The 72,089-nt window shown below is 40.4% G+C and overlaps 1 protein-coding gene across 1 annotated transcript; it reads left to right on the top strand.

Annotated features, from left to right (window-relative positions):
* The first annotated feature begins 25,754 nt into the window (after positions 1-25,754).
* ERCC4 (ERCC excision repair 4, endonuclease catalytic subunit) lies at positions 25,755-56,972 on the top strand. Its single transcript, XM_065892896.1, has 11 exons — positions 25,755-25,961; positions 27,249-27,429; positions 36,019-36,214; positions 37,099-37,306; positions 39,278-39,458; positions 40,448-40,576; positions 41,842-41,952; positions 44,517-45,114; positions 46,879-46,971; positions 53,784-53,896; positions 56,239-56,972. The coding sequence occupies exons 1-11, from the start codon at positions 25,755-25,757 to the stop codon at positions 56,970-56,972; spliced, it is 2,751 nt and encodes a 916-aa protein (XP_065748968.1).
* Positions 56,973-72,089: the final 15,117 nt, after the last annotated feature.

The raw sequence follows: 72,089 nt of genomic DNA, 5'->3' as shown, positions 1-72,089 counted from the left end.
CACTACAGTCACGACATCAACAGATGCAGAGTTGGGAAAAGGCAAATACATTGGTTCTCGCAAGCTGGCACCAGCAGGTTGCAGCACCCCATGGCCTGCTTTCCACCTGGAACCAACATTTCTCAGGGTAGAGCATATGTCTTCAGCATCTTTGTCATTGCCCCCAAGGGCCCTGTTTGGGGAGGAGGGAATGTTTATGCCTCAAGCCTTAAGAGAGTAGGACACTTGACTCTCTCCGCAACAATTCTGTCCCTTCTGTTCATGCCAACCCTATGGGAGGAGGACTTGCTGATTGAATGGTGACAGCTTGAGACAGTCTGCAGGCACATTTTACAAGTCAGCAAGATCCTGTGATAAAGGTAGGAACCAGCCAGACCCCTCCTCTTTCTCCTCTGTGCCCATGCACGATGGGCCCCTTCCCACTTCCTACATCTCTTTCCATGTTGTGAGACAAGAAGTCAAAACAGCACCTGGCTCCTTCTCCAGTGGCTGTTGGGGTCTGTGGACCCAGAGTGGCTCACACAGCAGACACTATGAATTCTAGAGATGGTCCAGGAAGCTTTCTCACCCAGAAAGAACTTTCTCACCCAGACACACATACAAGGGAAGTCCAGTCCTGGGGACAGAGGAAAGAAGGCATCGGGCACAGTATTTACCATTGATGCAACCTGCATTTCACATGTCTCTGGACTATCATCCTTGTATGGCGGGACAACCGTATCCACAAACCCTGAAGCCCTAACCCCTAGTTCATTGCTCCGAAAACAGCAGGTACTTAGTTCTTTATGATACAAGAAGAGCCTGGGTTTGGTGTCAGGCAATCCTGAATTCAAATCCCGCTCTTCCATTTATGGGCCAATGGCTCATGAACAACCACTCAAGCTCTCTGAGCCTCAGTTTCCTTGTCTATAAAATGGTAATAGTAAGAGCTACCTCTCAGAAGGATTCAAACCAAAGGGGAAGATGTACATAGGCAGCTTGATTGGTGCCTGGTACATAGTAGGTGCTCAATAAATGAGACATGAGTCCTGTTTCATGGTGACTTGAGCCAAAAGGTTCAAGTTCAGCCTGTGTCTTAAGTTCAGCCCTTTAAGAGCTCTTCAGCCCCTAGAGACCCTGGATGTCTCCCCTGCCAACTCCTCCTCAGGACAGCCAACCCTGCAGAGGAAGCTGGGCCCCAAGATGATCAGGACAGTACCATGTGGTAGCTGCCATACAGATCTCTGCACCCCAAGCTAGGCCCACTCAGGCCAAGTTTTCCTCTACACAAAGTAATTTGTAGTCAGGGGGCCATTCTCTCTCTCACCTAGCAGACCTCCTTCAGGGAATTGGAGCCAAGTCCAAGTTCTCTTCCTCTCTGTTTAAGGGCCATGCAAATCAAACGATGTGGCTGAGCTTTTGTTTCAGTGCACTTGACATTTAAAGGTATCCTTATGTAAGGATGGGTGGGCCCAGGAGCATAGAAGGAACCAAATGGGTGATGTGGTTGATGCCCCAGCCTTAGTTCTGGCAACCCAGCTAAAGATAGATTCTGGTCCTTCTCACTTAATCTGCATACAAATCCCCTGGGGACTGTGTTAAAATGCAAATTCTGATACAGTATGTCAAGGGCAGGGCCTGAGATTCTGCATTTCTATCAACCTTCCAAGTGAATCCAGTGCTGCAGGTCTGTGGGCCACACTTTTAATAGTAAAATATTGGACAGTAGTGAGACTGCAGGCTGGGAGGCTGAGGAAATACTGGCCTGCAGGGTAGAAAGTTCCAATCTAACAACTTTAAAAACAAACGAGGTTTTCTAACATCTCATTGCAAGAGCAGCATTTAGGAAATGAGAAAAGTTTGGCTTCTCAATATAAAAACTGCAAGAAGATAAAGCAAAGCTTATCTGTGCTCTTATACTTCTATCTTTAAAAATTGTTGGTAGTATACAAATACCATCCCTTCCTTCTATGACTCCACGCTTTCATTTCCATGACAGGAATCCAGTCATAAATTATAGTTATTGTGATTTGGAATTTAATTGAGAATTTTCTTTTATGTTATAATCGTGCTTAGAAGGAAATGCTAAATCAATATATCATGCTCTTGTGTTTTATTGGCTAGGGTTTAAATACATTTGTTCATTTGACTACTCACTGATTGCATTTTTAAATATAATCTATCTCAGTGATATTTTTCTCTATTGTACACAAAATATTTTAAGGCCATAAAATTTTGTGATACATAGTAACTCCTCTTAGAAGCCAACGCATCAGCAATTTCTTTGAAAATTTTCTTGAAATTGACTCTTCAAAGATGCTATAATGGGGTTGTGTCTATGTGACATCCACAAACATCTAAAGCAAAACTGTTTTGTCTATACTGAGCCAAGTCTTGGGATATTTGCATACATTTGAAGACATAGAGGAAAAAGAATCCTGGCAAGTAATTGACTTTCACCTCACGTCCTGCTCACAGCAAGGAAAAAAGGAGCTCAGACCAAATAATGCTTAATCAATTAAAGTAAAAGCTCGTATCTGACTTACAAGCATTACTGGACAGTCCTGTTAACCCATAGCCCACAGTTTCCCACACCAGCCAGAAAACCTTCCAATTTCAGAGAGAATGGAATGAAAACATAACTAAATCATGTCTTTAAAGGAATGCTAGGATGAAGCAGGAATTAAAACATCCAAAGATAAATAGGAAGCCAGCAAAAGCCACAAAGCATCCAAACATCCTGATGAAATTATAGTTCACTTCAATCTAATTAGCGGCAGCCACCAATGGAATCCAGACCAGAGCTAGAAAGGGAGGCAAAACTACTGCAAGGCAGATTTTACATCAGAGGTGGTGATTCTGTCGAGTTTAAAGTAGCGCTTGGTAAATTCTGTTGTGATGAGTCCCAAATTTTAAAAGTGGAACTGATTATTTCAAGGATCAGGACTCCACTGGAGGAGCCCCCATATGTATTTGGTAATTATTACCATAATAATGCTGCAGAACAGATCCCACCCCAAAAAATATTTCAGTGGCTTACAAAAATAAGCATTTATTTTCATGTTCATGGGTCTTCAGATTGGGTGTGGTTTGGCTGATCTAGGCTGCAACTGGCTGGATGCCTCCAGGTTATAGGTTCCATTCAGGTTTGTTACAGGGGTCCAAACTAGAGACAGTGGTTTCATGGTCACCAGGACGCAAGAGAACAAGTCTAATTTTGCAAGTACACTGCAAGTCTCTGCTCACTTCCCAAACTCTGAAATCCCATTGGTCAAAGCAAATGACACTGCTGAACCCAAAGTCAAGAAATGGGATCATGGAGTGAAGAACTGGGACCAATGATGTAACCTAGCACACTAGATACACCAGTGCTTTTCAATCTTGTATTCATTGTCACCTCCAGGCAGCCATTTAGAATTTCTTTTTCTGATCTGCCCCCCTGCCATGAAATGTTATGAGCACATAACATATATATATATATATATATATATATATATATATATATAGGTGTTATGAGCACCCATATAACATATCAGTTTGTGTACTATATCTGTGCCTCACATGTGGAAAGTAAGATTTGTTTACACACCCCACTCAAGAACCAGGTTTTGCCCCCCTGTAGGCAAGAGCAGCCATGAGATGCACTTTATGAGAAGTAGAAGCAAGGTCCACTCATCCCTCTCCACCTGCTGTTGCAGTTTGAGTACATCTCCTCTGCTTTATGAGAAGAAACCTGGCCACAGGTTGGATGCATACAACGATTTCTCCCATTACATTTTTACTCCCAGTCAGCTGGCTGTATATCAAAGTGCCCCCGTGGCCTGCTTCTCACTTTGGCATGCACCATTTTTATTTAAACGAATCACCTTACTTTATGCACGAAAACCTCTCAAATGCAGTGTGAGTGTTATTACCAATTCATCCAAGTTCATATGGCCTCTCTAACAACACACAGATCCTACAGCTGCCACCAAGATCCTGGCTGCAACTGGAAATGTCATCTCCTATTAGGGTAATGACAGATTGCAGCTATCTTCAGAGCATACTACAAATGCCTATTATTGATATTACCAGCTTAATGTTAGAGTCTAATTCCCCTTAATAAATGCACTGCAGTTTTTCACATTAATTACAACAATGATTAATGTGCCTACAAGCATATAACACTCCTAAAGAGCAAAAGATCGTTCTGCATCAGTTAGGAATTGCATTCAGCAGCTAGCGACAAATCCCTAAAAGATAACAGTGGCTTAAACAAAATTGAGGTTTATTTTTCTCACACATAGAAGAAATTCAGAGGTAGACAGACTAAGGCTAGAAGTAGATGTACATTATGAAAGTAAGCTCCTGCTTTCTTTTTACACTGTTGTCCTTAGCATATGGCTTCCGTCCTCAGTGTTGTGGAAAAATGGTCAAAAAATGGCTGCTAGAGCTCCAGATATCACATCCATGTACCAGGCAGAAAAAAAAGGAGGAAAGGTGGAAGGGCAATGGGTGTGCTTTTCAATTCATTCAACTGAGTTAAATATTTTTAGGTGCTATTGATGTTATTTTTGTGTACTATCTAAAATCATCTCATGTACCTTGGGAGGAATGTGTTGCATACTTTGCCCACAAGTAGTTGGGTGCATAATGGTCACTCTCAAGTCTGTTTGCTTTGAAATACTTCTCTTTCCGTATTGCAGTGTCCTTCATTCTCCCCAAGGCCACCAACACAAAGTGTGCAGATACAGTATTGTCGTCATTCTTTATTGAAGACCTGGGTCAGTTGCAGAAGGAAACTTTAATATAGGAAGGAAATGTTTAAAGTTCTCACTGCTAGAGCTTTCCTTTGAGTTGCAAAAGGAAGCCATCTAAAGACATGAACCCTTCACAAGTAGCAAAATCCTTCGGGTGTTATACTCCCTGCTTCTGATCTGGCTTGCCCAAACTCAGGTCTGCAATTCTCCCCCAAAACTTCTCCAAATCTCTGTTCAAATCTTTATCACCTTTCTAGAAAAGGAAGGAGAAGGACAGCCACTATCTTCTTCCAATTTTTGCTTCCTCTCTTCTCTATGGAAAGAACCTCAATTTTATTTCAGGGGCCAATGCAACCAGCAGGAGGAAGATTTCCAGTCCTCTCTTACCACCAGAGTTAGTGAAAATTATACAAGAATAACTTGCTGGGTGGAGTTTCCAGGAAGGCTTCTTAAAGAAGGCTGATTCATCTAGGAGTTGTACCTTTTTCTCTCCTCCCTTGTTTCCTACCTCCTGCCTGGAAAAGCTGATGTAATTGCAGGAGTTCCAGCAGCTATTTTGAACCATGAGTCACTTTGACTATGAAAGCTGACATTTTAGTAGAGAAAAAAAAAGTAAGGACTATAGGTCCTTGATGACCATGAAGCCACACGACCAGTTCTAAACTCCTACCTCTGCACTTCTTCTATATACAAGAAAAATAAACACCTACCTTATTTAAGCCACTGTTATTTTGGTTTTCTTTTACATGCAGTTTCTGAACCTTATCCTAACTGATAAAGCAATCTTTAGTGTAAAGATTTTATTATGAATATAAATGAATTCACTATCTCAGTGGTTCTCAAACTTTGGCATGCATCAGAATCACCAGGGGATTTGTTAAAACACAGAGTGCTGGGGCCCTTCCCCACAGCTCCTGATTTGGTTATTCTGGGGTAAAGCCTGAGGATCTGCATTCCTAACAAGTCCCAGGTAGAGCTGATGCTGATGCTTTGGCTACCAGACTTTGAGAACCGCTACAATGGTTCATTCCTAATTTATGTGGACAATTTTCTTCTTCGAGACTGTGAAGAAAACAAGCCACTGGGGACTGAGTCATACTTGTTTTTCCCTTTCTGGCTTTTTGGGCCAAGAATTCTTTCCTCAGACATAGCAAACTGTACCTTTTGCCTGAATTTTTTTCTTTTTTGTCAGCCTGCCCCTCCATGTCTACCATTATCAGAATCCTTGCCAACTTGCTAACATGGACTTTGGGTGCTGGCAGAGATCCATGTAATTAATGTAAATCCACCATTTGTGAGCACTTTATCTTGTGCATTTTCTATTTTCCCTTGATCTTTAATGCCAGAGGTTTCACAGACAATAGCTCAAAATCGTGTTGCAAAAAAAAGGGGGGGTGGGGGGTTGTGTTTACAGCTTTTGGTTTTGCTGTTTTATTTTGCACTTGAAGAGAGACACATTTTTTACTCTAACATATTGTTTTGATTCATTATCTCTACAGCAGGTCAGGTCACCCCATCGCCCAACATGAATTTTTTCTTCAGGGTTCTTTCCAATCGACCCATACATTTTCCTCTTCTAGAGGATTCAAAGCAATGATAATATATCACTGAACAATTTGTTTACCACCCAGCACCCATTCTCCTGTATTTTGGTGATAACATACCGGTTTCCACTTAAAAACTACCTCCCCTCACTCTTAGCCTTCCCCTCACTGTAGAACATGTGACCCAAGTCATGACCTATCAGAGCCCATATTTTTCTTGTCATGGACTGAATTGTGTTCCCTGCCCCGCCCCTGCAAAAAAAATTCATATGTTGGAGTCCTAATCCCTAGGACCTCAGAATGTGACTAGATTTGGAGATGGGGGTCTTTAAAGAGACAATTAGTTTAAAATGAGTTCATAAGTGTTGGCCCTAATCCAATGTGACTGGTATCCTTATAAGAAGAAGAAAGTTGGGGGCTTCCCTGGTGGCGCAGTGGTTGAGAGTCTGCCTGCCGATGCACGGGACCGGTCCAGGAAGATCCCACATGCCGCAGAGCGGCTGGGCCCGTGAGCCATGGCCGCTGAGCCTGCGCGTCCGGAGCCTGTGCTCCGCGGCGGGAGAGGCCACAACAGTGAGAGGCCCGCATACCGCAAAACAAACAAACAAACAAACAAAAACATGTGGGCCTGATTTGGCCTATGGACTACAGTTTGCCAACCATTACTCTGGAGCAATGACAAAAAATGACACAAAAATGTATAAGCAAAAAGTTGACAGGGAAGCTTTCCAGGGAAGCCACCCTCCATGGGGTAGCTGCTTCCATCTGTGGCACTTCCACTTCAACAGACATTTCACTACAGCGGGAGAAAGAAGATGGAGAATCACACAGTGGCTCTTAAATGCTTTCACCTAGGAGTGACAGATGATATTTATGCTTCCAGCCCCTTGGTCAGAATTAGTCACATGTTTATAAACCAGAGGAGGCTGGGAAATGTAGTCTTTTAGTTGCCCAGGAAGAGAAGGAGGATGGGAAATAGTGACTACCACAGTGGAATACTTTTGGTGCGTGGAGGGAAGGCAATAGATTTCTTGAAAACCAATGAGGAGGAAGCAGAGAGGAATAAAGGATGCAGGCAAGTGGAGAGGAGACTATATGCGGTTGCTACTCAGTTCAGTTGTTCCTCAAAATGCACCTGTGCACCAGCCTGTCCATGACACTGACATAAGGAACATGTCACAGTAAAGCTAAATTGACAGTATGGTCTGTCATTATTGCTAGGTTGACAATAATGAATGGCTTTACATTTTTTGGTTTTAAAATGTCTTTCCTTTTATGAAATGATGGTGATCATAGCTAGTAAGTGCTTATTTAATGTCGTAAGCTGGCAAAATTAAAAATTGGCACCTGCCCATAACTTTCCCCATTTTTTTAAAGTTACTGTGTCAGTCTGTAAAATGAGATTCTGGGAGCCACTGATCTAGTTAATGGTTTTGCCTAGAACTTGCTTTAGCTGTTTTTGAGCACCCACTCAGCACTGTTTAGCATGTTTCCTCATTCATCCCCCACAACAACAAAGAGGAAGGTTTTATTATCCCAAATTTACAGATAAGGCCACAGCGAATGAGAAGAAACTGCTGCTGGTTATAATTTCTCAGTTGTCCCACTTTTCAACCCTATAATAAATTCTTTTTCCCATACTACTCTTTGTAGTTCTGCCTTTCTGATTGAGTCCTTGCTGATGCACACGGCGATCTTCATCCCAGGGTCTGCTTCTGGGGAATCTGACTGAAGGCAAAATGCTTAATAAATGATGGCTACATGACCTTCCAAGGTCACGTGGTTAATTAAGGCAATGCTGGACCTCAGTCCAGATCTACATGACTGAAGTCCATGTCCTGTCCCCAGAGCACACTGCCACTTTAGACACTGAGCTACCCCAAAGCAGCAAATTAAGAGGAACTTCTAGGTCACATTCACCTAGATCATATTGGCAGAAATTCCTCCAGATATATAAGAATGATATTTAACATTTAAGCCCATTAATCAAGCACGCCCTGCCTGCACACTCTCACCAGAAGGAGTTACCATCGCAGACTCATGCACCACAGTGCCTGAGAGCAGCATCTGACTAATTCTCAGCACAGGTGCTCTTGTCAAATATTGATAGCTGGTCTGAAGTCAAAATAAAGTATCTCTGGCTCTTCCTACACCAGCAGGTGTTTCTCACTCCTGGTGCCTGAAATGTTTGTGACTTCTAAGACTGTTTCTAAGTGTTAGAAACAAACAGCATTTGGAAAGCTGCATACATCATATGAAGTCGTTCCGCTTTTACAAGGGATTTGCTAAGTCTGATGTGTGAGCATAAATATTTGTATATTCATAAATTTTTGGTACTGATGCACTTAAAATTCACTGTTCCCGAGAAAGGCAGGAAGAGGCCGGACAACTATGAAAAAGCATGGCTTTTTTGAGAGTTCTCCACGAAACAAATTTGTAAATATCCAAATTTCTTTATGTCATTAAAACCCAAAGTGTTATGAATTAAGATTAAAATATCAAACTTTCAGTAGGGTATGGGGAAGCCTCAAATAAAACTTTATTTTTCTAACTTAATAAAACATTACTACCAAAATGAGGTAATTTTTATACCAAATATTTTCCATCTATATAAATTTCTAATAATCCCTCTTATGTCTATACTTTCTTCTCAGTAGATGAGAATAAGTTCTAGAGATCATAAGTTATTTTAAAACTACTTTTATTCTGGGACTTCAAAAAACACACGGAATATACTTTCTTTTGAGTTCTCTGTAACTTGGGACCCATAATCCATTGCCATAAAATATCACAGATCTTATTATTCATAAGCAATATTTTGGTGGAATAGTTAAATGATGCAAAGATTTGTTTCTTTAAAATTATGATTCACATTTGAGGCCTATAAAAAAGCACTGAAATGTAAGGAAAGATAATATTACCCTAAAGGCTCAGAGATAAAGCATAACTTAAAAGTGATTTTCTAAAAGAAACGGAAAGAATTTTTTTAAATACTTGTTGGTAAATAGCAAGTAAGTTTACATTTATCCTTAGCTGATAGGTAGATAGATAGATAGATAGATAGATAAGGAATCAACAATCCTCTATAAAACAAAAGTAGAGAGCCTCAAAAGAAAAAAAGCCATATGAAATTTAAAAAAAAGAACTCAAGGAAATCTAAACTCTAGTAGAAGAATTAAAATTCACACTGAAGATAACTTAAAGCATAAGGGACACTAGAAAACTGTGCTATAGAGAACAAATTTGGAAAATGCTAAAGAGTATAGAAAAAGAAAAAAAAGCAATGAAAATCCATATTTTTGAAAGATAGAAATACAAAAGCAATAACCATAAAACAAAATATCAGATATAAGACCAAACATGTTTATTGTAACAGTAAGTGGGTTAAATTTCTCTGTCAAATGGTTAGGAATTTCAAATAAGGTTTTAAAAACTAAAATTCTATTTTGCTTAAAAAAAAAACCTCTATTTTGCTTTAAAAAAAAATATATATATATATATGTCTTGGAAAGGAAGAGTGAAGTAACTGAAGAAGACCTATCAGGAAAATGCAAACAAAAATGAAGCATGGATGATAGAGTAGGTGAGAATTCAGCACGTAAGCACACGTGCTGAATGGACAGGTTGCATGGACAGGTTGTGCTAGAGGCATCCTGTACCGGCTCACAGAGCTGAGTGGACACACCTCTTCCTACCTCTACCTTTGGAGATCTGGTTTGCCGGCATACCACTGTATACACTTCTTTTCTTCAGTCTACTCCTTAACATTTCCCAGTTTTAAGGATACAACTTCTCCTTTTAGATCTTGGTTATCATCATTAAAGAACTTTCATTTATTGTGATGGTTAATATTTATGTGTCAACTTCACTAACCATGGGTACCCAGACATTTGGACAAACATTATTCTGGGTGTTTCTGTGAGGTTGTTTTTGGACAACATTAACATTTTAATCAATAGAGTAAAAAGATTGCCCTCCATAATGTAGGTGAGCCCTATCCAATCCACTGAAGGCTTGACTAGAAAACAAAGAACAACCTTCCCCCTAGTAAGAGGGAATTCTCCAGTAGACTGCCTCTGGACTTCATTTGGACCATCGATTCTTCCAGATCTCCAGATCGCTTGCTTTCAAACTGGAACTGCACCATTCATTTTCCTGGATCTTCAGTCTGCTGGCCCACACTGCAGATTTGAACCTGGCCAGACTCCATAATCAGGTGAGCCAATTCATTATAATAAATAAATATATATATACACACCCGTACACACACACATCCTATTGGTCCTGTTTCTCTGAAGAGCTCTGATTAATACACTTATACATTACATGCTTCACTTTAAAGATTTTAAAAAAATATTTGTGTTGTAATATGGGCAATAATTATTTAGATTTAATGTAAGCATTAGTAATTTAATTATTTGCCACCAATTGTTTTATACCATGAATTCCACATATTTGGTTTCTTTAATTTGCTTCATTTTTTGGTTGTCTGAAATATGATGGCAGGTAATTATTTTCAGGAAGTGTATGTTAAGGGTATACATCTTGAGCGTGTCTGAGAATGTCTTTCTGTTGCATTCTCATATGAACAGCAGAGGAGGCAGGTATCAAGATCTTAACGCAATATCTCATCCTCTCCAAGTTCTGTGCAAGTTGCTCCATTGTCTTTGATCATTGGTTTGCAGATAAGAAAAATCTTAACCTTATCTTTTTTCCGCAATAAGTAGTGCTCTTCATATTCTTTTTCTTCTCCTTAAAATGCAAACATTTCACTAGATTAGCCTATTTCATTGATTAAAGATGAAATTTTTTGCATTTTTATACCCTCTGGAATCAAGATACACCTTACAGTTTCTGTCTACCATATGGCAGTAGTGTCATCATTCTGCAAACCCTTCTATCGACACCTCTGAAAAATATCAAGCATGAAACCCTCTTAAACTCAATACTGTATGGGTTATACTCTTCGTTAGTCTATTTTCATTAGTCTATTTTTGCCCATGCTTAGTAAACCCTAAATTTAATACCTAAATCTTTATTCAGCTAAAAATCAAAGTATCTTCTATTATTTATTTAAAATATTCCTTCTCTATTTACTGTTTGTTCCTTCTGAAATTCTTCTCATTCTTCTCCCTCTGTCCTACATTTCCTTTATCTTTTCTTAAGTCAATGTCCACATCTTTATCTTCTTCTTCTGAGTTTTGGGAGAAATTTTAGAGCATGTCTCCCCCTTCACTGATTCCACTTTCTGCAATAGACAACCTATATATATATGATTGTATCATCACAGATTTTAATTTATCCATTGTGTATGTTTTCTCCATACAATCCTTCCCAATCTCCACCTCTTTCCTCTTTAAGATCACCCGCAAATATAATGTTTACAATGCAATGCTCCAAAGAATTGTGTTAAAACATAATTTAGAAAACTTCTAAACATTGATTTTTCTCCCATTTCTTGCAGCACCTCTAGCTCACCAGGCAATTTTTGTTCTGATTGTTAAGTTTGATCCCCCTCTTTTGAAATCTGATATTCTTTCATATACCAGTTGGGTTTTTCTTATGTGCTTGCACATCTGTGGTGATGAGCAGCGATGTCAAAGCCATTGTGTCCGGTGTCAGTGGTGTGTCTGTCCGGCTCAGAGTTTGAGTAAAACATGGTTCACCTCCTCCACATTCAACTTTAGGCAGCCTTTCCCCCACTCTTTCCTTCTCCTCATCCTGTAAGCGAAATTCCTCCCAGAGAATGGAACTGGCCAATGTGGCTTTATTAAAGAGAAAGCCAGTTCATCTGGCCCTCTCCACCCTGTCCCTAACATCTATCCCTCTTCCTCCTGGTAACCAGGATTTTCCCCTCTCGCCTCCAACAAGCCACCTCTCCAGGGTCCAGTCAACAGATCTGACTTGAGTGCTACATAACTGCACAGCCATTCTCTAAACCCTCATCAGTCATTATTCCTACCAAGGCAAAGTACACCCCAGAGGGACATTTTATATTTCCTAAAATGATGTGAGATAATTAAGATGCTATTAACTAGTCTTGAATCATTTTGGAGTCTTAAATTCTTTACCTAATGAGATTAGGGACTCACACTAATATTATGGGAAGGTAATTTATTTCCTTCATCAAAATAAACAAGCAATTGCTCACATCCCAAAAGATGGTAAACACTATCTATATTTGTGGAGTTATATTTGGGAATAGGATATGAAAAGATGAGAAAGCCTGCATAACTTATTGTTGATTTCATCAAGGTGGAAATCTGTATTTACACAAATCAATTAGAACAAAAATAATAAAGCATACTAATCATTATATGCACACAGATCAAGAATAAGTTTTTGGGGGCTTCCCTGGTGGCGCAGTGGTTGGGAGTCCGCCTGCCGATGCAGGAGATGCGGGTTCGTGCCCGGGTGCGGGAAGATCCCACATGCCGCGGAGTGGCTGGGCCCATGAGCCATGGCCGCTGAGCCTGCGCGTCCGGAACCTGTGCTCCGCAACGGGAGAGGCCACAGCAGTGAGAGGCCCGCGTACCGCAAAAAAAAAAAAATAAAATAAAAAAATAAGTTTTTGCAGCTATATTCACACATGCTGTATGTGCTACATATTGACAAAGCTCAAACTCATTGATCTACAGTATATATTATATAGATATTATATATTGATCTATATAGATCTGTAATATATATTATACACAATCTATATTCCATATAGATCAATATAATATATATACCTACATACACATATAATCTAAAATGCATCTATATTTAAACTGAATTGAATCCATAAGTCTATTTTTCAGTTCCTTCCCTTGGATTTAATGCTTACTCAAAATAAATTCACCCAAAAAGTTAATATTCAATTTCCATTTATTTGCAATCTTCTTTCTTGGAACCATAGTAATTTTTCTGGAGGAAGAAACAAGGAAAATTTCATCTAAATATAATTTCTTTATTTAATTTTAATAATATATTTTAATATACAACTGGTGTTAGGAATAAAATGTGTGGTGAATAAAATGATTGGGGGAGAAATGTGTATTTTCTCAGAGTGCTAACAATTTGATATGAAATATAGCTCTTTGAAGCTTCAGCTCACACTAACAAAACTACCTCCATACTGTCTTTTGACATCTATGGTTACCAAGTTGCTCTGTTCTTGCAGGTATACACTTCATTCAAAAATATCTTTTCCCTAATATTTACTGAGCTCTGTCTATGCAGCAGATTAACTCAGTTAATCCTCAAAACATTTCCATGAGTTAACTTTCATTTCTGTATACCCATTTCACAGGTGAAAAGTCTGAGGATCAAGAAATTTGCCACAGCCATATAATTTGTAAGATGCAGAAGCAGGACTCAAAGATACAACTCTCTGGTTCCAGGGCCTGTGCTTTTGTGAGTACATTGGGCTGAACCTCCTGGAATGAGGCTTCTTTTTGGCTACTTTGGTTACACAGATACACTGTTATAGACTTTCCAAAAGTGCTGTTATCCAATTAGCTAAAATGCCTATGGAAATCAAGAACGGATTGTTACTAGGAAATCTAAATTTCAATGTTTTTCAATAAATCAAGGAAAAAAATTATATGATCATATCCATAGACGCTTAAGAATATTTGATAAAATCCAACGTCCATTCCAGAATTTAAATAAACTACTAAAAAGGAGAAATAACATATACGAAAATTACCCCAGACCAGAAGAAACACCTTAAAATGGAAACAAACAGTTCCACTAAAGCCAAAGGCAAGGCATGACCATTATTAAACTTTGTTCTGCAGAAACCTCCCAGCCAAGTCCCAGACCTCTGGAAACCAGACTCATGTGTCCCCAGGTAGAAACCTGGTGGATTCTTCTCCCAAAAAAACAACACTTCCCAAGAGGAAAGACCTAGAGAAGGTGAAGTACGGAGATTCCTCAATGAAACCAATTAGTCCACCAGCCCCACTCACACACACAGAGCTTCCAGTCATCCCTTTGGTGCCCCACTCTTTAATATTAACAGAGAGCCAGTGATCACCAAGCATGTGATGACAGCCTCTAACAGACAGGATGGAAGCAGGAAAAGGAACTTCTAGGAGACAGAGACTGGCTTTCACATCTCTTTACAGATCATGAAAAGGCCATTTACACACTTTTGCCACATCCTAGCAGCTGGGGATATGGACAGACATCTCCATTTTGGGCTTTGGATGTGAAACAAGTGATACAAAGAAACAGAGACAGAGGAGAATGTGTCCACCATCCAGTGGTGGCCACAGTGGCTCATACTCCTCCTGGGGAGTAGCTCTACCTATGGTCTTGGTCCCTAATTTCCCTGGTTTCTGTTCTTAGTAACCTGATTCTCTAGCCTTCCTGGCAATTCTGTGAACCACAGAATAGCTTTCAACAAAAAGCTTTCTGCTTTTTAATAAACCAGAATCAATTTCAATTGCTCACCCTCAAGCACCTATCTTACACTGATCTCCAAATTATATTGTTAGGTGAAAAGCAATATGATAAGTATAATATCATTCAAATAAAAGCAAAAGCTATCTACAAAAAATAGTTATGGTTACTTTTTCTCTTCTTCCTTTTACTGTTCTGTATTTTCCCATTTTTGTGCACTAAACATACGTATAATAATGTTAAAATGTGCTTAATAATTGGTAAATGCATTTCCTGTCTGTCACAAGTCAGATTCTCCAGGGAGTAGACTTTGAGAAAAAGATTTCCATAAAGGAAATTCATTGGGGTGTTCTCAACACCTATAAGGAAGTAAAGAAAGCAAGACTGATCAAAAGGAGAGGTTGAATTGTGATGCAGTCACAACAAAGGCCTCAGCTGATCCTATAAGGTGTTCTGGAGCTGGGTTGGCCTGAATTGGGGAAAGAGAACTTCCGACCCCTGCATCAACCAGTCCTTAGTTGTGGCCACCCCTGTAAAGAGCCAGGGAGTAATCTTGAGCAAAGCACCTCTTTTTAGCTGAAGGCAATTCTTAGAAAGGAACTCAGCCAAGAACTTACAACTGCCAATATTCCCAGCAGCTGAGAAAATGAATGTTTCAGTACTGGAAGGGAGTGATCTTGTCAGCACATTAAAGTATCCACTACAGTCTACCTCTTGTCAGATCCATGTGTTTCACATAATTAAGTCTGTGAGCAGCTTCTCCAGGATTCTGTTGGGTCTTTTTTCCTGGGGCAAATTTCCACAGGATAATTAATGTGATGAACTATGGCCCCCATCACTAAAGCAGGTCCTAGTGCCAAAACTGCTTCTTTTTATGCCCCCTCCTCCAACCAGCCATTCTAGATTCCCCTCACCCATGGCTAGCACTTCTGCAGGTCAAGGTGGCTTGTCTGGTGGAGCAATCTAGACCCTCTTTTTTTTTTTTTTACATCTTTATTGGAGTATAATTGCTTTACAATGGTGTGTTAATTTCTGCTTTACAACAAAGTGAATCAGTCATACATATACATATGTTCCCATATCTCCTCCCTCTTGCATCTCCCTCCCTCCCACCCTCCCTATCCCACCCCTCCAGGCGGTCACAAAGCACGGAGCTGATCTCCCTGTGCTATGCAGCTGCTTTAGACCCTCTTATCTGAGGAGTCTGAGCACCTGGTCACATGTGTTTCTCAGGCCAACCAAAATTGCCATCACAATTGGGCCAATGAGTATCAAAAGACACCCAAGGATTTCTTCAGTGAGAAATACATTTCTGTTGTTTATAAGCTACCCAATCTGTGGTATCTTGTTATAGCAGCCCAAACAGGCTACAACACATAGATATCATACCACCGCCTCCAAAGTACTTGCCACTTCTTGCCCATTTGGTATGTCAATGATGTCATCAGTAGAGTGAGCCAATAGGATGTTCTATGGGATGTCCAGATGACCAAGGACCTTTGGGACTATATTTTGACAAAGGGAAGGAAAGTTAATAAGACTGACTGGGGCAAGAAAATAAATGTATACTGTTGTCCATCCTAAGTAAATGCAAACTGTTTCTGGTCCTCCTTTCTGATAGGGGTGAAAATCAGCACATTTCTTCCATCAGCAGTCACATGCCATGTACCTGAGGACATATTGATCTCCTCCAGCAAAAGATACCATATCTGGCACAGCAGCTATGTTCCAGTTACCTACTTGTAACAAACCATTCAATGCCTTAAAACAATAACAAGCATTTATTTTGCTCTAATTCTGGAGATCAACTCAGCTCAGGTGGGCAGTTCTCAATCAGGGTCTCTCATGTGGTTACAGTTAGTCAGTGCCTGGGGTCAGGGTCATCACAAAGCCTTTTTCACTCATATGTCTGGTCCCTGGGCTGGGATGACTCAAATAGCTACAGGTTGAAACATCCAAGGTTGCTCAAGCAAGTCTCACCACTCTCTCTCTCTCTCTCTCTCTCTCTCTCTCTCTCTCTCCCTCTCTCTCTCCCCCCCCTCTCTCTCTCTCTCTTCTCTCTTCTCTCTTCTCTCTTCTCTCTCTCTCTCTTCCCCTCTCCTCCCTCTCTCTCACCCATATCTCAAAGTAGTGTTTTGACACGGTGGACTCAGGGTAGCCAGACTGGTTACATGGCAACTGAAGGCTCCCAGAGTGAGTGTCCCAAAAGAAACCAACATGGCCTTTACTAAACTAACCTTGGAAGTCATGCAGCAGAATCACTTCTGCCACATTTTAATCATCAAGATAGTCTCAAAGCCCCCTCTAGATTCAAGGACAGGGGATCTGAACAGCACCTCTTGAGGGAAGAGTGTCAAAGAATTTGCAGGTAGGTTTCAAAAGCATCCCATGCTGCAACTGGGGCCACTACTTTGTTGAGTTTGCAGTATCCACTCTCGCCTACGAGGATTCATCTGACTTTTGTAGGGGACAGACCAGTGAATTAAATGAAGGTATGATGGGGATTGCTACCCCCTGCAATATTGTTTTTTATATACTATTCTGGCTGAAGTGAGAGAGAAGGGTCATTTTAGACACTTGCAGTTGGCCTGCTCCCACTATGGTAGTTTTTACTCCACTGGCCAGAGAAGCAATGCGGGGCTCTCACAAACACCTAATATATCCATTCCAATCATACCTGGCTAGCCCCAGGAAGGAGAAGGGATGAGGCAGCTCTCTTCAGCTGAGAGCAAGACTTAGAGACTCAGATGAGAACTGTTGGCCTCCAACATTTCCAGCAGATGAGGAAATAAATATTTCTGCTTTGAATGGAGTATGAGGAAGCACACCACAGCATCCACTGCACTGACTATAGTGTATGATAAAATTTGATATGGTTAAAAAATTCAAGGATTTATCTGGAAGTGACATAGGAGAGAAAAGAGAAGGAATGCCATTTATTCTTTTTTCGAGATTGGGTAAAGAATCAACCTTTTGATTTATTAGTCCTAAAGAATAATCTCCATGAATAAGCTATTCACAATCTCATTTCTCCCACCAAAATGATACACAAACTATCATACTATTTCTTCCTTTCTGTTATTCCAAGCACTTGTCTTGACTTCTAAACATCATTCTCACTCCAAATGTCAATGCTGTATATCATATCTCCCTGTGGAGGCAAAACTAGGCCTGATTAGATTTATGTTAAATAACAATCAATTCTACTTTTGAAATGAGCCAGCTTTGAATTCCCTAAACCTATTTTTTTATTGGGAAAGTACCTTCACCCGATGGCATTTCTTAGAAAAATATAAGAAGCAAACTCCAAATCAAGCATCTCAGAGGTCAAGAAAGGACCAGGCCATGAAGAAATGACAAAATGGGATTTTTTTTCAAATGGCTATAATTTAGATTCATTTATTTACTAAATTAATGCTTTTAACCCCAAAATTTAGTTCAATGTATAATAACTGATTTAGCTTTTATTGAATTACATTTTTATTTGTTAATTTTATTTATTTTTTAATACTTTTTTAAACTATATGATTCAAAATAGCAAAAAGAATTAAAAGATAAACAATGAAAAACAAAAATCTCCCTCTCATCCTGAATCTAATCTGTCCAATTTCCTTCAACAGAAAACCAACTATCTTAGTTTCTTATATCCTGCCAGATTTTTTAATGTATATTCAAGCATAAATCTATATTCACAAAAATTATCTTACACAAAAGGTAGCATATTTTATACATTGTTCTGCACCTTGCTTTTTTCACTCAACAAAATCAATTGTTTTTGATTAATAAAAAACCATAGTGTTTGGGGGGGATTTTTTACAGTAAAATATTATTATTTGGGATTTTTGGATAATCATAGTATTATTGCAAGTATGCTTAAAATGATAGCTATGTATTACTTATAAATTACAAAATTAAGTCTGTATACAGGCCCCACCCCAAGGACAAGGTCCTACAATAAAATTACATGATTTATTTCTTTTTAATATTAAGTCAAAAGTCGCTACAGGCAATGTGGTCCAATAATCAGACCCAAATTTAATGTCTTCTTCTATCATCCCTGCCCTCTTCTACAAGACGGCAGAACCACATTTGGAGAAAACATCAGAAGTCTACATTTAAGACCCTTGTGAATAGGTCCCCAGGGAAATGGCCCCTCCCATCACTAGCCCAACTTTCCCCCACAAGACTAACTCCAAATCAGGCAAATGGATTACAACAGCAGAGTCATCAGTGCCTACTAACAAAGCCAGATAACTCTTAGAACATTGTCATTTGCAAGGTCAAACCTCTTTGCCAGAGCCATTTCCAAGGCATGTACAGTCACACAGGCTCAGGAAGGCCCCATGCTTGGTAGAATGCTCTGTGGTCACCACCTTGAAATTCTCAATTTTTTAACAAGATGCCCTGAATTTTTATTTTGCACTGCCCTCTGCCTCTTCTCAGAATGCATTCTAAGACAGAGGGTGCAGTAAGGGAAAAAGAATGTCTCCAAAAATAAGGAAAAACACACTCCACAAAACTTGCGGGATTTAAGTATTATTTTCCCTGTGGGAAAGCCTCCATGGGGTTCCTCCTAAATCCCTACAAAAGGTTAACTGCTAACCCATAGGAACCACTATCATTTTCACAAAAGACTACTTTTTGCACAGAGGGGCAGGTAATTGCTTTTTGTGTTCCACATCATTCTTACTTTTTTTTTTCCTTTTCTGTTAATGATGAATGGCTTGTCAAAGCAGCAATAATATTTTTATTTTAATTACCATCCATCTAAAGTCCTTATTTCCAAGAGAAAAGATTAGTTTAATGATTAAACTCCCTCTGCTTCTATGAGTAAAAATTAGTCAACCAAATACGGTCTTCTTTTAGTGGACTTAACAATACAGCATTAGTACACAGGTGATTTCATTTTCAGACAATTGATATGTGTGATACACACCAATGGATCTCCCACGGACCTTAGATCGTGAGCAGAACTCTACAGGTATTGCAACTGCTTCCCCAGCCCTGTGTGTACCAACTATTGCCCACAGACAGAATCAGTAATAGAGGTCCTATACTAAAGTTTCTCAAATGTTTATAGATGCTGTTGGAAGTAATGTCAAAAATCTATATGAAATAATGTCATATGAAAGCATTGCTGAATTCATAGTAACTTTTTAAATGCATTGTCCCAACCAACAGACATAAAAAATCCGACTGCCTTCCTGAAGGATCCATCCAAGAGTATTCTGAGTTTATGTTAAAGGGATGCTTAAGTGTGGAAAGGATGGGGACCATCTGAGCCACGTGTTCAAATCTAAACAACTCAGGATGGCATTCAAGGCCTTCCAGTGTCAAGCATCTAAGGAGGCAGTAGGTGTGAAGAACACAGGTTTAGAAGTTAGGTGGACTGTGTTCCATGCTCCACGATTAGCTGGGTAGCCTTGGACAAGCTAGTTAACTTCTATGTCTTCTTCTCCTCACCTGTAAAATAAGGTGAACATAGCAGTACCTACCTTGTTATCTCAGTGGACACCACCCCAGGACACCTTGATCTCAAAGGAGGGGGATCGTGGTGGTGGAGGGAGCCCCCACTCCCATCTAAGGGGAGGAAGGAGCAGAACAGAGTGAGTTGGGGCTGGGACGGTGCTTAGTGATATGCCCTGCACAGGCATGTAATAGTCTGACCATAGTGTCTGCACGTAGCAAGCCTACAATAAGTATCACTTAGTTATTTTTACAATGGTTAAGTCACTTGCCTGCCTTCTCTAGCTGACTGGCCAGCCTAACCTGTGTGATGATTAAAAGCACCTTCTAGAGCAGTGCCTCTCAATCTTTTTGTTCATTACCTTTTAAGACATTACTTTTCCTAATGGACTTCTCCATGATATTTTAACACCACAGATATATTGTAATTCTATTTAAGAGGATTCATTTCATGAGCCAGCTTGGCTGAGCCATGGACAGGATGCTGGGATTGCAAACCCCACCCTTGTCATATAGACTGAGTGGTGAGGGGAAGGCTGTAGGCTCTGGGTGGGAGGTTCCTGTGACTCATGGCCTCGTGGGCCTTTTCCTTTAGTCCTGTCCTTCCAGGCAGTGGGCTGGACATCTTTTCTGAGAGCCAGTCCCAGGATTTCCCTAGAAACCTCCTTGATTGCCCCTCATTCCCTACACCCCCAGTCAGTCTTCCCTCAAGTTCTGAGCCAACACCCTCATCATTCCTCCATGTAAATATCTTCTTTTCCTCTCACAATCATCCTTAAGGTGTTTTAAAGCCAGAACCCGAAAGATTAGCAACCACAAGCTACTTTCCCCTTATTGAAAGGCAGGGAGGAGCCTCAGAATGTTTGGTTTCCATCCTTAGAGTACGTGTGCCTCAGGTCCTAGAATGGGTTGGATCACTTAAAGCAGCTGTCATTAAGTTTCTGATTTTAAATTGGTTGAATATTCATATCCTGTTATATTCTTTGGCTCACTTAATCTCTACAACAACACCATGAGGTAGGTTGTATTATCAGCCCCATTTTACTTTATTTATTTATTTTTTGTATAGTTGATTTACAATGATTACAATGTTATGTTAGTTGCTGGTATACAGCGAAGTGATTCAGATATAGATATAGATATTCTTTTTCAGATTATTTTCCATTATGGTTTATTACAGGATATTGAATATATTGGGTTGACCAAAAAGTTCATTTTCGTAAAATCTTACGGAAAATCCCAAATGAACTTTTTGGCCAACCCAATAGTTCCCCATGCTATACAGTAGGGCCTTGTTGCTTATCTATTTTATATATAGTGGTTTGTATCTGCTAATCCCAAACTCCTAATTTATCCCTTACCCCCTTTCCCCTTTGGTAACCATGTTTATTTTCTATGTCTGTGAGTCTGTTTCTGTCTTGTAAATAAGTTCATTTGTGTCATATTTTAGATTCCACATATAAGTAATATCATATGGTATTTATCTTTCTCTGTCTGAGTTACTTCACTTAGTGTAATAATCTCTAGGTCCATCGTGTTGCTGCAAATAGCATTATTTCATTCTTTTTTACATCAGCCCCATTTTAAAGATGAGGCAACTCAGGCACAGAGAGGTTAAATAACTTACATAGTTCACACAGCTGGTAGGTAGCTGTGCTGGTTTTCGAGCCCAGGTCTTTCTGATACAGACCAGGGTTCTTGGCCTTCCCCAATCAATAGAAATTGACCAGAGACCCGACAAAAAATTCAGTCAAGGCTTTACTGGGGCCCCTGCTGCAGCAGGGGGCAGTGAGAACAAGCAACGGGTTCCCTTGTTTGCTGCTCCCCAAGGGGGTGGGAGGGAGCTGGATCCTTACATGGGGTGAGGGTGAGGGTGTGTCCAGGGACTGGGCAGGAGGGCTGGCTTAGGTGTTTTGCCCACCCCTCTGGTGATGATGAGTGCAGGGGGCATGCTTAGTACCCTACTTTTGCTCCCAACACCCTGTTTTTGCTCCAGGCTCTTCAGAAGTGGCAGTTGGGTTTTTTGGTCTCTTTGTATCATTTGTTCAGAATTTGCCCTAACTGTGCATACATGCAGTTATATTTAGTCCCATATAGTTTCTTTGTATTTTGTTGCTGGAGGAGAGGTATGTCCAGGTGCAAGCATTGCAACACTGCAGCAAAGGGACCTGGGACCAGGTCCCAGGCCTGTCTCATTTCTGACTTACAGCCTGAATGCTTAGACCACACAAGTAAGCTCTAAGAGGCCCAGTGGTGATCTTGCCCTAGCAGAGGAGCTAAATCTAGGAAAAGTTCCCTTTATCTTTTCCCCAGCTTCTAGATTTAGTAGGCATTCCCCATATGTATGTGAAAGACTGAGGTTGCTAAGAGAAATTACAGTGGCCTACCTACAGCAGTCAAGCTAGGGTTAACTGAGGTGTGTTAGTTTCTACCTCTGGTCAGGAGGAAAATAATGCTTAATCTCACTCCCAGCCCAATGCCAAAGACCAATGGACCGCTGCCTGAGCTGTGTCCTTGTGGGCAAAACTGAAACTTGCGAAGTGATCTGGAGGGGAGATGGCTCTGATCATCAGAACAATCTAAAAAGAAGGAAATGTTTGAAGAAATGTTGTGACAGTGACATAGGGGAAAAAAAGAATCCTTTACCTTAAGTGGAAAACTTTTGCCCACGGACAAAACTACAATGTCTAGATACCTGTTAGAATTTACAAAAGTCTGTTTCCCCAGATACCAACTTTTGACGTTGTGGGCCAGCACACACATATTAAATCTAGAATTCACGAGGTAATACTATGCAGTGCTGATGACGTATTTATTTAGTACCTGGGAAGTTTTTTCTTTTGTTTTCATTATAAAAGCAATATAAGTTCATGGTAAGAAAGTCAAACAGAACAGAAGGGAGTAAACTGAAATGTAAAGGTCTCACCCTACACAAACCACCCATTTCAACTCCCCAGAAGTAATTCCTTTTGTTAAGAGCTTTTCTATGCAGTCATAAGGAAATAATATCTGTTGGCTGTTTTTTAAACAAATGGGACCATCCTATACATCATTGTTTTGAAATTACTTTTTTAGTATGTAATAGCATGGATTGGGTATCTTGTCACCTACAGCTTATAATTGTTGTATGATATCCCACTTATGGGATGCAGGAAGAAGTTTTGACTAGTCTCCTAGTATTGGAAATTCAGGAGAAATGCCTGAGAAATAATGATAGTTCACAAAATTATATGATGAATAAACACCTTCATACACAAGTTCCCCATTAGAATATAAGTTCTATGGTGGCACAGATTTTACCTGTTTTGTTTACTGACACATAGTGGGTGCCAAATAAACATTTGTGGGGTAAATATCATGTGTATATGGATCTATACAGATATTTTTAAAATTTCTATATATATTGACCAAGCACCCTCCAATATTATTGTTTCATTATATACTCCCATGTGCTTTGTTTTATTTTGCTTTGTTTTGTTTTGTTTTCACCAGCTGGGGACTTCATCTTTAGAGCTCAGTGTAGTAGTAATAGTGAATGTTTGTGTATTAGTTTCCTGTTGCTGCCATAACAAATTACCACAAATGTCGTGGCTTAAAACAGTTCACTATCTTCCAGTTCTGGGGGTCAGAAGTCCAAAATGGGTTGGCAGGGATGTGTTCCTTCTGGAGGCTTTACAGGAGACTTCATTTCCTTGCCTTTTTCAGCTACTAAAGGCTGCATTCTTTGGCTTGTGGCCTCTTCCACACCATTCCAACCTCTGCTTCTTGTCACATCTCCTTCTCTGACTCTGACCCTCTTGTCTCTCTTCTTCCCTTATATGGACTGTTGTAATTACATTGGGCCCACCTTGATAATCCAAGATAATCTCCCCATCTTGAAATCTCTAACTTAATCACATCTGCAAAGTCCCATTTGCCACATAAGGTAATATATTCACAGGTTCCAGGGATTAGGACATGGACATCGTTGGAGAGCCATTACTTTGCATATCACAGCTGCGGAATCATGTTTGAATTTCAGTGTTGTCACTTCAACATGCATACCCTACATATGTTGAGTCCCTACTTATCATGTCCTGAACTAAATCTAAGAAATACACTAACTAGCTCAGTGGTCTTGCCCAAGTCACATAACCTCCCTGAGCCTCCAATTCTCAGTTGCAAAAGTGGAGGGATTCATATCTGTCTCATAGGAACTGCTGTATGGAGAATGTCTCCAGACAGTCTTTTCCATTTGACCAGCATTTAGGAACTACTATATACTGTTTTAATCTTGAAAAAATGTAAATGTAAAACACTGGATTAAGCAGTAAGAGGCAGAGAAGCAGATCTTCTTGTAAACTTCTGATGTGAATGTAAATTGGTACAGGCTTTCTAGAGGGCAATGTGGCACTATGAATATAATGAAAAGGCTTATATATGTTTGTTCTCTTTATCCTAGTAAGTATCCACTTCTAAAGTGCATCTTAGGGGCATGGTTGAATTTATGTCCAAAGATACTCAGTGAAATATTACTTACAATATGACAGGGGGAACGGAAACAGACTAAATGTCCGCTAATAAGGAGCTGGGTAAGTAAGTATGGTACATCCTCATTGCAGAAATCTCATCAGCCATATAAAAGGATTTTGTAAAAGAATATTAAATACCATGTTCAGAGGCTTGTCAAATGATAGTGACAAACCCGGGATTTAAGTCAGGGTTACTTATTACATCAGCAAAAGAATTCTGTGTGGTGAGAGAGCTTTTATATACCAAAAAAAAAAAAAAAAAAGACTAAAAGTGTAGATATCATGATGTTACAGTGGTTATTTCTGGGTAATGGAATAAGAAGTAGTTTTTATTTTTGCTTACTTATAAAGTATTTTTAATTTTCTAACAATGAAGATTGGGGAAAAGGGACGTCGACACAGAACATTTCCTCTAGTGAAATTAACAGGCGTTTCTAGGTATAGAACCAATACCACCGAAGGTGTCCCCCTAGTGGAAGACGGGACGCGGCGGCCGCTGGAACACCTGATTGCGACTTTTCACATAGCTAATTGTATTCAAGACTTTCCGAGAGAAACAAGAGCCTAAAGTTAGTAAGCTATGTTGCTTATTCAAATTTTTTTTAAAAAGAGGGGCCCATTGCAAAAGAAAGGAGCAAACCTCACCCTGGGAAGCAGGTGCTACCAATTCTAGGCGCAATCCTTAGACTGACAATTAACTTTTTCAATTGTCAAGGTCGGGGAACTAAGCTCCTTGGGTTTAATTCTCCTCTTTCGCTTGGTGGTAGCTTATGTTCTAGGTCCAGGTCTAGGTCTAGGTCTAGGCCGCCTGACTCTCAAATCAAAGGTACAGACAAGGTGAAATAACTGAAGACTGGGGCGCAGCCTGAAGCCTGAAAACAGACACCTGTTGGGAGCGCTAGCACCTCCCCGCGACTCAACGAATCTTCGGTTCCTCTCGGCTCCTCTCGGCTCCTCTTCGGCTGAGTTCGGCCTCGCTCGTCTTCTAGGGCTCGGCTCTCTTCGGCTGCGTTCGGCCGGCTCGCGTCCTCTCGGGCTCGGCTCTCTTCGGCCGCGCTCTGCTCGCTCTCGTCTCGGACTCGGCTCTCTTCGGCTACGTTCGGCCGCGGCGCCGAAGGGCGCCCATGGAACCGGGCTTGCCGGCTCGAGAGACAGTTATGGCGCCGCTGCTGGAGTATGAACGGCAGCTGGTGCTGGAACTACTGGACGCGGACGGGCTGGTGGTGTGCGCCCGTGGACTCGGCGCGGACCGGCTCCTCTACCACTTCCTCCGACTGCACTGCCACCCGGCGTGCCTGGTGCTGGTGCTCAACACGCAGCCAGCCGAGGAGGTGCGGCCGCCCGCGCTGGGGGAGGGGACCCCGGGAACGCTGGGGGCCTTCGGAGCAGACGCAGGCCTCGGCGCGGAGGCCAGCCTTCTGAGGGCGATGCGGGTCCCTGACGCGGGAGGGAAGGCGTTGAATAGGGGTCCCTGAGACAGATGCAGGCCCCTGACGCGGGTGCGGGGACGCTGAGACGGTGGGCGGGGTCGCAGGACCCTGACATGGGTTCGAGGACCTGAAAGGGTTGGAGGGTCTCTGAGAGGAGTAGGGGAGTCATTTGAGAAGCGTGGAGGTGGGAAGGATTGGAGGTCTCTGAAGAGGGTGGGGAGTTGTCTGGTGGAGGATGTGGAAGGGAATAACGAGGCAGTCCTGAAGTTGGGTATTAAGGGACTGGCTGGAGGTAGAGCGAGGTCTCTAAAAGGGAACAGTGATGGGGATGGAGGAATCTCTGAAGGGAATGGGGAGACGTGAAAGGAGACGCTGAGGTTGGGGAGAACCCTGTAGGGAAGAGGAGGGACTGGGGGTTCACCCAGGCTGTGGGAAGAGGGGCATAGGGTCAGAAGGGAAGGGAGCTGGAAGCTGAGGGTATTGGGGAAGGGTACCTGGGTTAGGGAGAGTGGAGAACACTGAGGAAGACAGAAGGGGTATACACCTTTGCTGAGGGGCGACACAGCTTGATCTGACAACTCTGATGAGCCCTTAGATATCTAGAGCAGATGGCCAGAAGGAAAATGCCAGCTGAGAAGGGTGACCACACACTCCCTGACTGATCCATCTAGGTATCCCTAGTGCTTGACTAGCGCTTAGCACAACACGGGGCCCCCCCAGGAAAGGTGGTATCAAACTTAAAGGACCAAGGGTCCCATTGACATGATGAAATCCCCTCTAGGGTGGACCAGGACAGAACTAATAATCTAAAACACCACCTGGGGAAAGGATTCCCTTGTTATCTTCTCACATGGTATTTACACTTGCGTGCAGAGTTGCCTCTGGTGGGCAGTATTTTCTAGGTAGCAGAAGTCTCTTAACTCAGGATTTTAAAAGTCTTTTGTTGTCGTTAAACTGCTAATAACATCTCAAGTGCAGTGAGTCCTTAGTGCAAACCCCAAAACAAAAACAAAACCCTAGATAAATGTCGATTGTTTGGTTGATCAGTGTAAAGTAATTTAGTTGGTATGTTCATTAAGTTCATGATCTCTGAAAAAGGCAGCATATCATTTTAAATACAAATACTGGTAACCTAATAAAAACTGCCCTCTATTAAACGGTCTACTAATCAAGTCTGATTTAATTTAGGAATATTTTATCAATCAGCTGAAGTTAGAAGGAGTTGAACATCTCCCTCGCCGAGTAACAAATGAAATCACAAGTAGCAATCGCTATGAGGTGTACACACAAGGTGGTGTGATATTTGCAACAAGTCGAATACTTGTGGTTGATTTCTTGACTGATAGAATACCTTCAGATTTAATTACCGGTAAGAATTTGAAGCCTTATTGTTACTTGTATATACGTTTGCACTTTCTTTTTTTTCTGTATGTATTTGTTCCCTCTGCTAAACTCTAAACTAGAACCTTCTTGTGAACAGCATTGGATGTTTTTATTCAACATTGTGCTTCCAGGTGTTAACACAATACCTGACACATTTTGGATGCTCAGTAAATATTTATGGCCTGAATAAGAAACTAAATGTAAGATTGACGTTTCCTTGTTTTCTAAGCTCATATTCAGTCAATACTTAGTAATTGACAGGCATTTGCTTTTAGAAACTACTCAGATTTGAAGTGTTTATAAATATTCTTTATATATTTCCTAAAAGAGTTTGGTTTTCCTCTTTAAAGAATATTTTTTCCCATGATTTGAAATTTTCAAAACAATTTTTTTCAGTATAGTTAGCATACAATATTATATTGGTTTCAGGTGTATAGTAATTCAGTATTTTTATAGATTATGCTCCATACAAATTTATTATAAATATTGACTATATTCCCTGTGCTGTACATTACATCCTTAACTTGTTTATTTTATACCTAATAGTTTGTACCTCTTACTCCCCTTCACCTTTTTTGCCTCTCGCCCCATCCCTCTCCTCACTGGTAACCGCTAGTTTGTTGTCTGTTTCTGTTTTGTTGTATTTCTTCCATTGTTTTATTTTTTAGATTCCACATAAAAGTGAAAACACAGTATTTGTCTTTCTCTGTCTGACTACTTCATTTAGCAAAATACCCTCCAGGTCCATCCATGTTGTGGCACATGGCAAAATTTCATTCTTTTTTTATGGCTGAGTGATGTTCCATTGTATATATATTCCACATCTTCTTTATCCATTCATCTATCCATGGACACTTTAGTTGCTTCCATATCTTGGCTGTTGTAAATAATGCTTCTGTGAACATTGGGGTGCATATATCTTTTTAAGTTAATGTTTTTGTTTTCTTCAAATAAATACCCAGGAGTGGAATGGCTGAATCATATGGTACTTCTCCTTTTAGTTTTCTGAGGAACCTCCATACTGTTTTCCATAGTGGCTGCACCAATTTACATTCCCACCAAGAGTACACGAGGGTTCCTTTTTCTCCACACTCTCAAAAAACACTTGTTATCTCTTGTCTTTTTCACGATAGACATTCTGAGAGGTGCGAGGTGATATCTCATTGTCCGTGTCTGTTGGCCATCTGTGTGTATTCTTTGGGAAAATGCCTATTCAGATCCTCTGCCCATGTTTTAATCAGGTTCTTTGGTTTTTTGATGTTGAGTTGTATGAGTTTTTGGTATATTTTAGATATTAATCTCTTATTGAACATATTGTTTGCAAATATCTTCTCCCATTCAGTAGGTTCCTATTTCGTTTTGTTGGTTGGTTTCCTTTGCTGTGCAAAAGCTTTTTAGTTTGATTATTTTTGTTTTTGTTTCCCTTGCCTAAGGAGACAGATCCAAAAATTATTGCTAAGACAGATGTCAGAGAGCATACTGCCTATGTTTTCTCCTGGGAGTTTTATGGTTTCAGGTCTTACAGTTAGGTCTCTAATCCATTTTGACTTTATTTTTGTATATGGTGTGACAAAAATGTTTTGATTTCTTTCTTTTACATGTAGTTGTCCAGATTTCCCAACACCAGTTATTGAAGAGACTGTCTTTTCCCCATTGTATATTCTTGACTACTCTGTCGTAGATTAATTGATCATGTGCATGAGTTTATTTGGGAGCTTTCTATTCTGTTCCATTGACCTCTGTGTCTGGTTTGGGGGCAGTACATGCTGTTTTGATTACTGTAACTTTGTAGTATAGTCTCAAGTCAGGGAACATGATACCTTCAGTGTTGTTCTTTTTTCTCAAGATTGCTTTGACTATTTAGAGTCTTTTGTGATTCCAATCAAAATTTAGGATTATTTGTTCTAGTTCTAGGAAAAATGTCATAGGTATTTTGATGAGGATTGCATTAAATCTGTAGATTGCTTTGGGTAATATGGACATTTTTAACAATATTCTTCCAATTGATGAACAAAGGATATATTTCCATTTATTTGTATTGTCTTCAATTTCTTTGATCAGTGTCTTATAGTTTTCAGAGTACAGATCTTTCACCTCCTTATTAAATTTATAAATAGTTTAATTAATTTAATTTAATACCTAAATTTATTCTTAGGTATTTTATTCTTTTTCATTCAGTTGTAAATGGGATTATTTCATGATTTCTGTTTCTGATACCTCATTCTTAGTGTATAGAAATACAACAGATTTCTATATTAATCTTATATTCTACAACTTTACTAAATTTACTGAATTTATATATTCTAATCATTTTTTGGCAGAGTCTTAAGGGTTTTCTATATATAGTATGTCATCTGCAAATAGTGAGTTTTACTTCTTCACTTCCAATTTGGATGCCTTTTATTTCTTTTTCTTGTCTGATTACTGAGGCTAGGCCTTTCAATATTATGTTAAATAGTAGTGGTGGGAGTGGACATCCTTGTCGTGTCCCTGATCTTAGAGGAAAAGATTTTAGCTTTCACCATTGAGTATAACATTAGCTGTGGGTTTGTCATAAATGGCTTTTATTATGTTGAGATATGCTCCCTCTATACCAACTTTGTTGAGAGTTTTTATCATGAATGGATGTTGAATTTTGTGAAATGCTTTTTCTGTATCTGTTGAAATGATTATGTGATTTATATCCTTCATTTTGTTAACGGTTCAATATCCACAAATCAAGGTTCAGTATTGAACTATCCTTGCATCCCTGGAATAAATCCCACTTGGTCATGATGTATGATCCTTTTATATATTGTTGAATTCAGTTTGCTAATATTTTGTTGAGGATTTTACATCTATGCTCATCAGGGATATTGGCCCTTAATTTTCTTTTTTTTGTAGTATCTTTGTCTGGTTTTGGTGTCAGGATAATGCTGGGCTCATAGAATGAATTGGGAAGTGTTCTATCCTCTTCAATTTTTTGGATAGTTTGAGAAGGATAGGTATTAACTCTCCTAAAGTGTTTGGTGGAATTCTCCTGTGAAGTCATCTGGTCCTAGACTTTTCTTGTTGGGATTTTTTGTTAGTGATTCAATTTATTACTAGTAATTGGTCTCTTTAGATATTTTATTTCTTCCTGATTCAGTATTAGAAGATTGTGTGTTTATAGGGGTTTATCCATTTCTTATAAGTTGTCCAATTTGTTGGCATATAACTCTTAATATATTCTCTTATGATTATTTGTATTTCTGTGATATCAGTTGTAAGTTTGTCTCTTTCAATTCTGATTTATTTATTTGGGCCCTTCCTCTTTTTTTCTTGATGAGTCTGGCTAAAGGATCAATTCCTTTAAATAGAAAATTAGGTTGTTTATTTGAGTGTTTTCTTGTTTCTTGAGGTAGGCCTGTATCACTATATACTTCCCTCTCAGAACTGCTTTTACTGCATCAGATAGATTCTGGAAAGTTGTTTCTGTTTTCATTCCTCTCAATGTATTTTTTAATTTCCTATTTGATTTATTTGTTGACCCATTGGCTTTTTAGTAGCATCTTATTTAGTCTTCATGTGTTTGTATTTTTCTTCCCAAAATTGATTTGTAATTTCATACTGTTGTGATTGGAAAATATCCTTGATATAATTGCAGTCTTCTTAAATTTACTTAAGGACTTAAGTCTTTCTAGTGTATTTTTCATTTTAGTTATTGTATTCTTCAGTTCTGATTGGTTTTTTTTTAGATTTTTCTAGTTCTTTGTTGAAGCTCTCACTATATTCCTTTATTTTCCCAAGTTCAGTGAGCATTTTTATGACTCTTGCTTTAAACTCTTTATCATGTAAATTACTTATGTCTGTTCATTAGGGTTTTTTCTCAGGATTTTATTTTGTTCTTTTGTTTGGAACATATTCTTCTGTCTTCTCATTTTATTTAACTTTCTCTGTTTGTCCTTATGAAGTTAGGCAAAACAGTTACCTATCCCAGTCTTGAATCCATGTCCCTGTGTGGGAGTGTCCCTGTGCAGTCTGTGTGTGCCCAGTGGTTTTGGTGGGAGAGCTGAATCTGAAGAGGGCACAGGCCGCGTCTTCTCCCAGGGTCCACTGGCAGAGCTTCCTTGGTGGGGGATAGGGCTGGAGCAAGAGCTCAGTACAGGCTGGGGCGGTCAGGCAGGGCCGCCAGAGCACCAGGCAGTTTTCAGTCTGCTGCCTCTGCTGAGACTGGGGGCAAACAAGTCTGTGCTTACTCACTCTCTTCAAGAGTGGAGTCTCGGTTTCCTACAGCCCACTGGTTAGCCTCACTGGTTTCCAAACCAGCCAAGGGAGCCTGTCTTCCCAGTGCTGGACCCCAGGCTGGAGTATCGATGTGGGGCTCAAACCCCTCACTCTTTAGGGAGGATCCCTGAGCTTCTGACATCTCCCTCCTTTGCTGGGTCACCCACCAGGGGCGTGGGTCCCAACTAGATCTTTTTTCCTCCCCTCATGGGGTTCTTTCTTCACAGCCTTTGTTGTAAAAGAGCCGTTCTACTAGTCTTCAGGTCGTTCTCAGAGAGAGTTGCTCTGTATGTGGTTGTAGTTTTGATGTGCTCGTGGCGGGTGGTGAGCTCAGGGTCTTCCTGCTCCACCATCTTGATCCCCCCTCTCTCCCATGATTGAAATTAAACCAATTAGTTGCTTAATTATTTTGAGAAGGATGATTTAATTTTAGCCTGAATTAATATAGAAAAGGAGTCATATTTCATTATTATTTGTCCTTTTGGAAACCTTTTCTGATTTCCCCATGCTTCTCCCCAGTCAGAGCACTTCAGAACACCACACTGTATTTGCCTATTTATTTGTCTGTCTCGCTCGTGAGATGACAAGCTTCCTAAGAGTAAGGAACAACTTGTTCATCCCAGGGCAAGTAACTGGTACATAGTAGGTACCAAACACATATATATATATTGGGTGAGTGATGCATGTATGTACGACAATTTTTAATGAACTTTCGAAGGGCAGAGAGGTTGTGGAATTCATAATTGTCCTTCCTACCATATCTATCACATTGCCCTGAACCTAGAAGACTCTCAAGAAATATTTAATGCATAAATGTATGAAAGAATGTTTTATATGGTTCGTGGTGAACTGATTATTGGAAAGTTTTGTTATACTTTTGTATTTCTCATTGTTAAAAGCACTGGCAGGGCAGTACAGCTGAGGTCAGACTCACTTGACTTTGAAGGGTAATGCCACTGCTTACAAGCAAGCTACTGTACTTAATTTTCACAAGCCTCAGTTTCTCATTGCTTAAATTGAGAAAATAGTGCCTTGTGAAGTTATCAAGGGTTAAATGAGGTAAAATAAATAATTGCTTAGCATACTGCCTGGTACATAGTAAATCATAAATAATAGCAAAAAACTGGCTCTTTACAGCCAGAAATCTTGATACATTGTAAAGTCTTTTACTGTTTGCTGCTTTCTTATAGATTTAGCTTTATGTTTCCTTATTTTTTCAGTTGATAAAATGAAAAAAATGTATTGAAATGACCACTAGATGTCAGTATTACTCTGTATCTCCCAGTAACACTTCAACCTAATTAGGCAGAGAGCAATCTGAATCAAAGAAATATCCAAAGTATAGTTTATAGGTAGTTCCTAATTAAAAAGTGCAAAATGCCATTCCTGTTTCTGATCAAGTCCCAGCCAGTAAGCTGGAGCTGTTACTGCTGCTTCGCTGAATGGAATGTAAATGAGTGGCAGAAATGAATTTCTTCAAATGTTGCACCCCCTGGGATCATCCTCTACCCCTTCAACCCCCCAACCCCTGTAGGAACTTTCACCATAGCTCTTACGGACCAGAGTGTCCCAGAAGCAGGTAACCCCCTAGAAAAATCTTGAATGTACCAGCCCTAACTTGTTCCCCTGTCACTACCCAATGTCACCACCTTACCCCACCCTAGACGTCCTTGCCAACACAACTCCTCAACAGTGGGAGAACTGTGAAAATATCTCCCCAGATTGTACTTTCAAAAGAATGGGGCAGGAGGATGCTTTCATTGTTAAAACAGATCCTGACATCTCTAAATAGAACTCAGAACACGCTTTCCGTGGGAAACTTTAAAAAAAAAGTTACATGTTAGATTTGTGTATCCAGTGCGTAATTCAGCTTTATATTCATTCAACATTATTAACATTAAATGTTGGTAAACATTTCGTTTACTAACCGTCCCTTATTTGGCAGGAATGAGGTAGGTGCTGAAGACAGAAAGATGACAGGACGGTAGGGTGCTCTGAGTTAGGCGGCTTCTGGGTTTGAGCTCACCTTCACCAGCTACCAGCTGTGTGACCTTGGGCAAGTTTCTTCATTTCTGTATGACTCGGTTTTCGCATCTGTAAATTGGAGACAGTAATAGTACCTTCCTCCTAGGATTATTGTGAGGATGAACTGAGATAATGTATGTAAAATTCTTAGCATCACGCATGGCACATAGTAAACATTCTCTGATTACTACTTATGATGTTCTTGGTCCTCAAGCAATTTAGTGGAGGAGACAGGTGTAAAGAAGTAATTACAGTGTAGCATGAGATACAGAGTGTTGTGGGAGCATAAAAATGTGGGACTAGAATTGCCCCAGAAGCCTAACCTGCTTGTATTTTTTTAAAGGGGGTGGTGTGGTCCTCGAATGATGTCACTTAACAGGAAGGACATGGCTTTGTTCTCAGACACTCGTGATTTGGAACCTTTGGTCTGCCATTTACTTGCAAAGTGACCTTGGTCAAGTTGCTTGCCTTTCCTGGTCTCATAGTAATACCTACCCCATGGAGTTATTGTGAGGATTCAATGAAATAAAAGTACCTAACCCCACTGCCCGGGATAGAATATTAGTTCTCTTCTCCTCCTTCTTCTAGATTCCAAAAGAAATGACAACCTTTTGGAGCACACCATTTTCTTAACTTGAGATTCACCTTTTCTTTAGAAGTCCATTTTTATTATTTCTAACTTTGTCATATTTCAGTCCAGGAACTCTGGCCCAATAGAGTACTTGGAAGAACCTACCTGCTAGGTACGGAATATTTTTTGAGCAGTAGATTAGTTATGTACACGTACTGGTGTTATTGAAAATCTTTTGTCTACAAAGTCCTAAATATCACTGTTAATTTTTACCATATTTGAAAAACAATTTTGCTTAGCTAGAATAAATTTTAGCTCCATCCACCTCAATCTAAAATTTAAACACCAAAATAGTAGAATCTGAATTGAGTCTATTGAACTACTAGGAGTCTTGGGTTACTATTGGTGTCATTTTCCAGATCCTAGGAGCGATGAGCATGGGAGCAAAAACATGCAAGTGCATTTATAGCAAATATATATGGTAACTGGCTTGGTTTAGGTCTAAAAGACTGAGAGTTATCATAGAATAATTGAGTTTTTGATCCAGAAATGACATCTGTGCACTCTTATGTCATCTCATGTCTCTCCCTAACTTTCCATGAATCCCACTGCACCACAATGGCATGTGTATATCATACATACGTATGAGAGATCGTCTGGTCCAGTACTCTAATTTTATAATTAAGGAAACACGTATGATTGTCCTTGTTTTTGTGATTCAGGGGTGTCATTATCATATCCACCCCACAAAACAGATGTTGAAGCATATTCATTAAAGATTTTTATTTCAGATGGACTAATTTACCTTTCAATTGAGTATACTCTGATTCTGAAAGTTGAATTCTTCTAATAAGTGATGGAGATGTTGCCCAGACTTCTGAAAGGCAGCTATTTTGCATAGTTCACATCTGATTCATATATTAAAAGAATGAGTGACCTGCTTTGGTTTCAGAAATTCTTCCTCCACCAGGCCAGACATGCCCCACCCCAGGCCTTTGCTGTTATTCCCTTGCCCGGAACTCCCTTGGCCCACATGGTCACAAGGCTCACCTCCTTGTCTCCATCCAGGCTTTACTCACTTAAGACCTCAGTGAGGTCACCCTCTCTAAAATTGCAAACCCTAAAAAATACAACAAACTAGTGAATATAACAAAAAAGAAGCAGACCCACAGATACAGAGAACAAATGAGTGGTTACCAGTGGGGAGAGGGAAGGGGAGGGGCCAGATAGGGGTAGGGAAGTAAGAGGTACAAACTATTATAAGCCACAAGGCTATATTGTACAACACGGGGAGTATAGCCAATATTTTATAATAACTATAAATGAAGTATAACCTTTAAAAATTGTGAATCACTCTATCGTACATCTGTAACATATTGTACGTCAACTGTACTTCAATTTTTTAAAAGATTAAATAAGAAAATTGCAAACTGCCACCCCTCACACATACTCCCTCTCTTATTCCTCTGATCGTTTTTTCTCCTCAGCACTTATCCCTTCTAACCTACTAAATATTTTACTTATTTGTATTGTTTATTGTAAATGCCGCAGGACAGCTTTACGTGTTTTGTTCATGGCTGTATCCCCAACCTCGAACACAGCTTGCCCATGCTCAAGTAGGCATTCAAGAAAACTGTGATGAATCAGTGAAAGCGAGCATGAAAACGACATGTCTTTTCTGTACTTTAAATTTTGATTCCTGCCCTCCTCCCCACCCCCCACCCCCCCGCTCAGGTATCTTGGTGTACAGAGCTCACAGAATAATCGAGTCTTGTCAAGAAGCATTCATCTTGCGCCTCTTCCGACAGAAAAACAAACATGGTTTTATTAAAGCTTTCACAGACAACGCTATTGCCTTTGACACCGGCTTTTGTCATGTGGAGAGAGTGATGAGAAATCTTTTCGTAAGGAAGCTGTATCTGTGGCCAAGGTAAATAGCATTATGTGACCAGTTTCTGTGAGAGAACCTGCCGTAATTTAATTTTGCACTATAATGTAAAATTTACTGTCATTGCACTTGATACATGCTAGTCAGGTTCATAACAAGTACATCCAAATATAAATAAATGGTCATCACATTTGTGATTCTTTTAACAGCAGAGAGAGGTTTGATAGTTATTTTTCTGGTAGCTCAGGGCTATCACTTTCTTGTACATTTAGTGAAACCGCGCAGGGATCTAGAGGCTCACATACACAACAGCTTTAGGTGAACTGCAGATTTACTGGTTAAGATTCCAACTTCCACTTTGAGGGAAATAAAGCACCAAGATTTTGAAAAATCTATGTAAATTTCTAGGAAAAACATAAGGTATCAATTTTCAAAACATTTTGCAACCTATGCTAATATGTATCTTGGTTATACTGTATGGTATTTGAGAGTAGTTATTGGCAGTCTTTTTCCTTTTTTGATTATACCTTACTTCAGGGATTGACATACTTTTCCTGTAAAGGGCCAGAGAGTAAATATTTTAGGCTTTGCAGGACACGCACCTGTCACAGTTATTCAACTCTGCTGTGACAGTGTGAAAGCAGCCATAGACAATACATAAACAATGGGCGTGGCTACGTGCCAATAAGACTATTTGTAAAAACGGGCACTGGGTTTAGCGCAGACCATAATTTGCTGATCCCTGCCTTATTTGAGTAATACTTCCATTCATAGAGGTTGAAAGTGTTCCTGAAAACACTGTCATTTGGCTTTCCGTTTTGTTTCTTAATTGCAGTTACAAAAAGCTATTAGAGTATTAAACTGAGACCAGAAACACATAGCTCTTGCAACTCTAGAAAATATTTGAAAAATGTTTGTCTCTTTAGGTTCCATGTAGCAGTAAACTCATTCTTAGAACAGCATAAACCCGAAGTCGTAGAAATTCACGTTTCTATGACACCTGCCATGCTTGCTATACAGACTGCTATTCTGGACATTCTCAATGCATGTCTAAAGGAACTGAAATGCCATAACCCGTCGCTTGAAGTTGAAGATTTATCTTTAGAAAATGCTATTGGAAAACCTTTTGACAAGGTACTCTTTATTTCTTTTCCTTTTTAAGCACCATTTGTTATGTTGTAATTTTTAAGAATGCAAGTTATTTTAATATTTACAATGTTCTTAATAGGAATTTGCTGTTATTTTAAAATTAAATTGGAGGTGATTTAAAGTATAGTTTCTTTGGTTTACTGGAAAGTAATTTGTAGTAGAATACATTGATTGGCGTATAAGCACAACTCTGATTTTTGCAGTTATATGGTGATTATCTCTTATTTTAAGTATATGTAAGAGGACGATGAATAACCTTTTGCTCTGAAATGGCAGCATTTGGATAGCTACAGATAGAAGAGTTTACATAAGAATCCTTCAAAATTTATGATCTCTTATTTGGAATAAAAATAATTTGGATGAGTTTTGATTACAGAGGAATGTGAAACTTGCTCTGTCTTAAAATTACATTCTGAATTGAGAAAATAGTAAGACTTTAGTGCAAGGAATTTTTATCTAATTTTTTCATCATAGATCAATATTAATTCCGATACGTAAATGTCTAAGATTGAATTGTACATACAGAAAATGCTGACTTTTAAAAAATTCCAGGCAGCTTTTTTTTTCATATTTTGGTAGAACAAGTTCTTTCAAACTCTGAAGAACCTCTTTGTCACTGGAAGTAATGCATATTGATTTTTGAAAAGGAAAATTTAAGTCCTCATTTTTCTGATTCTTCCAAAGTCGTTTTACTGTGAAATAATGATACATGAAGTAATTCCATGTGTTGTGTGCCTCTGTTTTTAAAGTAGAGTTTATTATAATTTAGTGCATGGTATACCAAAAAAAAAACTGTCACATTCTTTTAGTAGGATGTATATGTCCCTAGAAAACCAAAATATAATCAGATATGTTTTGCACTAAATTTCTGTTTATCATCACCTGGCCAGTGAAAGTCAAAGTATTGTTTTAGGTGTTCTTTTAGTAACCAAGACATAATTTGCACTTGTTAGAAAATTTGTAGATGATTTTACAAAAGAGGCATGTAGATGATTTTTACAAAAGATGATATACAAAAGAATTATATGTCCCAGTTTATCTAGGACAGTCCCAGTATCTGCATGTTATCCTGGAGTAATTATTAACAGTATCATTTCATTTTCACAAGAGTTCCAGTTTGGACAATAGATTATTTGGTCATCCAAATATATATTACTCCTGCTCAGTATTAAATATGTTAGATAAGATGCCATGTAGTGAAACTGCTTCCAAATCATGCTACATTATCCCTTTTAGTTACAGAAGCAGCTTGTGAAGGAAACGTGCATATATATAGCTGTGGATATGTAGATACCTACATAGTATATACATAAAGCTGTTCTGTGTTTTAGGCAACTTTTCAGGATCTTAAAAAGCATTCAAATTTAGTTGTTAATTTAACAAATATTTTCCCATACATGAATCACACTTAAGAAAAAAAACTAAATATTTTATTATACCAACAGACTAAGGTCCACTGTTATTTAATTTGATTCCATGTAGTTTCTCTAGTTTATGTCCTCTGCTTCCTCGTGCAGCTGGATCTCACATCTCTATCCACCCAGGATGGGGTCTCGACCAAACTTGGCAGAAATTGAATGTATCTGAGCTACATGCTTTCATTCTTCATAAAAGCAAATAAATGATCATCTGATGTTTATCAGGCCTTTTTTCTCCTAATAATGTAAATATGGGTAACTATGAATTGACTCTATCTGATCATAAAGATTCTAGTGATGACACTCTGCTTTATATTTGAAAAATTAAACATTACTATTAGAATCTTATGAACTTAAATTTTCTATTCACTTCCTTGGGAGATAATGTTTTATTATTGTGGCAAAATATACATAACAGAGTTTACCAGTTTAACCATTTTTATGTATACAAGGGATAATGTTTGTTGAAAGTATAATTTGTATTAATTATAGCTATATTGAACATCTTTTAGCAGTTCTAATTTTTTTCTTGTTTTAGACAATCCGCCATTATCTGGATCCTTTGTGGCACCAGCTTGGAGCCAAGACTAAATCCTTGGTTCAGGATTTGAAGATATTACGAACTTTGCTGCAGTATCTCTCTCAGTATGATTGCATCACGTTTCTTAATCTTCTGGAATCTCTCAAAGCAACAGAGAAGGCATTTGGTCAGAATTCAGGTGGGAGATAAAAATACTAATATTTATCCTAAGAGCTCATTTGAATAAAGTACTGGATTTTGGGGGGGAATCAGGTGTGGGGAGTGCTATATTCAGCTACATGGTATAGTAAGATTTCAAATTACGTTTTATGTTCATAGCACAAGGATGTAGGTTTTATTGATAGCTAATGTTTCCACCTACTTCTGTATAATCATATTCATATCCATTACAAGAGATTTTATTTCTAGAAAAGACTGTGTATATCACAGGCAGTCCCCAACTTAGAAATAGGTTGTGTTCTGGAAGTTGTTATGAACTTAAAATTAATATTCCCTGAAGAAACAGGAAGGGAATATGGAGTTTCATCAGCTGAAGTGGTGAAGAATGAGAAGAGGTTTGTAGGGAAACATACATACGCGGCTGTCCACCATCTTGTTTTTTTACAAGTCACATCCTTCCCCCACTACCATGATCTTTCTCACTGTCTGGCTAAACCAGTGTTTTCTAAAGTGTGGTCCAGGGGCCCTGGGGCCAAGAGTTAATACAAATAATATTTCTTAACTGCTTCACCAGGAATATTCTCGAGTCATAAACTACAAATGTGTAGCATTGAGGAACATATTGACTACTAGTACGCTTTGGGTTCCACTGCCTTCATCTGTGCTTGGACGCCAGCAGCGATACCTGCCAATGCTTCTGCACCATTATTGGAAATGTCAACACAGTGGAAAAAAGTCAAATAATGAGTTAGTATTATTATGAGAGTAGTTTTGAGGTCACAGACCCCCCCTTCCCCCCAAAAAAACAGCTTGGGGGCCCCCAGGGGTCTATAGGCTGCACTTTGAAAACCACGGTCTAGCCAAACAGTGACAGAGGCCGTAACAAGGGAGAAGGTGTGGTTGGGGGATGAATAAGCTGGTGACCGGTTGATAAACAGGTCTTGTGACCTTCAGAGATTCTCTGAAGTAAACTATAAATTGCAGGCTTTTTTTTTTTAAACTTATTAGGTTGGCTGTTTCTTGACTCCAGCACCTCAATGTTTATAAATGCTCGAGCAAGGGTTTATCATGTTCCAGATGCCAAAATGAGTAAAAAAGGCAAACTGCCTGAAAAACTGGAGATTAAAGAAGAGCAAGGTATCTTGTATGCTTAAGTCTTCAAACGTGTCTTTTATTTAAGTATTTGGTGTGGAAATGCTTACAAGTTACAGTATAACTTTAAATCTCCTTCGGCTGTGTGAAGAATGTGTAACTGCATGTAACATATATAATGTATGGTAGAAGTATTTGGTATGGATTCATTGCCAGGGGATTCCAAATAACAAACGCCAAATACCAATCAAGAGTATTCTTGCTAGGACTTCCCTGGTAGTCCAGTGGTAAAGAATCCGCCTTCCAATGCAGGGGACGCGGGTTCAGTCCCTGGTCAGGGAACTAAGATTCCCACATGCCGCGGGGCAACTGAGCCTGCGTCCCACAACTGGGCTCACACGCCTCAATTAATGAGCCCGTGTGCCGCCAACTAGAGTCCATGCGCTCTGGAGCCCGTGTGCCACAACTAGAGAGAGAAAACCCCCGCGCCACAACTAGACAGAAGCCCGTGCACCACAGTGCGGAGCCCGCGTGCTGCAACGAAAGATCCTGCATGCCGCAACTAAGACGTAACGCAAAAAAGAGTATTCTTACTACTACATAAGAATTACAGATTTTTTTTTTTAACTTCAGAATAATTACTATTTGGGCACTTGAAGTCTTAGTGGGACATTTTAACATCCCTTTTAGCTTTTAGGGGACATAAATACTAGAATGAGGCAAATAATGGGTTTTATTTCACTCTCATCTAGTAAGTATAATAAATATCGTTGGTTTTTTTAAAGCATGGGATAGGGTTAATGTTTACTTTCTGCCTAGTTCAAAGGTCTGTTTCAAAACTTAATTAAATACATTAGTAATATGTTTGAGTACTTACAGAAATAAAAGTTTTATTGTTGTCTGCTTATATCCCATGTTCAAGATTGTGAAAATCTTGGGGATTTTAGAAATAATAAATACTGTTATTTTAGAAATAAGGAATACCAAGTCCTTTATTTTGTGTAGCAGTTTATATATAATGTCACAGTTGACAACTAACATATAATCATCTCTTATTAGTGACCACTCATATCACTTTCTCTCAAGGCATTATGGAACCTGCGTTAATGCTGGTTTGAGGTGTCTTCATTTAGACCATAAGGAGACCTTTCTCAAAGAAGCAGATTCTACCTATAGAGTATTATGAAAGAAGCTCAAAGGAGTGGGTGTATGGAGTGATGCCTGTGTTATCTGTTGTCTTAAAAGCCTTTGGAATACTTTATAGATAAATATTATCACATAGAATGAGGTTGTCTTTTACTTCTATACAGAAACAAGAAAGGAACTGGTCCTAGAAAGCAACCCAAAATGGGAGGCACTCTCGGAAGTATTGAAAGAAATTGAGGCAGAGAATAAGGAGAGTGAAGCCCTTGGTGGTCCAGGTAGGAAAAAAGGAGATAATGATATTTGCGTTCAAAATCTAGCAAATGAGTCTTTTTGATTAGCTCTTTACAAATAATTTATACTGTTATCTTTATCAAATGTAGAAGAGTAAGTGCCACATGAACACTGAAATCTTAGTGACAAGCGCCTATCTGTTCATTTGATGTGATTTTCTCCAGGTTGAATCACTGTATATTCATGAAAGCAGGCTGTTTTACTGGTTGGGTTCTCAGGACTTCTATTTAAAGATGCAACTAATCAACTATCATATATAGGATGGATAAAAACAACAAGGTCTTACTGTATAGCACAGGGAACTATATTCAATATCCTGTGATAAACCGTAATGGAAAAGAATGTAAAAAAGAGTGTGTGTGTGTGTGTGTGTGTGTGTGTGTGTGTGTGTGTGTATAACTGAATCACTTTGCTGTACAGCAGAAATTAACAGGACATTGTAAATCAGCTATACTTCAATTAAAAAAAAAAAAAAGATGCAGCAAAATCTCTACATATATATTCACCAGGCTTTGAATTTGGAATCCTCAAGGAGAAAGCTAATGGGCTTAAGTTTTAGGTTCTCAGCAAAAAGAAGCCTCAACTGTATTATAGAATGACATTGACCTAGGGCTAAAAAAATTTCAAGTTTTGGGGCTACTCTCTTCAAACACAAGTATACTAGTAGACTGAACCTGAACTGTAGACTGAACCTGAATTAAGTTTTAAAAATAAAACCAGATAGAAAATAAAACTAAATTTAAAAAAGTATCTGTTGAGGGAAGTATGTGGCACATGTACACAATGGAGTGTCGCTCAGCCATGGGAGGAGACAAAGTTGAGCTGTTTGTGGTGGGTGGACGGCCCTGGAGTCTGTCATGTGGGGTGAAGTGGGTCGGAGGGAGAGGAGCAGGTGCTGTGTGCTGGCGCATGTGTGTGGAATACAGAAAAAAGAAAGAAAGGGGCGGTTCTGAGGAACGTAAGGACAGGACAGGAGTGGAGACACAGACGTGGAGTGTGGACTTGGGGACACGGGGACGGGGAGGCATGGGCTGGTTCGAGGTGAGAGAGTGCCATGGACGTGTATACACACTACCAAGTGTAGGATGGATAGCTGGAGGGAGGGGTGGGATGGGGAGGGTGGGGGGGAGGCGCAGGAGGGAGGGGATGTGGGGATGTGTGTGTGTGTGTGGCTGATATACTTTATGGTGGAGCAGAAACTGACACACCATTGTGGGGCAATTGTGCTCCAGTGAAGATGTTAAAAAAAAAAAAAATCTATTGAGACTTTGAACTCCTTTAAAGCAATGAAGGCAAGCACATAATCCTTATATGAGTAATTATGCTGTGATATTATCCCAGAACTTATGGTGCTGTGATTTAAGACCCAAAGTCATACATGTGTACTTAGAAAAAAAGAATAAAGAAGGGGAAAAAATTACATCTAGCAGCCACTGTTGACATTGGCATATTTCCTTCCTGGTTTTCTTTCGTGTATTTTCTGTTTCACATTGTTAAAGTTATAGTGTAGATATAATTTCTGGATATAGAATTAATGAGCCAAATGATACTGACATTTTTAAAGTTCTCAAGACATATTACCCCATTGATTTATAGAAAGTTTTTATCAATTTTCATTTCTTTTGGAAGTATAAGAGCTTATCTTTTTTTACCCAGCTAGCAATGACTGGAGATTCTGTATGTATTTGTGTGTGTATCTACATATACTACATATGTATAACAATTTTATTCATTTGATTGGAGAAAAATGTGATGTTGTTTCAAATTTTGATGCTTGGGGAGCTCAGTTTTTTCTCAGATGCATTTCTTCTTTTGTGAATTGTCTTAGTTTCCTTTGCTGGTTTAGAGTGTGTCCTCAGTTTGTATCAACTTTTTATATATTAAAGATATTAACATTTATCATAGTTACATAAAGTGGTTTTTTTGTCTTTAGCTTTTTTTTTTTTTAGGCAAGAAGTGGATTTATTTAGAGATGCACATTCCATAGGCAAAATGTGGTCCATCTCAAAAGGCTTGGGAGCAGCCTGTCTTTAGCTTTTTTTAATGCAGTTTTTTATTCTCATAGAGTCAGCCAATTGATTGATCAGTTGATATCTTCTCACAGATATCAGTCTTCTCTGAGATTTCTTCCATTGCTTGTAAGCCTGGAAAATCATCTTCGTATGGAGAGGTGGAGAATAGTCATCTTTTTTTTCATGATGTATCATTTAACATTTGACTGTAATCTATTTGGAATTTATTTTGGTATTTCCAGATCCTCTGGAAAATTATTAATTAAAAAGAGCTTCTTTAAAGCCTCCATTATACCACAGCTATACTTTCGTAAGACTTTGAATATTTCTGGCTTCACCTTTACCCAGAAGATTTAAGTAATCCTGCCAGGGAGGCGAAAGCCTTTGATGAGCATCCGAGACCCTTTTTAAACAAATTGTAAAGTATCTTTAGCGCCAAGGGGTGAGCTGTGTCTCTGGGGAGGAAGGGACGAGGGGGTGCGTGGGGTAGGGCGACAAGTGCGGTAATCAGGACATAACGTTGTTTCTAATTTTAGGACACGTTCTCATTTGCGCAAGTGATGACAGGACCTGTTCCCAGCTGCGAGAGTACATCGCTGTCGGAGCAGAGGCCTTCTTGTTGAGGCTGTACAGGAAAACCTTTGAGAAGGACAGCAAAGCCGAAGATGTGTGGATGAGGTTTAGGAAGGAGGATGGCTCAAAGAGAATTATGAAATCCAACAGAAGGCCCAAAGGCCTCCGAAACAAAGACAGGGCTTCTGCCAAAGAGAGGGCTCTCAAAAAGAAGAAACCAAGGCTGACTTTAACTCAGATGATGGAACAATCTGAAGAACTGGAGGAGGAGGGGGGTGTCGAGGAGGGCTGTCCGAGAGACCTAAGCAGTAGCCCCGAAAGCTGCTTAGAAGAAATTAAGCACGAGGAGTTTGATTTAAATGTGTCCTCTGATGCCGCGTATGGAATCATGAAAGACCCCCTCACCATTATCCACCCACTCCTGGGCTGCAGCGACCCCTACGCTCTGACACGGGTGCTGCACGAGGTGGAGCCAAGATACGTGGTCCTGTACGACGCAGAGCTGACCTTCGTGCGTCAGCTTGAAATTTACAGGGCAAGTCGGCCCGGGAAGCCCCTGAGGCAAGTTGTAAGGAATATGAACTGTGATCGCATGGGCTTCAGTTTTGCAGTTCTTTAGGATTTAGCACAGATAGACCAGTTGCCCGTGGGCTTTCTTATCTTTAACGTTACATTGTTATGATGTTTATGAAACCTTATTTGGCATTCTGATCAGTCTGGGAAGTACCAGTGTGGGAAGTACGCATGGGAAGGAGGTCGAATGTTGTAGTGGATCCAGGAATCTGAAGGAATGCCCCCCTTCTTGTTACTTGCTCTTCTGCTGTTCTGTGCCATATTCTTTATGCGTCGGTTGTAGCCTATGGGGCACCGTCTCTGAACAAGCCTAGGAAATTTACAATATCCTAACTTCTACCAAATGTTAATGGAATTATGACTCAGCTAAATTTCATAATTCTAAAACGTCTTTCTTGTAAATCCGAAAAAGTGACTCTAAGTTACAGCCACATAAAACTAAAGTATTTGGGGAATTATTGTACCATGTATTCTTGAGTTTCAAGAAATATCAGATGAGAAAATGATGCCTCCCAAAGAATATAGTGTTCTGGCTCTCCGATTATCTGAGGGAAATAAACCTCAAAGTTAATATCCTGAACTCAGCCTGAACCAAAAGCAGAGCCAAAAGAAACCTCTCTAGCCAGTTTAACGAATGCAACCTTTCAGAGTAGAGGTGAATGGAGGAGGTGGACCAGAAATAACGCAGGATGAAGAGATGAGACAAAGCTGGTGAAATAATTATAGGCTGATAAATTTTTCATACTTTGCTGTTGATCAACATTGGAGATAGCTTGTGCTCACAAAAGTTCTCTGTTGCCTGAATATGGAATAGTGTGATATTTAGAAACAAAAGGTCAGAACCAGAAGGGACCTCAGAGTTCAACCACTTGATCCATCAGTGGGAAACTGAGGCCCAGACATGATGAATGGCTTGCCCTTGGCCACATGATACATTCGTGGAAGAGCTCAGGTCTCTGGACTCATTGGCCAATGGTTTTTTCCCTGCCCGCACTTCAAAGAAATATAAACTAGGAAAATGAAGACCAAAAGAAAAATCGAGGGCTAAAAAGGGAAAATGTCTCTGATAGAAGGTGAAGAAAAGGGGCAGAGGAGGTGCTTCATTCAGCTTCTTAGCAACCAACAAGATAGGAAAGCTGGCCTTTTCTAAGAGAAAAGAATATGTCAAATTATTTTTTGAGGAGCTTGATATAATCCATGTCTTCTCTGTCTGTGTGTTTATATAAAATGTGTGATGACTCGGTTCTGTTAAGACATGAATAAAAAGGAACTGAGAAATTACTTGTGAAGGTAAAGGTCATACAGATTTCATTTGTTTATTTTTCACTAACATGAACTTTCATACGCTGGCCTTTATAACCACCATCCAACTTTTTAAACGATTGTTTGGCAGAGATGCAAAGAAAAAAGTTGAAAAAAGAGAAGCTGCTAAGATTGTGTTTTCTGATTTGTTTATAGTTATGAGGAAAGCATTATTCTATCCCTCTTTGTTATATTTCAGTGTTTACCTAAACTCTGCTCCTCCTTTTGATGAAAGAAGAAAAAAAAAACCCATGTGGTAATGAGACCTTTAACAGGTGGGGTTTCGGCTGCTTAATTTTAGTAAGTGTGTGATTAATGGAACCTTTTCTTCTCAGTCAAATATTTATTATTTGAACACTCTAGGTTGCTGATTTCAAATGCCATGCTCTTCCTTCCAGGGATTAAAAATTATGTGTTTGCAGCCTAAAAGAGTTCTGTCTTAACTTGCAGGGTTTACTTTCTCATATACGGAGGTTCAACCGAGGAACAGCGCTATCTCACTGCTTTGCGGAAAGAAAAGGAAGCTTTTGAAAAACTCATAAGGTAAATACGTAGAAGATCAGTATGAAGGAATCAAAGGCCTTTGAAGATCCAGAGGCTTCTCTGAGTGGGGGAATATCTACTAGCCGTCAGGAAAGATGGAGAGAGGAAGCTGCTGGGGAGGGTCACATCAAGATACACCTGTAGTCTGATTCACTCCAGGGTTTATATACATCAATACACATTTCCTTTTCTCTTCCCCTGCTTCTCCACCATCTCCAGGTGCTTTTCAGGGGTTTAATAGAATAGAAATGTGAAGAAAACTGCTTTTATGTTAATAAAGAAATATAACATAAAACACCAGCCATAGAACTGAAACACTCTCTCCCCCTCCCCCATGTACAAGATTTCTCCCTTCCCTTGGAATCATTGTTTTTTCCCTTGTAAAGTTTCCATTATCCATGGGTGGGTGACTGTTTTACTGTTTACTGGGAATTTTTTTTTTTTCCTTTTTTGCGGTATGCGGGCCTCTCACTGTTGTGGCCTTTCCTGTTGCGGAGCACAGGCTCAGCGGCCAGGGCTCACGGGCCCAGCCACTCCGCGTCATGTGGGATCTTCCCGGACCGAGGCACGAACCCGTGTCCCCTGCATCAGCAGGCGGACTCTCAACCACTGCGCCACCAGGGAAGCCCAACTGGGAAATATTTTTATGACCTGGTCAGTTCAGATCAATAGAATCACTCTGGGAAAAATATTTTTTTAAAGGTGTGACATTGGTCTGAACAGATGTGTGTTTTTTGAGAATAAGTAGCCTTTAATGTTCCAAATCCAAATAGAAAAGGCTTTTGGTTTAACGTAAGGAAAATGTTTCTAATTGAGGTATTCACAAACTACATGGTTACCTCTTACTCCTGCAAGCATTTGAGAAATCTAATAGCCTCCCCCAAGGGATGTTATCAAGGAAATGGCAGCTTGGTGAGAGAAGATGGATCAGATGCTCTCTAAGGAGCCGCAGAAGCCAGGGCGGGGGCTGGACAGGGCATCCTTGATCCGAGCCAGAGCAAAGGCTAGACCGGAGGAGACCATGGCCTGGCCTGGTAGTGGTTGGGCCAGACCAGTCTTTCAAGCCTCAGACATTGGCAACATATCAGTGACAGCGAGAGGGCAGAAATCATTTGTAGTGGCAGTTAGCCAGGACCTAGACAGAATTTCAAAATGGACGGCCATCCTTCAACATTGGCTGTGGGCTCTCAGTATATGCTTAAAATATGCAGATACCCCAGTTCATCCAGGGCATGCGTTCCCAGAAACAGGAGTGCTTATTGAATCAGTGTCATTGAGTCCCTTTGAAGAAACTCAGCACGGTTCGTGGGCAGTTCTCTTCCCTTCCTATCCTCTGTGATTGTGGCATGCCTTAGCCATGGATTCTTGCAGCTATTGGCCCTACAATTATTGGGCAGTCCTTTCAGCTTATGAAAATATGTATTTTTTTTTCAACTTTGATTGAAGCGTAGTTGTGTTAATTACTGCTATACACAAAATGATTCAGTTATACATATATGTACATTCTTTTTCATATTCTTTTCCATTATGGTTTATCACAGGATATTGAATATAGTTCCCTGTGCTATACAGTAGGACTTTGTTGTTTATCCATCCTATATATATACTAGTTTGCATCTGCTAATCCCAAATTCCCCATCCTTCCCTCCCCTAGCCCCCTCCCCTTTGTGAAGTCTGTTCTCTATGTCTGCGAATCTGTTTGCATTTCGTAGATATGTATTTTCTATTAATGTGCTCTATAGGATAGTTTATATGTGTGTACATATGTTTTTTGAAAAAGTATTCCAGAAAGTGTTATAAAAAAACAGGTATTATGCAGACTACCTCTTCTTATCTAGAGCTTTTTAGCGCCTCTCTGTGTCTCCTAGACCTTCATCTCCCAAGACTCAAACAGTCAACAGATATTTCTTGAGCATCTATTATGAGCCAACCCCTGTGCTAATGTTAAAGTGCTGGAGTTACAGTGGTGCAGAAGAAGGCTCTGTCCTGCCTCCTAGAGCTTATCCCCTAGTGGAAAAGACAAACATTGAATGATTATGAATAATATCATAAATAGACATGGGCAGAGGGCGGCGGGCTACAAAGGTAAAAGAAAAGGGTATCCTACGAGAGTCTGTCAAAGAGATCTGACCCAGTGTGGGATGTCTGGGACGGCGTCACTGAAGGAATGACCTTTAAGCTGACCCGTGGAGCATGTGTGCTGGTTGCTAAGTGGACAAGGTGGGTTGCTAAGTGGACAAGGTGGGCCAGGGGTTCTGTTGAACAAGGGTGCGTGAAAGCTCCGAGGTGCACAAGGCCTGTTAAGGATTTAGAACTTGACTTTGTAGCCAGTAAGATAGCACTGAAGAGTTCTAATTAGGAAAGTGACATAGAGTATTTTTTAAAGGCTCTCTCTGGCATCAAACTGAGGAATGGATAGAGCAGGGAAGTAGTCAGGAAAGCTGCTGCAATTGTCTGATAAGAACCGGTGGCAGCCAAGATTAGGTTGATGGAGAGAAGGGGACAGATTTAAGAGATATCGAGGAAATGGCATCAAAGAATTGGTGCTACTGGCTGTGGGCCAGTACCTCCTAATTGCTCCTTCACTCTTTTTAAAATATCCTTTGCCTAAGCCTTCTCTGATTAAAGTAACTGTCTCTAAATCACAAATGAGCACATGGAGCTAAAATATTCAGATTAGGTTGTTGGTGTTCATGTTGAGGGTCCCCAAGACCACCCCCAGGCTCAGTGATTCACCAGAAGGACCCCCAGGAGTCAGAAAAACTGGTATTCTCGCAGTTACGGTTTATTACAGGGAAAAGGACACAGAGTAAAATCAGAAAAAGGAAAGAACACACGGGGCCAAGTCCAGGAAAATCCAGCATAAGCTGCCGAGTGTCCTCTCCCGGTGAAGTCGCAGGAACGTGCTTAATTCTCCCAGTGGCAGTGTGTGACAGCACACGCTCAGTGTCGTCCAGAGGAAAGCTTACCCAAGACTTGGAGTCCAGCGTTTTTATTGGGAGTCAGTCGTATAGACATAGTACTCAAGTGACAGACTCCAGCTCCCTGGAGCAAAAACAGGTATTCACTAGAAATCACACTGTTGGCATAAACCATCTGATCACACTGGTGCCGTGTGGCTCCAGGCATATAAAAACCCTCTTATCAGGCGTTGTATTCCAAGAGCTCAGACCTCAACTGCCAGAAGCTGGCCAAGGGCTTCTGGGAAGACAAGCTGAGGAGACAGGCCTTTCTTGGGAATGTGCGGGGTTTGAGCAGCCCAGGCCCGCTCCCTTAACCGTTTCCTGCACAGTGTTGTAGCCAAGGGGGGCCTGGTAGGCTCTGAGTAGGTGAGTTTTATGCTCCAGGCCTCCTTCCCGTGACTGCCTCTTCTCCAGTGCATTAGAACCTGGCCTAGAAAAAGAGTGCCGTCAGTGGATTGTAGCCAGGTATCGGGGACCACATGCCATTCCCGGCTTATACAAGTGATTTTATACTCGAAGGGCTCAGTGACAAAGCTCAGGTAAGCCTGGCACATACTGGAAACTTCACTCAGCAGAACCAAGGATACGGACTTTCTCCTATGTTTCAATCTCTACAGTAATTTCCATACCAGGTTTTGATGTCATTTTATCTATGGTCTGGCATAATTTTATAAACTCTCAGTGGTGATTGTCTACTTATTATGTTAGATCTTCCCATATTACACAGATAGTTATGCCGTTCAGAATCTTAAGATATTTACTTTCCCAGAAAACTTGGGGAATTTGAGAAGTGTTTGTTTTGAAAAGCAAAATATATGTGAGGTGCATGGCTGAAAGAGCATTTGCACTAAGCCTGGACTTAGAGAAAAATTTGATGTGAGACCGAGGGAATGTGCTTTTGCCAGGACCTCCATGAGTGATGTTGTAAGAAGAAAAGCAATGCTACTATTTAAAATAACCAGAGAGGAATGAATCAGGCGAACTGGCAGTGAAAGGACTGTTTGACTGGACCGGAGATCAGTAGATTACAGATGACAAGTAAAGAGAAAAAAAGTTACACTTGTAAGTATGCTAATAAAATGCTCCCTGCGTCAAAAAATTAGTAATAACATTCTGAGTATACATAGTTTTGGAGAGGTCACCACTTTTCAAAGAAAAAGGTTATTAGCTTATTTGAAATTTTACAGTTAGAAAATATCACAAAATGGGTTAGCATGAAGGCTTGAATAAACGCCCATTTGAAGAGACTTCTAGTCCAGTGTCTCCTCCCTGTGTTATCACGTTGTACAAGCTATTCAAATATCACTGAAGATGTTAAAGCAAAATTAAGAAACCACAGTACTTTAAGTGGAAATAGGGACCTGAATTGTTTAATTATTATTTTGTGTCTATCACAAAGAGTAACTTGAAAAATTATGCAAATGTTGAAAGCAAGAGACTGAATATAAGTATGGCAAATTTCTGTTAAACTAATTTGAGTTACTGATTAGGAAGACTTAACTGTTTTCTTCACAACCCTGGTTTCATTTCAGGAATATATTTTTTTCTCAGATTCAGTTTGCAGTTATAACATTTCATAGTAAACTAGCTGTTTTTTAACAGTATTAACTGAAACAGTTGTGGAATCATTTGAAAGAAAATCTTCTGTTTTTTAGCATAATCGTGGATAATTAGGGGATGAGGTTACTACATGTAAGAAAAGTATGGTTATAATAACAGCTGACGTTTATATAGTGCTTCCTATGTGCCAGGCACTCTTCTGAGTGCCTTACATATATTATGTGATCCTTTTAACAGTCTCTTTGAGGTTAGATTTTAGTATCATCCCCATTTTACAGACGAAATTGAGGGACAGAACCATTAAACAACTTGCCTAAAGTGGTTTCAAATTCACGGAACATGGGCCCAGAGTCCGCATTCTAACTCGCTGTGCTCTACAGCCACAGTTACAAATTAACCAGGAAATGAGGATGCCCTCACGTGTGATAGCTTAGCCAGTAAGGTAAGTGGAGATAAAGAAGAAAAAGAATCCCCCATGTTGATCCCAAATATAAAAGAAAAAGAAATTTAAGAGCAGTAAGTTTTTTGAACGGTTTGCCCCTTACCCCCAGCTGGAGTCTAGTAGGTGTAACGGGGCAGTAATGAGTGGCTGCCAGAGCCATTGTCACTGCAAAGAATCCTTCATCAGCAACACTTGACAGCGGTACTGAGAATGACGAGGGAGCACGGAACTGGAACTATTGCCTGCCTCCTTGCGATCTATTCATAAAATGTTATACTGATAATAACCTTGCATTTGTATATTGTTTCAAATAGTAAAGAATTTAAACTTGGAGTTTCTGTTCTCTGGTGGAATCTCTTCGTGGTACCCTGCCCTAAAACATCACATATCCAGAGTGGTTGGGGAATTGCTCCATCTGATTTTATTTCCTTTCATTGGAAAATCCTTTTTGTTTGAGCCCTTGTTGAAATCATTAGTTGCTGATGAAGATTCCTCTTGTTTCACCTTCCCCGGCCTCTTTTATTGCAGTCAGTCAGTTCCACGGTTTTCACGTTGCCGTGAAACTCAGTTGCAAGCCCTGCGGGGGCAGAGACCCATCCTTATACATCTTTTCTGTCAGCCTGGCACAGAGGAACACACAGTGCTTGCTCTTTCCTGAACTGATTATAGCATCTTTTACTGGTTTTGAAAAATAAGACTGTGGCACACCTGGCCTCCTCTCCCTGTGGTTATTGAGGATCTTGCCATGATTCTGGTTTCTAATTACAAATCTGAGTTAGGATTGTACAGGCTTGTCAATCTACCGGGTTTAAGATACTGAGCTTCCTTGAAGACAGGAATTATCGGAGACAAATAACCGTATTTGTATCCAAAATACCTCGCACAGCATGTGGGAGCCCTCTGTAAATGTTTTAAGTAAACGCACGAGTGAATTGATGCTGCTCTACTGCATAACCTGAGATGATTTTTTTGTTTAAATCTTTTGTTGGAAATTTGCTTTCTAATATTAATCTTGATTTTCCTTTAAAACCGAGGATGTTTAATGGGGCCTCCCACCTGGAGTTTTTTAAATCAAAGCTTAACCATGTATTGTTTTCATTTCTTTAATCATTGATTTTTTTTTTTTTTTTTTTTTTTTGGCTGAGTTGGGTCTTTGTTGCTGTGCATGGGATTTCTCCAGTTGTGGCGAGCGGGGGCTTCTCTTGTTGCGGAGCACGGGCTCTAGGCACACGGGCTTCAGTAGTTGTGGCACGTGGGCTCAGTAGTTGTGGCTCACGGGCTCTAGAGCGCAGGCTCAGTAGTTGTGGTGCACGGGCTTAGTTGCTCTGCGGCATGTGGGATCTTCCTGCGCCAGGGCTCAAACCCGTGTCCCCTGCATTGACAGGCGGGTTCTTAACCACTGCGCCACCAGGGAAGTCCCTAGTCATTGATTTTTAACCATCCTATTTATGATTACTCTGAAAATATTGGGATATAAATTATTTGAATCCTTTTCACTGTTCAGTAACACATTTAGCACATTTTAATAAAAAGTTTCAATAATCTCTCTGTGGCATTTTTCACATGCTTATTTCATGCCGCAAAGTGTTTAGAGGACATACAGAATAGAAAATAAATAACAGTATTTTTTAACTCTGGAAGATGAGCAGGAGTACCCAACCAAGAAGCTCTTTCTGCTTCCTTTACACATCACTTGACTGTGCATATTTACTTCTAGTGTTTCCTGTATTCTCTTTTACCACTACAGTTATGTAGATCATTTTGTATATTATAATTTACAAGAGATTAAAATCTGGAATTTTGAAATTAGCTCAGAAATGTTGAAGATGTTTTTCTCCCACCCCCAGGGAAAAGGCTAGCATGGTTGTTCCTGAAGAAAGAGAAGGCAGAGACGAAACGAACCTCGACCTTGTAAGAGGCTGTGTATCTGCAGGTGCTCCCACCGACACACGCAAAGCCGGTGAGTCCTGCCCTTTGCCGAACACTCCTGCTGCCTGTGCAGGAGGCTGTGAGGTTCCGGAGTTTCTCTGCAGAAGCTTGGTTTTTCTCAATAAGCTCTTAAACTTTCTCTGCAGAAGCTTGGTTTTTCTCAATAAGCTCTTAAACGTGGCTGTCTGCTCCCATACCCTGGTCTCAGTTGGCTGTTTACTAGCCACGTGTCCTCCCTGGATCTCGGGCTCCTCACCTGTAAGATAAGTGGGGTTGTGATCTACGCACCGGCATTGGAAATCAGTTACACTCCAGCATTGGTTGAGATTCAGAATGTACTTTTGCCAAGAAACTTTTGTAAATGGTGATTAGGTTCTTACCTTTACCTGAAGAGGCCAATTTGCCCATAGATAAAGAGTCAGGATTGTTTGGGGTGCGTTCCCACTTCCATATCTGTGTTTGTTGGTTGCTTCTTGGCGCTTTTCTAGATCCCAGGTGTGTGGTACTCTCACTGCCATGCAGCGTCCCAGCAGTGGCTTCACCAAGACCTGCTGGATGCCACGTGCGCTGTGGTACAGGGTTAGCCATGTCCCACGCCCCAGGCCCCATTTTCCCACGTCAGCAGCTGCTTTCAGCCAAGAGGCGTGGGAAAAACAATACAGTTGAGCCCTTTTCTCCTTTGGTGGGGTCCAGCGCAGTTAAAGCAGTGGGTCTCAGAATTTAGCGTACTTAAGAATAACCTCTGATGCTTGTTAAAACTGTAGATTCACAGACCCCAGTCCATAGCAATTCCAAATCAATAGATCTGAAATGGGGTTAGCGTCTGATGGACATGGTCCTTGGACCGTATTGGGAAACACTGCCTCAGAGTATCTTTTGAAGCAGATTCCTATTAACTCAAATAGGCTGTGGGCATGTCATGCAGAACAGCAGGATGTCAGGCACTATGAATGAGGTAGTTTGGAGCAAGTAGGTACCACACAGAAAGCTGTTCACAGAAATCTGCCCTTTCGAGTTCAGCCCTCTAAGCGCTTGTGTTAGCTTTCCTTTGCTGCTGTAACAAATTGCCACAAACTTAGTGTCTGGAAACAACACACATTTATTATCTAACAATTATTAAATTACAATCCGAAGTCCGAATGGGTTTCACTGAGCTCAAATGAAGGTGTGTGCCGGGCTGTGATCCCCCTGGAGGCTGCAGGGGAGAATCCCTTCCTCTTCCAGGTTATCCAGGCCACCTGCATCCCTTGGCCCATGGCTTCTTCCTCCCTCTTCAAGGTCAGCAGCTCCAACTCTGAGCTTTCTGCTTCCCTCTTTCATTATAAAGACCCTTGGGCCTACCTGGATGATACAGAATAATTTCCCAATCTTGAGAGCCTTAATTTAATCACATTTCCAAAGTCACCTTTGCCGTGTAAAGTAACATATTTGCAGGTTTCAGGGATTAGGACATGGACATCATCAGGGGGCCACCATTCTGCCTACAACAGCACTTTTGAGTCCTTCAACCAGCAGTGTTGGCATCACGTGGGAGCCTGTTAGAAACGCAGGGTCTTTGACCCTATTCCAGACCTACAGAAACAGTAGGTACTTTAACTCCATCCCAGGTGATTCACATGCACGTTAGTGGGAGAAGCTCTGTGCTCTTGTTTTTCCCAGCTTCTCCCATTTTCCCATCTCTGGACTCATTGATACAAGCACTAAAAGCTCCAAATTTTTTCACAGCAGTCCACAAGGCAGTTTATGCAGAGAACATTTCTAAGCATCTACTATGTCCTAGGAATTGGGACGACGATGATCAGTAAAATGTGGTCAGTGCAACAGTCAGGGACCATAAAGCAGGGGTCCCCAACCCCTGGGCCACGGACCGATACTGGTCTGCAGCCTGTTAGGAACCGAGCCGCACAGCAGGAGGCGAGCAGTGGGTGGGTGGAGCTTCCTCTGCAGTTCCCCATGGCTCTCCATGGCTCACATCACTGCCTGAGCCAGCCCCCCCGCACCCACACATCCCACCCCCGTCCGTGGAAAAACTGTCTTCCACGAAACCAGTCCCTGGTGCCGGAAAGCTTGGGGACCACTGCCGTAGAGGAACCACAGAGGGAAGATGATGGCAAATGCTGGTATTTGTGAATTCTGAGTAAGGAAGTACCGCGAGACCCCAACTTCCTACCAGCTCTATTTAGTTTAAGGGAAATAGCCTTAAACTGTAAATAAACCTTTTTATAATACGGAAAAGTGTGGAATAACATGTCATACTGTGTAACCAGGCATCGGAGATTAACAGCGGAAACATAGATTTTTAACTTTGTGCTCTGCCACCTTTGAGAGTTATTCCTCAGTGACGTTACTTAAAGTGCCTCTTTTTCTTCATAGGCGGCCAGGAACAGAATGGTACCCAGCAAAGTATTGTTGTGGACATGCGCGAGTTTCGAAGCGAACTCCCATCTCTGATCCACCGTCGGGGCATTGACATTGAGCCAGTGACCTTAGAGGTCGGAGACTACGTTCTGACTCCAGAAATGTGCGTGGAGCGCAAGAGCGTCAGTGATTTGATCGGCTCTTTGAACAATGGCCGCCTCTACAGCCAGTGTATCTCCATGTCCCGCTACTACAAGCGGCCGGTGCTTCTGATCGAGTTCGACCCCACTAAGCCTTTCTCTCTCATGTCCCGAGGTGCCTTCCATCAGGAGATCTCCGGCAACGACATCAGCTCCAAGCTCACGCTCCTCACGCTGCACTTCCCCAGGCTCCGGATCCTCTGGTGCCCCTCCCCGCACGCCACTGCAGAGCTGTTTGAGGGGCTGAAGCAGAACAAGCCACAGCCGGACGCGGCGACGGCCATGGCCGTGACAGCCGATTCCGAGACCCTCCCCGAGGCAGAGAAGTATAATCCCGGTCCCCAGGACTTCTTATTAAAAATGCCAGGGGTAAATGCCAAAAACTGTCGCTCCCTGATGACCAACATTAAGAACATCGCCGAATTAGCAAGCCTGTCCCTCGACAAGCTGGTGCTCTTGCTGGGGAACGCGGCAAATGCCAGGCAGCTCTACGACTTCATTCACACCTCCTACGCAGAGGTCCTCTCCAGAGGGAAAATGGAAAAATGAACGGTGGTGCCTGTTTTCTTATCCCGTGACTATGCTTCTCAGCTGCTCCTTGCCTGCCCTCACTGGTCCTTATTCATTATTAGCCCAGTAGCTCATTCTCTGCCAGGCTTTGAATGATTAGGCTGTTTCCTGGGTCAGGGGACCAGAGGCCAAGGCTGGGCTCTGAACTTTGCGTTCAGGAATCATTTTTACTTCCCACGCCTGCTCTCCTCCTTCCCTGCACCATCCATGCCAGGTCTAGTACGTTCCATTTTTACACGAGGTGTCAGGATCAGGGAAAGTGTCTGCAGGTGTTTATAGAAGGCCATTTCTGAAACATGCAGAAACTTAGGTTTCCTCCACAGACTGAAAACGCACCATCGTGTTCTTACCCTCTGTCTACAGAGGGGCTCCCAGGACACTGAGAAGGGAACATCTCTGCCATTGCCGACCTGTTCTCCCCTCCAGGTTTTCCTTAGCTGCGTGCTTCTCCCACCTGTCTGCCTCTGGGATAAATTCATGGGGACTTCCTACTGCTAATTTAAGAAAGGCAGCCACCTCTAAAACCGGCCAGTCGGTCTTCTGATCACCTGAAGATATGAGGCACGTACTATAACTATAACTGGATTGTTCAAAACCAGTATTTTTAAAACATAAAATGAATTACCAGTTTATGGAATTGGATGGCGTGGGTGAAGGAGCCCTGAAAATGCTCCGTTTTTGTAGCTGTTTATCCTCCTAAGTCCCAGCAGAGTCTCTTAGACTTCCTCCTTCCCAGCCTCTCCTCACCTGTCCTGGGACCCCCAGCTCGGGTCCTCTCCTGGGTCTCCGCCCCCCACGTCCCTGTGCCAGAGCAGCCTCCTGCGTCTCTGTGTGGGGACTGGCACACAAGCAAAGGAGGGACCCACAGCTTTTAAGATTTGATTTTCCTTCCATGAGTTGAGTCAGAAGGGTTGTAAGGAGATGGAAGATCAATGCATAGAATATGTAAAAATCCTAAAGAAATATATATATATTTGAAAATCCATAAAGAAAACAGTCTCATTCCAAACCTCCTTCTGGTCCTTACTGAAGTATATGTACAGGACATTCACAGCATCTTTGTGCAGTTTTTAAACTTTTATATTGAAACATTATTAACTTAGGTATTATTCACATATTTAGTGATGTGCAGTAAGTTTTTACCTCAAGAGCTGCTGTAGACATCAGTTCTGCTGGCCGCATCACATAGGGTCACATTTTGTCGGCCGTGTTTTTATTTGTTACACTGTTGGAACTCGGAGTCGACAGTGGACCATGTAACGCAAAATGGTCTTCAACTTTAACAGAAGTCTTTCAACTGTCCTCTCCAAACCGAACCTTTCATCTTGATTTCTTGGTATGTCGACATATGTTGAAGTATATGGATTTTGAACTCTATACAAGGATACCACAAGAATGAATTAAGGGGTATCAAGGAACCATATTTGTTGTCGTCTAACTCTGTAGAGTGACTTGGAGAGGAGAGAAGAAGACAAGAAACAAAAATTAGTTTAAGGCAGAATAAAGATTTGGGCTACTAATTTTGTCCCAGGGTTAAAAATATACCCTTGAGAATAGGAAAACAAAAATGTCAGGCACATATGTTAACTTGCACTTTTGTATGCATTTATTTATTTAAGCATTCAGTCATAGTTAAAAGTACATTAAAATAGATACCACCTCAAATAGTAATGGTTATTATAATTTTGCTTCACTCTATCCTAGCACTTCTGCTTGAGAGATGTAATTTCTGTTTTTTTCTCCTGGTATAATTCCACCTGCCTTTTATTCTTTCATTACGTAAAAGGAAAATCCTAACAGAGCACATTCTTTGGTAAGGGTTTCACTCCAAGTTAAGTTTTCAAAAATAAGCTCTCAAAGCTACCATTTTAAACAGTCCTTGTTATCTGCTACAACATAGAAAACAGTCTTAGTTGTATTTAGAGAGCCAGTGTCTTCTGTCTCCCAAATTCTGTTATTTGCTGTTGTACCTACTAGACATCTTAAGACAGTGCACCAGCTCATGTGTGTTTGAATTATGAACGATAGTGTCTAATGAACTCTAAAATGGTCATTATAGTTGAAAGGCTCTCACTGCCACTTCCTCTCCCAACTAAAATATATTTAGTGTCTCCAGTTGTGGAAAGCCTTCAATACAACCGTCATGTATTTACTTTTGCCAAATTCTTTAAAAATTTTTACAATCTAAGAATCTTTGGCAAAGAACTAGAAATGCATGCAGTTGCAAAAAACTGTATCACTTTATTTTCTAGCATCATTTTATTAACTTTGCCTTTTTCTTTCAAAATCACAAACATCCAGTTTACTTATGAACTCATGCTTAGCTTTTTAAAAACCTTTTTTAAAAACTTGAGACCAACATTATTCTAGGTTAAAAGTTTTTTGCATAAAACTTTGAGCATATGAAATATTGTGAGAAGTCGTTTTCAGTTTTAAATCACAGTGTCTCTTGATACTTTCTTGAAGTTATATAAGAAGAAATCATTTATAATGGTGGCCGTAAATAATATCCTTTTGGCAGTAGTTACTGTTTCGTTAATCTGAGGCTTAGTATGTCTTTATGTCTACGTATGTTTGGGCACGTCCAGAATGCAGTTTCCCAGCTCATGAGGGACTGAAAATAATTGTCTCATTTATCAACCCACTGAGACACAGAGGGTTAAGTCTAGATTCAGTTGTGTTGAGATAACAGAATATAGAGTTAATAAATGGCCTCCAGCAGGAAAACCTACACTGAAGCGAATCTGGAGAGGTGGGTGAGGGGAGAAAGACAGGAATTATTAGTCTTTGCTTTAGTTTTTCAAGCATAATTTGATTTTCTTTTGGCTCAGAAAACTTCTTTAGGGAAATTCCCTTTTCTTTTGTGTTCAGTTTAACCTACAAATGTCTCCTTAAGAACCAACATTTTAGGAAAAATTCTTTTCTCAGGCTTGGGCATATTAAAATTTACCCAGACTTTGACGTGAGTTGTCACTTCTCTTCATTATTTTGCTTTCTATTTTGGTTTATAGCTATTTCCTGTCTGATTCTGGACTTCAGTGCTTAAGTTACCATCTTTATCCATGGGTATTCGGTGGCCTACACCACTGTTGTTTTTTTAATGTAAGGGTATATAAGCCAAAATTTGTATGGGAGGGAGACCTAACCATTTACATCAATTTGTAACAGAGTTGTTTGTGTGTGTTTTAATAACGTGTATTTATTCAGTATTCTCCTCAGCATTCTGTGGGCAAAATAAAAATAACCATGTATAGTGAAAGGGAATGTATTCCCAGTACATTATAGTTACCAGTGTGTTGGTAAATATAATTTAAAACTCAGAGAATATTTAATTGGTTTTTTTTACGCAGAGTAAACGATTAAAGCTGAAATGCACTTTGAACCACTGCTTTGGCATTTGACTTGCTTGGTAAACCCAGTTTCTAAGGCATCAGAGTATTTTTCTTTTGGTTATTTTCCTTTACTGTTTTTCATTTTGTAACATGTGTCCTTAAGGAGGGGGGAAAACCATTCTCCTTTTTAAAATACTCATTTGTTGACAATGTAATGAATATGGGGTAAGTATAATGCCTGGGACACCTTAACTCAACAAAGATTAATTTCCTGCCACCCCTGACTCATACGTTTTTGTTCCTTTAACATTCCTTTTAAAGTTAAAAGAAGTAAATTACTCTTTTAACACATTGCGAATTTGTTGTAGCCTCTTAAACAAGTTAATCATTAGTTTACTAATTGACTCATTTCGATGATTTAAGTATTTTGCTTCTGCCTTGAAATGTAGAACCGAAACCCTCTTTAACATAAGGTGTCAGACAGTTTATTTCTCAAAATGTTTTAATGTCCGAATACTCTGGTAGCATGATGAACCCTTACTCAGTAGTAATATAACTCACATGTATTAGCATTTGTGCTTTATCTCATTTAATCCTCATGGTAAAGCCATAAAGGTACTATTACTTAAAATCCTCTTTTACAATGATGAAACTGAGGCACAGAGAGGTTAAGTAATTTTTCCAAGGTCACCCAGTAATAAATGGAACCATGATTGGAACTCAAGCAGTTTGACCCCACAGCCCATGATGAAAAACTGGGGGCAAAGGAGGGCCGGTGGAGAGTGGGAGACTGTGCTTTGTGTCCCCTTTCATAAATCTAATGACAAATAACAGAAAAAGCAGATTGGTTTGTTTCCATGCCTGTCAGAGAAAAGTGTCAAGAGCAGGTATGCAAAACTTGGAAAGAGGTCCAAGAGAGTACTGAGTACCCTTACTCTTGTAGACCTGGATGTTGCCTAGTGACCTCTGCTGCCCAGGGATTATCTGATTTTCTAGGGCTGGGAACCTTTTGCGGACTGATTAGGAAGGCTATTTTGCAAGCTTATAAGAATAGGGGTTAATTTGCAGAAAACTGATAGCATTACAAATGATTCTTGTACCGTAACATCACAAAGAATATTGCCTAGTGGGACATTAACCAGTTTTGCATTTGTTAGCAAATTTATTCTGAATTCCTTTGACCAACTACAAATCTCCAGGTCCTTGAATTTTCTCTTGAATCAGTCTTGACATCTTACTGGTTTCCTCATTAATTGAATTGAAAAAAATCTTTGACTTCTGTTATTTTTCTATTTGTATGAGAGTCATGTTTTTAACCTTTTGAAAATTGTGCTTTGCAAATGGTGTTGCCAACATGAGCTCCCATGTAATGATGAATCCATATTTCCAGCCTCATTCATCCTAAAATGAAACCTTGTAAATTAGAAGGTGGATTTTATTACATATATATATACATATATATATATAAGAACTGTACTTTGGAACTAAGACAATATTAAAAACTATAAATTGATTAAATATTTAAGAACTATAGACACATTTTAACATGCTGGTTCAGTGGCCCTGTCTTTCTCATTCCGTTTACAAAAGCTCAATGGAATCTTTAAACTGAATTCCTTTTCTGTGTCGTATTATCAGTGTTAAAGAGACTTGATTCATGAATGAGAAAAAAGAGAAGTTTCAGATATTCCCAAGGATCCATTTGCATGAAGCAGGTATTTCTACACAGAAAGAACAGTGCTCCCTGGGGGCCTGGGAGACAGGTAAACAAAATCAACTTGTGATTTCAAACAAGGGAATTTCCCGGGGTTCATGAAAATAGTAAATAAACTGGGTCTGATGAAATGGTGACGTGGTATATTTGAGATGATATTTGGGGACACTTTTCCTGTAATGATAACCTCCAGAATTTTGGTGTCAATGAGAGAATGCCTTTCACTGAGTAAGAGATTTGCTTCCCTGTGCAACTTTGTTTCTGGGAAAAGTGACACCCGGCAGAAGCTTAGGGAAGAAGAAAGCTCGGTAGACCAAGAGAAGCGTGACCAGGCAGGTTTGTTTTTGGCATAAAGCGTTTATTGCATAAGGCAGAGAGATAAGGCAGAGGGCTCTCTCTGGGTTCAGTGCTGTAACAGTCCGTGCCATCAAGGACATTCAGTCGTGCAGTAAAGAGACGTCAAACAAAGAACATGAGCAAGTAGAATAATAAAAATGCCACAAGAGAGGGTGTTCCAGGGGCCAGAGGAAGATGTCATATCCAATGGTAGGGAGCAGGGATGGCCTCAGAGAGAAGATAGAATTCAAGAAGACTCTTAAAGAACAGCTAGAATTTCATCAGACGGAGATGCAGACAGTGCTCTTAAGTCCCAGTCCAGAGCACTAGCAAGGAAGCAGATGGGAAATAGAATGGTGTTTAAAGAAAGAGTCGTGAACAGCAGAGTTGGAACAAGACACGGGGGCCATACCGTAGGAGCCTCTCAAGTGCTAGGCTCAAGGAGTTTGTCCTCATTTCAGTAGAAAAACGAATGCTTGAGTAAGGGAAGGACGTGACCAAGAAGTCTGTCTTAAGATTTCGGTCTGGCAGTAGTGAGTTTGAAATGGAAAGGAACTAACATCAGTTGAGCACTTAAAGGGCACCAGGTATTTTATGTATGTTACCCCATTAAATCCTCACACCCTGAAATATACGGATTATACCTGCTTTACAGGTGAGAAGACCAAGACTCAGGGATTAAGAAATTAAAGTCACAGTGGAAGTAAATGGCAGAGGTGGGACTCCAACTCAAAGCGTGCTTTCCTTCTACCATACCTTGCTACCTCAAAGGAAGGGCTGGAGGTGAAAACACCATTTCAGAAACTGTTGTAACAACCTCAGCAACAGGTGCCGATGGCCAGAACTCAGATGATAGCTTTGGAAATGGAAAGAAGGACATAAATGGAAGAAGCATCAAAGGACAGTCTATGGAACGTAGCAAAGAAAATACCTGCCTAGGAAGAGTCTAAATAACACTTAGCCTTTAAGCCTCAGGAAATGATGAAGCCATTAACAGAAACAAAGAGTCTGGAGAAGGATCCTATTGTGTTGGGGAGATTAAGCTCAGTTTTGACCAAGTTGGTTTTGAGATAACCGATAGTCAGGTGGACAGTCTCAGCTGAAGATGTGGTAGACAACTGCTTAGAAATGAGAATTGAAGACATCAGATAAATGGTTAAAGCAAGTATGAAACAGACAGGACTTTAGAAAATGCCTAAATTTAGGAAGTGAGACAATAGAGGAGACAGACTATAAAAAGAAGATTCTGAATCATGCAGCAACCAGAATCAAAAGCAGGAGAGAATTTCAAGGGAGTGACCCACAGCATCAGGAGTGGAACAGTAGGAACACTGGTGACCTCAGTTTGCAGCAAGGCAGAGAGCTCTGGGCATCCCGGGACACACACCAGACTGAGGGGCCAAAGGAAGCCCTGGACGGTGCGGATGCAGAGAACAATGGGCAAGCCCCACGGCCAAGGTGACTTTGTAGGTGATCAGAAGGAAGGAACAGAGCCGAGTGAGAGAAGGAAGATGCTAGAGAGAGAACAGATAATCAATGGAACCAGAACTCGGTGCTGGGGGTCCAGGGGGTGGAGGGAAGAAAGAGTGGTTTTGCTTTTCTCCTTTTCACACCTACATAAAACCTGTTTTCATACTGATTTGGCTCTTCTTAAAACCCAGCATTTAGCGTACCATCTACTCCCAACTTGGAACGGAACTGGCAAGCCGCAATAAGTAACAATGAGCCCTTTCCCGAAGTCTGTTTTAAGGACAAATGCTGCTGTTTAGCGGTGAAGTCTGCTTGTGTTTAAGCTGGAGGGGGGATGGCCCAGAACCCCTCTGTTTGTAACCTGGCTGGATAGTTTTATTATTATTTAAAGCGTCCCTTTCAGTGATTTAGGAAGCCAAAATACGTGCTGGCTCATGCCGTCTGGAAACTGATATTCTGTTCAGCAGCTCTCACTAGCCAATCCTGTGACTTGGTAAGGATTTTTATTTTGGTCGTCCTGCGCCTACTGTAACTGGGGCAGCTGAGTTGCTATGGTGATTTGTTCTCCAAACAGAGCACTTTGCAGCAATACCTTGAAACAGCAGATCAATCTACTTTACGTCGACTTGATCATGACATTAATTCTAGTTGAAACATCCCCACTGCTCCCATCAGGACTTGTGTGCAGGAACTTTAAATCGGGGCCAGGAAGGCACTGGCTAAAGGAATCACAACTTGGGCTTTTTAAACTCCGGCCTTCACTATTCCTACCACTGAGACTTGTTGGCTCACAGCCTAAAGCTCTACCAGGGGAGGTGGGTTGCAGCTGGGGGAAGGTTCATCACTGAAGCAATTATGTGGTTAATCGCTCCAGTGTGGGCACCGGCTGCAGGCTGTGACTCACGCCCCACTCTGTTACTAATAATCGGTGAACAGGATGCACAGAAAACTCAGCTGCTTTTTCCCAAGTCTCTTGCAAATCTGCAAGTCGCTAAGATCTGGCCTTGAAGTGTGGGGAGAAAGGCAGACCTCCACTCCATGACGTGGCCCTCTCTGTCTCCACCGGTAGGGGTCCCCATTGAGTCACCGGACACTTTAAGGAGGACTGCACTTTGAATGGGGTGTATCTGCCTCTGATTCTTGTCCGTGACATGGGAGAGAACCGTGACATGGGAGAGAGAATAAAGGAGCTGCCTGATTTCCAGCATGACTCATAAACAAACGGAGGACAGACTGACTGCCTCTTATCAGAGCCTGAGTATGCGCTCCAGGACTGAGGGTGAGTCATACTGGAAGTCCCAAGTCTTTTGTTGGTCAGAGGGATTGTTTTCCCTGCGGAAGTGGTGGATTTGGGGAGGTGGAGGGGTGGGGGGTGGTGGGTGGGGGTGCTGTGTTTCGCTATTAATTTCTTCAATACTATCAACTTAGCATGGGCTAAGCCTTGGGCTCCTAGGTGAGATCTGATTCCCTCAAAACCAAAAAGGCTTCCAAATTGAAGATAAAAACTGGCCATATCCACAAGGAAACTCATTTGGAGTTGATGGAAATGTCTGGAATATTGCAGTGACAGTGTCACAACATATACATATGCCAGTTATCATTCAAAGTATACACTTTAATTATGTGCGGTTTATTGTATGTAAATTACACCGCAAAGACTTTTTAAAGTCATAAACGCAGTTAACAGTTTGGTGGAAAAAGAAAAGACCTGGCCAACCCATTTTTATGGTGATTTATCCTTAAGCTCTCGGTATACGCCCTCACTACCCCATCCATACCCATCTGTTGCTTTGTATTTGGATGCACACAAAGAGGAAGTGTACACGCATGAAAGGATGATGATGTCATACCACCTAACACTGGTGTGCTGATCCCACACGCCCAGAGTAGTGCTGGTAGGTGAGTTATTTATTTTTACTGACCCAAGACAGCACGGACAGGTAAAGCATAGATTGGCAACAAATTTGGAGAGGGGGTAGATGCTGGGTAGCAAAGGCAGAAAGAAGGACCTGCCATGCACCTGCCTCCACCTGCTCCCCGGCAGCCTCGAGACTGGAGACGTCTGTTTATGCCCTGGGTGCCTTCCCATTTCAGCAAATACAAGTCAGAGCAAGCCAACAGCATAACTGCGCCCAGGAGCTTCGCCGATGGGCGGTGCCGACAGATCCCACACATGTGAAATGACTTAACACTTGGACGCCAGCAAACCCGAGAGCAAGTTAATTTAGGGGGAAAGGAACACATATGTGCTTAGATGACAAAAAAAGAAAAACCAAGTGGTTTGGCAGGTGGGGCTAATCAAGAAAGAGCCACAATGAAGGGAGGGGCGGCCCAGATGTTTCTAGATGTGATCAACCTCAATTGGGAAAATATGAATATGAGTTTATGCAGGGACTGGCTCACCATCTTCTTCTGAAAAGTATGTGACACTTTTCTGCTTTCAGATGGCATGCCCGTGGTGGACAGGAAAAGTGACTGTTCCTTCCTCCTCCTAGAGAGATTCTCTCCATAATACCTGCTTCTGGCTGATAACCTCGTGGGTAAGGTTTTAATTATTTCTTTCATAGTTCCGTATGTCGGCTGCTGTCTTTTGGTGAACAAATTCAAGGGACACAGCAAAGTGATTTGGAAAATTTGTCATCTTTACAAGAAGGTCATTAATATAGGAGGGCTTTGTTTTAATCTCATCTCTCTGTTACTAAATCTGTGGCGGGGGGAGGTGCTTGTGCGTATGTGTGTGTGTATTTTCTGACTCCCTGGATTCCACATATACTTTGAAGGTATGTCCTTGCCACAGAGGCTGATCTCACATATACTAGCTGTGTCCTTAATTTCCAGAGACAGTCCCAAATTTCATCTATTTACCTGACATACCCCCCATGAATGCATTCATTCTTTTTAGACTGTTTTTTGCTATACAGGCACACCTTGGAGAAACCGCAGGTTTGGTTCCAGACCACCTCAAGAAAGCAAATATCACAATAAAGCAAGTCACACAAATTTTGGCGGCTCCCAGCGCACATAAAAGTAATGTTTACACTGTAATGTCATCTATTAAGTGTGCAATAGCATTATGTCTAAAACACAATGTACATACTTCAGTTAAAGAATACTTTGCTAAAATATGCTTACCATCATCTGAGCCTTTCGTGAGTCATGGCAGTAACATCAAAGATCACAGATCACGACAACAAATAATGAAAAATCTCGAAATATTGCCAGAATTACCAAAATGGGACACAGAGGCATGATGTGAGCAAATGCTGTTGGAAAAATGCCAATAGACATGATTGATACTGGTTTGTAAAAAACGCAGTAACTGCAAAGCACAGTAAAACGAGGTGTGCCTGTGTAAACACGATCTGTAGAAAGGATGACTCAGCAAGTGTTTACTCTTGAAATCCAGGGTCTTCAAAATCATTATTTGGAAAACAATGCCAGTTAACTCAACACTCATGAAGCACCTACTGTGTGCCAGAGGGTAAGCAGAACACAGCCCAGGGGCTGGAGTTATAGGTTGTTGTTTTTTCCAGATCTTAAAAGAATCTGAAAAGCAGAGCCAACTTGTGAATTTGTAATAATGGAATTACAGTAAATATTACTTGGATTAAACACACACACACTCATTGCCTGGAAATGACCAAACCTTCCAAGCACTGTGATATGCATTACAGAGTTCTGGGATGCCGTGAGCATAGGTTACAGAGGCTGTAAAAGTAGACTTCGTGGCAAACTGCCCAGCTAGGCCTTCGTTCACATTTAATGCCTTGTAGGAATAAGATAGCATGAGACGAGTCTTTCCAGCCGATGAGAGAGCTGAGTTGTCTTGAAAAGTCAAGGAACCAATGTCCTCAGCTGCTGAAGGTCTTTGGGCTATTCCCTGGTTTTGCTGAATGGTGTCAGAGCGTGGTTTTGAAATGGAAGAGAATTTTTATAAAATGAAAGACAAGCCCCAGGTAGGTCTCTATAACTTACTCCTTAGAGCAGTTTAGGAGATACCTTTGCATGTGGTTTGTAATAGGTGCTTCAAACCTTCCATCTATGCCTTCAAACTGAATCTTCAATCTGTCATCCAGATTCAAGCTTCCTATGTTTCCTCTGGTTAATAATTGTGTTTCCTTTATCATATTCTAACTTTCGTTTAACATAGGTTTTTTATTTCTTGTTGGACTCCGGTGCACAGAAGTGCATAACTAATTAATAATCCTTGGTTCCTGAAACACGTCGCCATTGATCCATGTATGACCTGCTTTATTCAGTTTGTTATTTTTAATAATGAGAAAGTACTCATGAAGCTACCGCCCCACCCCCCCCAAAAAAGCTAGAACATTGACAATAAGATTATAACTTACATCTAACCACACAGATCTACCCCCAGCCTATTTCCCTGCTTCTCCCAAGCCAAAGCGAACCCTCATCCTGATTTATGTGTTCAGTATGCCCTTGCTTTCTTTTTTATCTAGCCTCACAGTTTTATATATATATTATATGTATTCAGAAAACTGTATGTGTCTATATGTGTGTATATATGTTGTTCTTACTTTTATAGAAAAGACATCGTGTTATATGCAATTTTTTAGGACTTACACTGTTAAGATTCATCTACTGTTGCATGTTGCTGTCTTTTGCTTGTTTTGGCTCCTCTATAATATTTTATTATATAAGCGTCCCACAGTTTATCCAGCAACCCTCTCATTACTGGTCATTTGGGTCATTCACAGATTCTTGATAGTGTAAACGGTACTTTTATGAACATTCTTGTAAGTGGTCTTACACATATGCAAACATTTCTCTTGGGCACGTACCTAGGAGTGAAATTGTTAAGTTGGATTGTGCACATGTGCTCGATTTCAGAGTACAAAGCCAAACTGTTCCCCAAAATGGTTGCCCCAGTTTACACCCTCATCAGCAATGTGTATGAGAAGTGATGGGTCCACACCCTGTCCGACACTTGATGTTTTCAGGCTTTTTCATTTTTGCCGACTGATTGTGTGTGAAACAGTACCTCACTGTGGCTCTGATTTGCATTTTTACCTTTGATGGTAAGCATCCCTTTGAATTTGATTGGCCAAATACACCTCCTTTCTTCTGAAGAGTGTCTGTGTGTGTTTTTTGCCCATCTTTCTACAACTGCTGGTGCTTTTCTTATAAAAGCGGTCCCTGATATGTTCTCAATACTAATCCTTTGTTTGCTGTACTTCTTTTCACTTTTCTTTAAGGTAGCTTTTGATGGATAAAAGTTCTTAAGATAATACAATAGATCAATCTTTTCTTTTGTAGCTAATAGATTTCTTTAATCTTTATTGGAGTATAACTGCTTTACAATGTTGTGTTAGTTGCTGCTGTATAACAAAGTGAATCAGCTATACGTATACATATATCCCCATATACCCTCCCTCTTGCGTCTCTCTCCCACCCTCCTTATCCCACCCCTCTAGGTGCTCACAAAGCACCGAGCTGATCTCCCTGTGCTATGCGGCTCTTCCCACTAGCTATCTATTTTACATTTGGTAGTGTATATATGTCCATGCCACTCTCTCACTTCGTTCCAGCTTACCCTTCCCCCCCTCTCCGTGTCCTCAAGTCCATTCTCTACGTCTGCATCTTTATTCCTGTCTTGCCCCTAGGTTCTTCAGAACCTTTTCTTCTTTTTTTAGATCCCATATATATGTGTTAGCATACGTTATTTGTTTTTCTCTTTCTGACTTACTTCACTCTGTATGACAGACTCTAGGTCCATCCACCTCACTACAAATAACTGAATTTCGTTTCTTTTTATGGCAAGTAATATTCCATTGTACATATGTGCCACATCTTCTTTATCCATTCATTTACCAATAGACACTTAGGTTGCTTCCATGTCCTGGCTACTGTAAATAGTGCTGCAATGAACATTGTGGTACATGACTCTTTTTGAGCTAATGCATTTTTTAATTTTCTTTTTTTTTCAATTTTTATTGGCGTATAGTTGATTTACAATGTTGTGTTAGTTTCTGCTGTCCAGCAAAGTGAATCAGTTATACATATACATATATCCACTCTTTTTTTAGATTCTTTTGCCATATAGGTCATTACAGAGTATTGAGTAGAGTCCCTGTGCTATACAGTAGGCCCATATTATCTATTTTATATATAGTAGTGTGTATATGTCAATTCCAATCTCCCAACTTATCCCTCTCCCCCTTCCCCACTGGTAACCATAAGATGTAACTAAAGCTTTTAATTTAAGAAAAATTTTTTAAATTGTCTAATCAATCTTTTCCTATTGCAATATCTAAAAGATATTTATCTGTATTTTATACAAAAAATGAAAAGTCTCTCCTGGCAGAAGAAACTAGGAAAGCAGAGGTGGGAAAAAGGAATCAACAGAACCCCAGGCACTGGTGAACAGCAACCTAAGGAGGGATGGGGGTGGGATATGGGGGGTGGCAAGGCCAGGCCCTGGTAGGATTTATGGCCCTGGTAGGGCTTGTTTTTTTTTAATGACATTTTACAGTTTATTTTTATTTTATTTATTTATTTTTGGCAGTGTTGGGTCTTTGTTGCTGCACGTGGGTTTTCTCTAGTTGCGGCGAGTGGAGGCCACTCTTCGTTGCGGTGCGCGGGCTTCTCAGTGCGGTGGCTTCTCTTGTTGTGGATCACAGGCTCTAGGCGTGCAGTCTTCAGTAATTGTGACACGCGGGCTCACTAGTTGTGGCGCATGGGCTTAGTTGCTCTGCAGCATGTGGGATCCTCCCAGACCAGGGGTCAAACCCGTGTCCCCTGCACTGGCAGGCGGATTCTTAATCAGCATGCCACCAGGGAAGCCCAGCCCTGGTAGGCTTTTATAATGTTTACCAGTTGTATTGTGTTCATCCCCTCCCCCCCAATTATAAACAACACATAATCTCATCATATTTGCTCTATAGAAAAGAATGTAGAAAATAACAACCATAATCCCCTCATTTGGGGATTTTTCTATACATGTTCATATGTTAATCTCCTGATATATACATATCTCTTTCTCCTGAAAGGCTGTAACCCTTTATCTCACTACCAGTACCCTGACCCTAGCCATGGACACTTTCTAGATGTGACCATCCTTGACCCAGGAGTAGCTTCCACCAGGGTTGACGATTACTTAAAAAAAAAAAAAAAAAAAAAGAACTTCTACTAAAGAAACTAAGAATCTTGTGCAATTATTAGAAAATAAGAGTAGGCAAAAAACTACATCTAATTTTACTAGCCAGAGATATCATTTCTGGCACTTTGACGTGTATCCTAGGCTGTTTTCTGTTTTGGAATCTTCCCATAGATGCTATTGTATATAGTTTTTCAACGTGATAAATGTTCTTCCACGTCATTATTTGAGCGGTACAGAGTATATCCTTGTGTGGGTGGAATTTAAAATATTTATCAAATGTGCATCAGCGCCACCAACCAATCCAAGTTGCTCTCCCACACTCGTATCAGCCCCAGACTTTATCAGACCAGTTCTGTGCTGTCGACCCTTACGTTTCCAATGGTTCCCTATTAGAAGAAATGGTGACATGCGTCTCATTTACACTAAGCCTTCGTGCACATCCATGATAACGTTCTCAGAATAAATTCTGCTACGTGGGAATTCCTAATCAAAGAGTAAGAACGTGTTTTCACTTTTTGATATATCCAGTGGACTTGCTCTCCAAAAAGGTTTTATCAATTGATATTCACGTCAGCAGGATGTGAGAACCCATTCTCCTACAAACTCACTAAGAACGGGAGCATTGTGACTTCTATCAAAGTACTCTTAAGTTCAATGTCATTTCACTATTTTAACTTGTATTTCTTCAATTATTATTGAGATTAATTTTTTCATCTGTTTCTTGGCCATTTGTTTCTCTCTCTCCAACCCCCACCCCCCTCCCCAGCCCTTTGTGTGTGTGTGTGTGTGTGTGTGTGTGTGTGTGTGTGTAATTTTCTATTGGTGTCATCTCCCCTTTTATCGACCCAATATTCTTTCTCTTATGTCTTTGTAAGAACTACATCTGTTGAGGGTTTTAACCAGTTTCATAAACATTGCAAACATTTTTCTAAATTTGTCTTTTATCTTTTTTTCTACGCTTTTGCATTTCAGATTTTTTTAATCTGATATGTTTTGGTATTTTAAAAATTCCCTTTTCATTTGAGGATATGTAAAATTCACCTGAATTTTAGGGGAGTATTCTTATTTCATTTTCTACATTTAAATCTCTGTTCCATCAAAAACTGATGTCAGTTTATGAT

The sequence above is a fragment of the Phocoena phocoena genome, chromosome 15, assembly GCF_963924675.1.
Source record: "Phocoena phocoena chromosome 15, mPhoPho1.1, whole genome shotgun sequence".
Lineage (NCBI taxonomy): Eukaryota > Metazoa > Chordata > Mammalia > Artiodactyla > Phocoenidae > Phocoena > Phocoena phocoena.
This window is presented reverse-complemented; position numbering and strand designations above follow the sequence as displayed.

What these genes read in the sequence shown, in the direction of transcription:
- ERCC4 (XM_065892896.1), top strand. Translation starts at nt 25,755, where the DNA reads ATGGAACCGGGCTTGCCGGCTCGAGAGACAGTTATGGCGCCGCTGCTG. An exon ending in ACCTTCAGATTTAATTACCG is followed by an intron (nt 27,430 to 36,018) that starts GTAAGAATTTGA and finishes CCCCCCGCTCAG; the next exon opens with GTATCTTGGTGTACAGAGCT. An exon ending in GGAGATTAAAGAAGAGCAAG is followed by an intron (nt 40,577 to 41,841) that starts GTATCTTGTATG and finishes ACTTCTATACAG; the next exon opens with AAACAAGAAAGGAACTGGTC.